General features: G+C 40.9%; 4 protein-coding genes and 2 pseudogenes across 13 annotated transcripts; 2 read left to right on the top strand and 4 right to left on the bottom strand.

Moving 5' to 3' along the window:
• Positions 1–319: 319 nt before the first annotated feature.
• Positions 320–3,278, bottom strand: LOC106606933 (myosin-4-like; annotated as a pseudogene).
• A 7,157-nt stretch (positions 3,279–10,435) lies between these two features.
• On the bottom strand, positions 10,436–16,812 carry LOC106606934 (myosin-3-like; annotated as a pseudogene).
• A 4,016-nt stretch (positions 16,813–20,828) lies between these two features.
• On the bottom strand, positions 20,829–23,555 carry LOC106606941 (protein SCO1 homolog, mitochondrial). Of its 2 annotated transcripts, none has more exons than XM_014203436.2 (7): positions 23,535–23,555; positions 22,992–23,111; positions 22,738–22,828; positions 22,375–22,572; positions 22,090–22,182; positions 21,865–21,980; positions 20,829–21,744 (listed from the first exon to the last, which is right to left on the bottom strand). In XM_014203436.2, exons 3-7 carry the CDS (start codon positions 22,766–22,768, stop codon positions 21,610–21,612), a joined length of 573 nt encoding a protein of 190 aa, XP_014058911.1. In that variant the 5' UTR covers positions 22,769–22,828; positions 22,992–23,111; positions 23,535–23,555; the 3' UTR covers positions 20,829–21,609. The 2 variants fall into 2 exon arrangements, with proteins under 2 accessions (XP_014058911.1, XP_014058910.1); XM_014203435.2 differs by lacking the exon at positions 23,535–23,555 and adding an exon at positions 23,261–23,525.
• Positions 23,556–24,188: 633 nt separating this feature from the next.
• On the bottom strand, positions 24,189–25,910 carry LOC106606942 (transmembrane protein 220). The gene is made up of 6 exons (XM_014203437.2): positions 25,652–25,910; positions 25,411–25,440; positions 25,236–25,296; positions 24,893–25,016; positions 24,742–24,801; positions 24,189–24,632 (listed from the first exon to the last, which is right to left on the bottom strand). Exons 1-6 carry the CDS (start codon positions 25,760–25,762, stop codon positions 24,503–24,505), a joined length of 516 nt encoding a protein of 171 aa, XP_014058912.1. The 5' UTR covers positions 25,763–25,910; the 3' UTR covers positions 24,189–24,502.
• map2k4 (mitogen-activated protein kinase kinase 4) lies at positions 25,842–44,802 on the top strand. 9 transcript variants are annotated; one of them, XM_014203410.2, is made up of 14 exons: positions 25,842–26,015; positions 26,767–26,924; positions 27,816–27,851; positions 29,329–29,427; positions 31,313–31,415; positions 32,678–32,849; positions 33,248–33,367; positions 33,524–33,643; positions 33,750–33,801; positions 33,970–34,097; positions 42,408–42,485; positions 42,647–42,795; positions 43,118–43,163; positions 43,379–44,802. In XM_014203410.2, exons 2-14 carry the CDS (start codon positions 26,780–26,782, stop codon positions 43,490–43,492), a joined length of 1,362 nt encoding a protein of 453 aa, XP_014058885.2. In that variant the 5' UTR covers positions 25,842–26,015; positions 26,767–26,779; the 3' UTR covers positions 43,493–44,802.
• A 2,289-nt stretch (positions 44,803–47,091) lies between these two features.
• Positions 47,092–56,748, top strand: elac2 (elaC ribonuclease Z 2). Its single transcript, XM_045720251.1, has 23 exons — positions 47,092–47,610; positions 47,737–47,787; positions 47,876–47,946; positions 49,844–49,908; positions 50,007–50,133; positions 50,303–50,449; positions 51,033–51,088; positions 51,177–51,235; positions 51,323–51,395; positions 51,511–51,623; positions 51,746–51,844; positions 51,976–52,114; positions 52,233–52,318; positions 52,548–52,669; positions 52,925–53,021; positions 53,146–53,284; positions 53,393–53,431; positions 53,537–53,646; positions 53,751–53,850; positions 53,977–54,097; positions 54,743–54,821; positions 55,457–55,601; positions 55,943–56,748. The coding sequence occupies exons 1-23, from the start codon at positions 47,276–47,278 to the stop codon at positions 56,186–56,188; spliced, it is 2,619 nt and encodes an 872-aa protein (XP_045576207.1). The 5' UTR covers positions 47,092–47,275; the 3' UTR covers positions 56,189–56,748.
• Positions 56,749–71,447: the final 14,699 nt, after the last annotated feature.

A 71,447-nucleotide genomic window follows, 5' to 3' on the forward strand; every position in this document is an offset into this window, starting at 1 on the left:
TTCGGGCGGAGTAAAACCTCTTGCTTCACATCTTTCTCTCTCTTCGCTCACAGAGTACCCTCTAGTATTATTAATTGGAAGGGACAAGGTCATTATCTCTGGTGTTGAATTGGAACTCAAAACAAAACTCTACAAAAATATCAATACCTTTATTCCCATGTCACAGTTCTTGGTTCTAATCTTGTTGACCTGAGACTCAGCTATGTCAGCACGCTCGTTAGCCTCTTCCAGCTCATGCTGCACCTTTCTTAATTTGGCCATGTGAACATTAGCTTGCTCCTCCTGAAATTGAATGAGATGCAGTGTAGGTTAGCCTACATTAATTATTGCAGTCTATTCCCTCTTTCTTGTATTCCTCTTGTTCCAGCACAAACATGGTTTGGTTAAAAAACTGTTGCAGTTTCTCATTAGTGAAGTTGATGCAGAGCTGCTCCAAGCTGTTGTACTGAGTAAAAAAAATCAAACCATTTATATGGTTGTTGGCCACTGAAGGTGGCAGTCTTAACATAGCTGCATTTAAGGTTGCTTAATGATGTTTTAAAATACATTTTAGAAAGATAAGTATAAAGAAATGAACTCACATCAAAGATTTCAAACCCGGCGATGTTCAACACTCCTATATAGAATTGTCTTGCCTGCTTCGTATTGAGCATCTTGTTTATACTGATGACCATCCATAAGAACATCTTCTCATAGATGGACTATGCCAGGGTGCCAACTGAATTGACTAGCTAAACAGCATGTAATGAATAATGATGAAAACAGTCAACAGAATATTAAATCAACTTGACCTGTTGAATATAATACCTGTTGAACTGTCTGCCCCTTGGTGACAAACTCATTCCCGACCTTCACTCTGGGGTAGCAGAGGGCTAATTCAGCAGAGTTCAGGCCCAAGAGAAAAGCGACTTTGTCTGCCACTGGTGGATAAATATGATGATGAGTTATGAGCTGATGATGTGTGTCTTGAGATTTGATCATTTAAGTCTAAAACATTTGATAAAACTAAGATATCTTACCCTCAGTGCTGTCAGGTTCTGCCTGTTCCTCACGCTGCTTCTTCCTGAACTTCAAGTTCCCATAATGCATCACAGCACCAGTCAGCTTGTAGATGGCCAACTTCTCATTATGGTTGAAGCCCAAGATACCAATGGCATCCGAGATAATTGAAAAACGTTAGCATTTACTATAACATGCAAGATTAATGTTTAATGAAAATAATTGCAAAACAAAATAATTGACTTCTCACATCTGTGGCCACCAGCTCTTCTTTGTCATCAACGCTGGCCACAGTGATCTGACCCCGACTGATCATTGTGAAATCCTACGGGTTTGTCGTGATTAGAAGCATTTCTGTCAAAGAATAAAACAATTATTATTTTGTGGATTATAATTTATGGACATTGTTGTATGGGGTTGATAAATAAGGGCAAATCAAGTCTGACATTTCAAATTGGAAATTACAAACTTTAGAAATCTTTTAAAACTCAAATACTATACAAGTTTGCATTTTCTACTGTGCAGGAAAATTCTCAGCAACAAAATAGTGATTAAATTAAGATCCTACATCTGTAGTAAATTTCATGAAGGGTTTTGCAAATAATTCTGGTAGGTTCATATTCACATGATATTCTTACTGTACCTATAAGTTCTGGTTTGTGATTTGTCATGATCTGATTATAGATATGATAGCTCCTTTCCTCTAACAGTTGGAATGTCACTCTAGACTTTTCCAATAAATCTAGACAGAGCAACAGTACATATATGATGAATACTAGTTACAGGTGATCAATTTAAAGGTCATGAAATTCAAGAGAACAAAACGTACATGTTTCAATATCAGCAGAAGTCAGTTTTCCTGTGGTTCTGAAGTGAATTCTGATGAATTTACCCTGTTGAAATGGAATATACGTTTTTGTTTAATTAAATATCTCCTATTTCCATTTCAAGTAAAGAGAAGCTTTGAGGAAAGTTACTTTCAAAACGAGAGGATTTGTCATTCCTCACTGTCTTGGCATTTCCAAAGGCCTCCAGCAGAGGGTTGGCTGAAATTATTCAATCTTCCAGCGTGCCCTGGGAGCCACATTCCATTACAGACATCTCTTACAGTACTTGCCTTTACAGTATTCATTGTCATCTCTGCCTTACCTGTATCTTTCCAGTTTGCTCCTTCTTTTCAGTACCTCCAGCCACTGCGATTGTCGCAGAATACTGGATAACACGTTTTGTGTTGACAGTCTTTCCTGCACCAGATTCTCCACTGTAAACACAGTGTAATTTTGACATTTTTGATATTGAATCATCCAATTATTTTCGTCTGAAGATTTAGACAGTCTCAAAGCAAATGTAATTCACTCACGTAATCAGGACAGACTGACACTCACTATCTGTAGGTTAAGTGGAAACATACAAGTATTACTGGTATATCTGCAATATCATCCACTGTGGCGAAGTTAAACCCCTCAGGTGCTTGACACTCCTTGAGGTTGCCTTAATAATGACCAGCTTAAAGAATTCAAAATTCTTACTTACCTGGAAGCATATTTTGATATGCATTATCGGAAACAGAGAAGATGTGTGGTAGGGCATCCATACGCTTTTTGCCTCTGTAGGTTGTCACCACCGATTGGTCGTACACTGGGAGCCACTTGTAGGGGTTCACAGTAGCACAGAACAGCCCGGAGTAGGTCTATAATGACAATTCATATTATGTTACATGATATGACAGAGTCCTAAACAAACAGGTCTCCTTATTAAAGCCCTACTTACATAGATCATCCATGCTGCATAATGATATTTGAGGTTATACAGCACAGAGGGCTCGTTGAGGTAGGTCATCATGGCCATGTTCTCCATGTTATCATACTTTGGAGGATTCATTTGATAAACGTCCTCTTCTTTCATGGTTACCGTCTAAAAAAGGGCATTTAAAATGATGACACACCATGCAATGAAAGGTGATTAATGCTTTTAACGTTGCAGTAGATATTTAAAAAATTCAATTTGAAGTCAAGTAACTCGGATTTGCAAATGAAGAAGTTTTAAACTAATTGGTCAGATACAATAGGACCCACCTCTCCATTCCCACATTACACGGTGACTTTGCAACCTTGTCTGTTCTGGACGACTCCTTTGACGTACAGATCCTTGACATCTGGCACGAAGCAGGCGTTCTTGGCATCAAAGGGCCGGGTCTGAGCCTCAATCCTCTCCTTCTCAGGCTTGCGGAGATAGATGGCGGCTGCTCCAAAAGCGGCCATCTCCACGTCCGAGCTCATGATAGCAGTTCACTGATTTATCCAGATATTAATATGAAAACAAAACATACTACTTTTATTGTGATTCTTTGTAAAATTGTGTGGAAAATGTTTTCATGTAATATCATCATATTGTCGTCAGATGTCTTTCTGCCTTAACGTACCGTCCTCACACCCCAATAGAAGGTACACCAGTTACAGCGTGCCTCCGTTCTGCTAAAGAAACGCAAAAAGCGCTATCATCAGAGTGTTAGAAAAGGCTAATAAGTGGCTATTGTCTTTATCCATTACCTCCATGGTCCTGACGCTTGATCCCAGTTAAACGAAGTGCAGGACTATGCTCCCTGAACCTAACTTTGGATTGAAGACAGGCTGAGGAGGGAAATGCATAGGCTCTTACCGCTGGTTAGCCTACTAGATGCCAGGCCTCTCAGTGAAGAACACGGTGCAGTTGTGGTCCTTTTATGAAGATGAATGTGCTGGTCGGGCAAAAAAATGGCCCTCTGAATTTGGGCATGTAATTCTATCCAAATCTCAAGTCACATGATCAATTTCTGCTCAACTTACATATGGAGCAGGATCTTCAAGTGGTAATGGGGACGTGTCACCAGCAACAGGTGATGATCCTCAATCTCGATTTTTACATGCCTTCGATCCTGTCAAACCATGCTGTTAGCTATTAACATACAGTACAGAAGGATAATTAATGCATCTCAATTTTGGGTTACAGCATTTCTGTTATTCGGGGACATTCGTAAAACATTTTAATACACTGTTTTATTAGCAGTGTTGATTTGGAGGGTGAAGGTGTCATTGTGTGTATTTCCGGCTGTAAAAGGTGTACCTTACATCACTTAATCACCACTACCCACTGGGTACACACTGGTTGAATCAACATTGTTTCCACGCCACGTGAACCAACGTGGAATAGACAGTGAATTGACGTCTGTGCCCAGTGGGTAGTGACTTCAAAATCCCTCTTCACCTAGTTGTATATCCTTGAGGAACAAATGACCTTTAGGCAACCTTCAAGTTCTGCGACTTGGATACCTGTGGGTTCCTGGAGTAATTTCACAAAATGTTTATTAGTTTGAGTGAACTCAAATCACTCAACCATCTGTGTCACTAATTAAATCAACTCATCTTTATTCAATTACATCTGATTTGTTTGCTAGTTTCCTTGTGCGTGTAAACTGTATTGAACCTTTGTTACAGCAGTGTCCTATGGCTTGAGAGGGGATTCACACATATCCTTCCCCATCAGCTGCTTCCGTTGGAGGAGGCAGATGTGGCCACCAGCTGGTGTTTTCTGTGGCTGGTCACTTATCCAAACTGTTTCTCCTAGACCAGTATATCACTGTCAAAGCTCTCTTGACATAATGTCACATTTTTGAACTGTGATAAGCTGGAAGAAGCTTGGTTTGACATTCTACATCTTCTGTGGAGGACACTGTAGGTTGTTTACTGCTACAGCTGTAGGATCTTTATTTGATCACCCTGTTGCAGGATAACTTTCCTGCATTGCATGACATTTAAAATTTGTAGTGTATTTGAGGTTTAAAAAGGCTTCTTAAGTTTGTAATTTCCATTTAGAAAAATGTCCCTTACAAAAAATCTATTGACTCCTACAATAATGTCCATGAATTATAATCCACATAAAACACTACATGAACAAAAAATCTATTGACTCCTACAATAATGTCCATGAATTATAATCCACATAAAACACTACATGAACAAAAGTATGTGGATACCTGTTTGTCCAACATCTTATTCCAAAATCATGGGCATTAAATGGAGTTGGTCCCCTCTTTGCTGCTATAATAGCCTCCACTCTTCTGGGAAGGCTTTCCACTAGATGTTGGAACATTGCTGCGGGAACTTGCTTCCATTCGGCCACAAGAGCATTAGTGAGGTCAGGCACTGATGTTGGGCGATTAGGCCTGGCTCGCAGACGGCGTTCCAATTCATCCCAAAGGTGTTTGATGGGGTTGGGGTCAGGGCTCTTTGCAGGCCAGTCAAGTTCTTCCACACCGATCACGACAAACCATTTCTGTGGGGTTATATCCTACCTGTTTGGCCCTGTCCGGGGGTTTCATCGGATGGGGCCACAGTGTCTCCTGACCCCTCCTGTCTCAGCCTCCAGTATTTATGCTGCAGTAGTTTATCTGTCGGGGGCTAGGGTCAGTCTGTCACATCTGGAGTATTTCTCTTGTCTTTTCCGGTGTCCTGTGTGAATTTAAATATGCTCTCTCTAATTCTCTCTTTCTCTTTCTTTCTTTCTCTCTCTCGGAGGACCTGAGCCCTAGGACCATGCCTCAGGACTACCTGGCTTGATGACTCCTTGCTGTCCCCAGTTCACCTGGCCGTGCTGCTGCTCCAGTTCCAACTGTTCTGCCTGCAGCTATGGAACCCTGACCTGTTCACCGGACGTGCTACCTGTCCCAGACCTGTTGTCCCAGACCTGCTGGAACCCTGACCTATTCACCGGACGTGCTACCTGTCCCAGACCTGCTGTTTTCAACTCTCTAGAGACAGCAGGAGTGGTAGAGATACTCTCAAAGATCAGCTATGAAAAAGCCAACTGACACTTACTCTTGTGTTACTGACTTGTTGCACCCTCGACAACTACTATGATTATTATTATTTGACAATGCTGGTCATTTATGAACATTTGAACATCTAGGCCATGTGCTGTTATAATCTCCACCCGGCACAGCCAGAAGAGGACTGGCCACCCCTCATAGCCTGGTTCCTCTCTAGGTTTCTTCATAGGTTTTGGCCTTTCTAGGGAGTTTTTCCTAACCACCGTGCTTCTACACCTGCATTGCTTGCTGTTTGGGGTTTTAGGCTGGGTTTCTGTACAGCACTTTGAGATATCAGCTGATGTAAGAAGGGCTATATAAATACATTTGATTTGATTCTGTATGGACATTGCTTTGTGCAAAGAGGCATTGTCATGCTGAAACAGATAAGGGCCTTCCCCAAACTGTTACCACAAAGTTGGAAGCGCAGAATCGTCTAGAATGGCATTGTATGCTGTAGCGTGAAGATTTCCCTTCACTGGAACTAAGGGCCTATCCTGAACCATGAAAACAGCCCTAGACCATTATTCCTCCTCCACCAAACTTTACAATTGGCACTATGCATTGGGGCAGGTAGCGTTTCCCTGGCATCCGCCAAACCCAGATTAGTCCGTTGGACTGCCAGATGGTGAAGGGCGATTCATCACTCCAGAGAACACGTTTCCACTGAGTCCAATGGCGGCGAGCTTTACACCATTCCAGCCGACACTTGGCATTGCGCATGGTGATCTTAGGCTTGTCTATGGCTGCCTGGCCATGGAAACCCATTTCATGAAGCTCCCGACAAACAGTTATTGTGCTGAAATTACTTCCAGAGGCAGTTTGGAACTCAGTAGTGAGTATTGCAACCGAGGACAGACAATTTTTACGCGCTTCAGCACTTGGTGGTCCCTTTCTTTGTGGCCTACCACTTTGCGGTAGTTGCTCCTAGATGTTTCCACTTCACAATAACAGCACTTACAGTTAACCAGGGCAGCTCTAGCAGGGCAGACATTTAACAAACTGACTTGTTGGAAAGGTGGCATCCTATGATGGTGCCAGGTTGAAAGTCACAGAGCTCTTCAGTAAGGCCATTCTACTGCCAATGTTTGTCTTTGGAGATTGCATGGCTGTGTGCTTGAATTTGTATATACCTCTCAGCAACGGGTGAGGCTGAGATAGACGAATCCACTCATTTGAAGGGGTATCCACATACTTTTGTATATTTAGTGTAATTCACATTTTTTGTTGCTGCTACAAAATGTTCCTACTGTAGCAAACAAGCTCAAATTAACATCCTACATCCATAGTCAAACAATTGCTTTAGCTATGACATAAGCTATCATATTTAGTGGATGTACCTCATAAATTGCAAGGTTACCAGTTTTGAAATCAAAGGGCCTGTAATGGTTGTGTAGCTGGTTTTCAGATTAACAGATTATGGTATCAAGCTTCTAGATGTCCATATTCAAGGTTGCTGAGATACATTAAAGGAACATTTAGAATACTCATGGGGAGTCTCACAGTGCTAAGTAAGGAGTATGAATGGCGGACTGATGAGTGACAGTTTGATAACACAAAACAGCATTTTATTTTATTTTAAGGTGGTTGAATGATTACACACTCACAGTAGCTCTTTTTGGGTCAATTATAAAGAGCCAGACCCATTACATGATGAGTTTGACCTTAGGTCCTTGTGGAGAAATATGACCATGCTTATGTCTCGGGAGTGCTCCTGCTAACTAGTTCACAGCATTCTGCTAAGGCCAGAGGGCAGGGATGCACAACTCCAGTCACAGAGAGCTGTAGTGTGTGATGGTTTTGATCCTCGTCTTTTGATCAGAGACTATTGTATATCTGGGCGGAGAGAAAATTGTTCATCCCTTCCATAGACATTCTATTAAATCAAGCCGGCTTAGGCCTAAATTGTGAACACTGATTTAAGAAAGGATACACATTCTTATATTTAACCTTCATTTAACTAGACCAGTCAGTTAAAAACAAATTCTTATTTACAATGACAGCCTACCAGGGAATAGTGGGTTAACTGCCTTGTTCAAGGGGCAGAGCAACAGATTTTTACCTTGTCAGCTCGGGGATTTGATCCAGCAACCTTTCAGTTACTGGCCCACATTCTAACCGCTAGGCTACCTGCCACCTAGGTGTTTACGTAGCATATTATTTTCGAATATAAAATTCACTAACAGAAACCTTGAGTGCATTGTGTTATATCCAGTATTAAGACACTGCAGCTGTCATTTAGTGCTGCTAAGCACCTGTTCCTCAAATACAGAGCATCCCCGTCATGTCCCCTCCATTACCATTGAGTGTTTATCACTTGCTTCCTCAGCCTGTGTCAATGTGACCCAGAGTGAAAGGCACACAGCAGTAATTAACTAACCCTTCCTCAACAGGGTCAGGGACTGCCACAAATGTCATATAAATGACAGCTGCTGCCAATTAGTGGAACGGAATGTGATGAGGGCTGTTCAAAACCAAGCTTTTAATAATCCACGCGGTACCTTGTACCTACAATGCTCACAGAATGTTGCGGAATCATCATCTATGCGTTAGTGAGGTACTTCAGAGAGTTTCCTCTTGCTCATTCCTTATAGGTACACTGTGCAGCCGTTTACTTCTCATTTCCATTTCTCTGTGTTTTTTTAAAAAGAATACGGCTTAGAATTACAGATCTTATGCTATAACACAATATAGGATCCTAATTCAAATGTAATTATAGGTTGTCTATGGTTATTACCTTATCATAATCCAACAAAACCCATTTGTTGCAGGGATGTGAAGTAGTGTTGTATTGTTTGTGTTCAACTGCAGAGAAGGAGAAGCATCCGAGTAACAGGAAGATACTGTTTGTGTACCCTGAAGTGGCCAGTTGACCAATCACTTGTAAATAGGTCACAAAATTATATTTTTATTCCTCCACTGCTACATATCATATACATTATAACCTATCTGCAGGTGTTACTGTTGCATTAACTTCCAAGAAGATTTGTGTGCAGCAATAGGTTACATAGTAATACGTTGGTGTGATTACATTAAGCATGATTGCTTGTTGCCTGCCACATTAAAGTATAGCTTGATTATTGTAACTTGATGTCACTTTATTACACGTTCACTCTTTCTCTGTCTCCCCACTGTGTGGAGATGTGTGTTGGCTGAGCGTGTTGAAGACACAGGAAGTGTCTCCATCTATTGGTCGTTGAACAATACTACAACAAGGGAGCCAATGCTAGCAGTTAGTAACTCTTCTTGCAGTCACATGAATATCTGTCATGAGTTCCATCCTTAAGGATCTCATATTACAGCATGTCTGTCAGATTAACCAGACAGTGTTCCTTGATCTCTATGCTTCACACAATGTTTTTTTCTTCCATTAGTAAGCTCTGAGTTTGGATGCTTTAATGAGATGCATTTTTTTAATGCATTTAATGATTAGAGTGAGCTGGGGGAAAGGTTCAGGAATTCACAGGGATTCTGGTATGTACAGTATCTATATGTGGAGAGTTAGTGGACAATGTGTTTGCATTCTCAACTTGTCCTAATATCTTTTCATCTTTGAAGGTCATTGTGTATTCATGATGATCGTTACTGATGAAAGCAGTGGATGATTTTGATGTATTGTAGCTCCTGACAGATGTCTCTTTGATAAATGAGAGATGAGTGGACACCTCTGACATAACTCTGTATGAGGGGAAGCTAATCTCCTGGAGTATGAATGTTTCTCCAATAATGCCTGGCATTTTAATCAAATGCTTTTGGATTTTATTTTTCTGCACTCTGTCTAGCCTAGAATCAAGCTGTATGTCTCCTAAAGTCTAGGTCAGTGAGGCCAACCTGTTGTCAGATAGCTATCCCTGGAATCTGTCTGTATTCACTCAAAGTTGGATCCAGAGCTGTCTCTAACATACACTGAAGAATGGCTATGAGACGTTATTTATGGGTACATACTGTGATGGGTTTTCTAGTTTTTCACAACAACCATTCCACCCAAGAATATCATAGCTCAGGTATTAAATGGTATTGTTTTTCTTGGAAGTAAGTTGTTTGTTTAATTTTGCTTTTAAACTATGGTGCCTTAATACGCCCATATATTTGAATATAAGATAACTAAAATAACTGTTATTTTTATATAGTCTATGCAATTGGTCACAAGACATATACTGTACTCTATTCTACTGTATTTTAGTCAATGCCACTCCGACGTTGCTTGATCTAATATTTATATATTTCTTAATTATATTCTTTTACTTTTAGATGAGTGTGTATTGTTGTGAACTGTTAGATACTACTGCACTGTTGGAGCTAGGAACACAAGCATTTTGCTACACCTGCAATAACATCTGATAAATATGTGTATGTGACAAATAACATTTTATTTGAAGAGCCCATAATCAAATCACCATTCAGTTAAATGACTTGAAGAAGAGGGTTTTATTAATCAATTCCTAATTATTCTTTGGTCTGTGTATGTTTTTTTTCATCGCTCAACCTTTATGGTGGTTTGCTACTCAAGGCACCTCAATTGGTCTATGCTAAAAGTGTTACCTCACATTTAATGACACAAAGACAATAGACCAGCATGATACTGCTTTGTAGTATTTTATTCTAGTTTTATAAGTTACATTAATTTGTACTGTATTTCATTGTCATTTTCTGCTTTTAAGTAGAACATCTGAGCATGGCAGTGAAACTATAGCACAGAGGAATGCTAACATACAGGTACGTACAACAGTGTCAGCAGGCAAACTATAGCACAGAGGAATGCTAACATACAGATACATACAACGTTGTAAGCAGGCATGTATCTTTGAAACAATAATTATTGTATATTGGATCTACATTGTGTCTGAGTTATTGTAATTCTAAACATGAATTACAGCACTATCAGCAGAAGATGCCCATATCTCTATTCTTGTCCCTTGACGCCAACATCACGACTCTTAGCTCTTAATTTGTTCACTTGGCATTCTGTTATGTCTGCCCGCTCCTCAGCTTCCTCAAGCTCATGTTGCACCTTCCTGAATTTAGCCAAATTGATACTGGTCTGCTCCTCCTGTGGTTCATAGAAAAGAGATGGATATGAATAAGTTAGAAGTGGTGAACTGTTGTCCTATTTATCTAATAATACTATGCACAGTTGTTGCCAATAATATATTGTACTCACCGCCTCCTCACTCTGCCTTTCTGTATGCTTTCACCCTCATCTGCAGCTTGTTGACCAAGTCCTGCAGTCTGCCTACATTCTTCTTATCTTCCTCACCCCAGTGTTATTAATTACTCACATATTTTATCCTGATTTGGTGAAAGTCAGGAATAAGCAACCAAACATATTTTACTTGATTTCTGAGCTCCTTGACTTTTCTCTCACCCTTCATGGCTTCCACACCACGTTTCTGCTCTGCCTCCAGTTCATTCTCCAGCTCGCTAACCTTGAGTGTAAATAATGTATTACAAAAGAATCACAAACTAAGAGAGTGTGAACTGTGAAAATAATAAGAGAGTGTGAGTGTGAAAATAATGAAAAAGCAAAACAATGCTCACTGAATTGTGCATGGAAATGTTCTGACGTCTACATACAATCATTAGATGGATATACATGTTCATAGGAGTAGGGGGAAACAGTTTTACCCTGAAAAGTGCAGAGACAGTCTAGAAAGAGGACCCCTTATTTTTTCTCCTCTTTGGTTTCTATCAGCTACAGAAAGAGAGAAATAAAACAATTATATTTCTACTCAAGATCATTTTTCACTGATGTCTTATAATGCTGATGTAAACTCACCATCAACTAAGACAAAAGTTGCAAACAACTGAGACAATAGTTTCAGGGCAGCTTTTTGGTACAGTTGTACCACAGTGTCATTCAGCGGGTGCTTGTTCTTCTCCAGCCAGCCACCGATGTTGTAGTCCACAGTGCCAGCGTAGTGCACCAGGGTGAATTGGGCCTCTGCCTTGGCTTTGGCAGGCTTGGGCTTCTGGAAGTTGCTGTTCTTCCCAAGATGCTAGTCGTAGAGTTTGTTCTTGAAGGAGCAGTGTGTTGCCTTTGGAAACATGCACTCTTCTTCAAGGATGGAGAAAATACCCATTGGCTGTGGAAGATTTAGTGTAACGTGTGTTTAGAAGAACCAAGGTATAGAAGTTCATTGTTTTGATCATGTCTGTCTACTAAATTTCAATATTTTGCTTTTAAACTTTTGAATTACTGGAAATAAACAGATGTTTTTCAACTCTGTCCTGTTGATCCTAACTTATTGAATCCATTAACAGTTAGACTGTAAAGAGTGACTTAAAGGAAGGCTGAAAAGGTCACTGTACCTTCTCAATAAGCTCAATGCAGGCAGCCAAGTCCATACCAAAGTCAATGAACTCCCAGTCTATGCATCAACTTCATTAGTGAAGTTGATGCAGATGTCACGCCCTGACCTTAGAGAGACTTTCTCTATTTGGTTAGGTCAGGGTGTGATTTGGGTGGGCATTCTAGTTTTTCTATTTCTTTGTTTGCCGGGTATGGTTCCCAATCAGAGGCAGCTGTCTATCGTTGTCTCTGATTGGGGATCATACTTAGGCAGCCTTTTTCCCACCTTAGTTTGTGGGATCTTGTTTTTGGTACTGTGCTGTATGCCCTACTAAACGTTACGTTTGTATTTGTTTTGGGTGTTAATTTAATAAATGTAAAATGTACACCTACCACGCTGCACCTTGGTCCGATCCTTCCATCGACGAGCGTAACAGCAGAGCTGTTCCAGGCTGTTCATCTGCATGTTTTACAAAATATAATTAAATAACATACAATCAATTATTACGTTGTTGTAAATGTGTTTCAAATGAGGAGTCCACTCATACCTCAAAGATCTCAAAGCCTGCTATGTCCAGAACGCCAATAAAATGCTGCCTGGGCAATTTGGTGTCTAGCTGCTGGTTTATTCTGGTCACCATCCACAAGAACAGTTGTTCATACACTGCCTTAGACAGGGCACCCATGGAGTTATTCACCTGCAAATTAGACAAAACACATTTTAGGACAATTCAAATTTGTGAGAGTTGGGCGAGGGTCACTCATGTCTGTACACACTTTAATGTAGTTGTCATACCTGTTGAACTGTCTGTCCTTTGGTGACATATTCATTCCCGACCTTCACTCTGGGATAGCACACAGCTTTCAGTAAATCAGCAGAGTTCAAGCCCATGAGGTAGGCGACTTTGTCAGCCACTATTGGATACATGAGACAAAAAATATGACTGGATTCTAGCTGTGGATAAGTGAAGATTTAATTAATATTTCTAAATAAGTCAAAATCAAAGACTGCTGACCCTCAGTGCCATCATGCTCTGCCTGTTCCTCATGCTGCTTCTGCTTGAACTTCATGTTCCCATGATGCATTGCAGCACCAGTCAGTTTGTAGATCCCAAGTTTCTCCTCTGCATTGAAGCCTAGGATATCAATGGCACTCTATTGGGACAGATATTGGAGCTCAGTCAAACACATATAAACATTTAATCAGTCCCTAAGACAATCTTATACAGTACAGTTGAGGGCGTTCTATTATGTTTTCAATGTAGTTCTTTTCCAAGCTGTGTGGGTAATATAAAGATATGCGATATAAGGTACAGGTGGACTCACATCTGTGGCCATGAGCTCTTCTGTGTCATTGATGCTTTGCACTGTTATTTCCCCCTGGCTGATGAAAGGGTAGTCATATGGGTTGGTGGTGATGAGCAGCATCTCTGGTGAACATGATAGAGAAGGTGTATATTTACCATTGGGGGTTATATTGGTGTTGGAGGCTGAACTCACAGTACAGTACAGCACATTTTCCAGATTGCATATTCCAGCCCTCTTTTTAGATGCAAAACATTTAAAGGGGCAATCTGCAGTTCAAACAACAAAGTGGTCAACCTACCACTGTTTTTGGTAAACAATTGAGGGATGGGGCTGGGGAAATATAACCACTCTCAAATTCATAGACAGAGCTATGGATGTGAGGACTGACTCGGCTATACAGTTTTTATTTACAATTACATTGTTTACGAACAATGGAGTAAAACAATCTTATATTTTGGGTTCTGATGGGGTACGACAGTTGACCTAAGCTCATGAGGCATTTATTCTTCAAGAATCAATGGGTATATATCATTCATTTAAAAGTACACAAATGGATGTAGCAATCACAGATTGCCCCCTTAAAGTAACCAATAACCTTGCAGTCCAAAACTACAATTACTGTGTATTGCTATACATAGATCCACCAGCTAGAATTACTCAAGTTAACAATTAACTGAGGCTTCTTATTGGACATGATCTGGTAGAAGATGTGATAACTCCTTTCTGCTAGGAGTTGAAACATTAACCTGGATTTTTCCAATAGATCTAAAGAAGGAAATCATAGAAATCAAGGGACATCTTGTTCCAATCCACAGCAAAGGCCTTGTATTTGCAAAGAAAATAAGCAAGCAAACTCACAAGTCTCAATATCAGCTGAGGACAGCTTCCCCGATAGTTCCAAAGTGGATGAATTTTCCCTGTATGTTTTCCAAATATTGAATTGTTTTTAAAATGTCACATTTCAGCTAAGGTGACTGGTTTATGAATGCATGCCTGGCTATATGTTAACCCTATATGCTCATGCTATATGTTGATCAAACCCACTCACAAAGCGAGAGGAGTTGTCGTTCCTCACTGTCTTGGCATTCCCAAAAGCCTCCAGCAGAAGGTTGGCCTGGATGATTTGATCCTCCAGGATTCCCTTTGAGAATAAAAGTGTTGGCAAGTATGAGTAAATACACTTTACAGTAAATGCAATAGAAATTACTTTTGCAACAGAAAATGCAATAGAGGGAACTATATACATCTTATGTTAATGTAACATGAGTATGGATAGAACCTGAATTTATCCATTGATTTCCTTCTTCTTATCACTTCCTCCAGCCATTGCGATTGTAGCAAAATACTGGATGACACGTTTTGTGTTTACAGTCTTCCCTGCACCAGATTCTCCACTGTCAAAATCAAGATTGAACAACACAATTGACAGTAATAATGTAAACTTTCCTAGTAAATCTAGTTATTTACAGAGGCAGACAATTAGTAACAGCATGTGCAACAGTACATACGTGATAAGGACGGACTGGTTTTCACGATCTGTTGAAAGATAAAATCAGTGGTGGAAAAACTACCCCATTTTCATACTTGAGTAAAAGTAAAGATACCTTAATAGAAAATGACTCAAGTAAAAGCAAAAGTCACCCAGTAAATCTACTTGAGTAAAAATCCAAAAGTATTTTGTTTTTTAAATATACTTAAGTATCAAAAGTAAATGTAATTGCTAAAATATACTTAAGTATCAAAAGTAAAAGTATAAATTATTTAAAATTCCTTATATCAAGAAAACCAGACCGCACGATTTTCTTGTTTTTAAAATTTATGGATAGCCAGAAATCATTTACAAACAAAGCATTTGTGTTTAGTGAGTCCGCCAGATCAGATGCAGTAGGGATGACCAGGGATTTTCTCTTTTAAGTGCGTGAATTATACAATTTTCATGTCCTGCTAAGCATTCAAAATGTAACGAGTACTTTTGGGTGTCAGGGCAAATGTATGGAATAGAAAGTACATTATTTTCCTTAGGAATGTAGTGGAGTAAAAGTAGAAGTTGTCAAAAATAGAAATAGTAAAGTACACCCCATAAAACTACTTAAGTAGTACTTTAAAGTATTTTTACTTAAGAACTTTACACCACTGGATAAAATTACCTGTTAAGTATACTGTAATAGCTTGCTGCCACAATATGATACATCATGAAATGAAGATTTTACCTGTTAGCATAAACTGATAAGCATTATCAGAGATGGAGAAAATGTGGGGTGGGACCTCCTGGCATTTCTTGCCCCGATAGCCAGCCGCCACCTCTGGGTTGTAGACCGGGAGCCACTTATAGGGGTTCACAGTCACACAGAACAGCCCAGAGTAGGTCTGCAATAGGGGAACAACTCAGGTTATGTCATTGATGACTTGATCTGATTGAACCCATGAAACTAGTTGGTAGATGTTTGATTGACAATGCAATTAGAAGATGTATGTATGACTGAGTTGAAATGTAATCTGATCTGTGTCTGCTTACATAGATCATCCAGGCAGCGTAGCGCTCCTTGAGGTTGAACAGCACGGCTGGCTCATGGAGATGGGTCAACATGGCCATGTCCTCGATCTTGTCAAATTTAGGAGGGTTCATGGGGCTGATGTCATTCGGATTCACTGTGACAACCTGCAACATGATCAAATAAAGGAGAGGGCAGTTAGGGGAGGCAAGTTTCCATTCAAATAACGAACCAGTTGCATTCTAGAATAACAACTGGATGAAACTGCATCGAAATCATGCCACGGTGGCATAATTAACTTTTTATTTAGCATCCAAAAAGGATTAGAAATGACATGTACTCTGAATTTCAGTCACTCTCACATAGTAAGTAAAATATATCATGCTTTCCCACTGGGCAAAAACTGGTTGAATGTTGTTTCCACGTCATTTCAACAACAGAAAATGTATGCGATGACATTGAATCAATGTGGAAAACTGATTGGATTTGAAAAAAGTCATCAACGTAAGTGAATATTGTCTTTTTTTAACCCAACTTTTAACCATGGTGGAATGTTTTGTTGACTTCACTTTGAATTCACGTTAGCTGACAACTAAAGAAAATGTAAATGAAAACTAGACGTTAAACTGACGTCTGTGCCCAGTGGGTTAGAACATATGGTCAGATGTTCTAGAACATTTGATAAGTACTCACCCTCCCATCCTCAGTCTCCACTATGACCTTGGAGATGTCTTGGCTCTTGATTTTGCCTTTCACATACTCCACCTTTAGATCTGCCACAAAGCAGGCCGTTTTGGCATCAAATGGCTTGACCTGTGCTGCTCCGGCTTGCGGAGGTACGAGGCAGCCACCTCAAATACTTCCATCTCAGCATCACTCATTTTCTAAAGCTGTGTAGTAAGGAGACAATTGATTATACATCATATGCTTTATATTGATCTGTTGGTCATGGATTATACTATAAAAACAGATAATTGCAGAAATTCTCTATATTCCTTGAGAAGATCCAATAAAGATCAAAGGCCTAATTATTTGATTCGGTCTATTCTTACCTGAGTGTTGCAATTACAAAATCTATGATCACAGTAGGACAACCCCTGGAGTTTCAGAAAAGTGACAAAGACTGTATGGACGCTATATCTCTATGGATGCAACCTCTATTTTTGTTAAATGTTTGCTGTCTCAACAGTACGCCAAAGACATACCTCCAATGCCCTGCTGTCATCGCACTAACAATACTTTTTATAAGGGATGGCTTGTTTTTTTTCTATTTGCTTGACAGCTTCTCTATATTTGGATAAAAATCTAATCTGGCTCATATGCCACCGTGGAAAAGTAAAGTATGTCCATTTTGTATTTTCAACTGTCTATCTATAGCTGTATTGTGTCACATTTAAATGTTTTAAATTGTAACCCTGTAGCCTGTCCATTAAAAAGCAATGATGGCAGCTTAGAGGGCTTTGGGTCCAGACATGACATTCCTCATTTTCTGGGATCAGGGAAGATTAGGTCCGTTAGGGCATTGCTCAGATTCTGGCATTGGGCGACTGTCACGTCCTGACCAGTATAGGGGTTATTGGTTATGGTAGTTTGGTCAGGACTTGGCAGAGGGTATTTGTTTTATATGGTTCGGGGGTTATGTGTATGCAGAGGGGTATTGTATTTATGTGTTCCGGGGTTTTTGGTGTATGTTCTTGTTTTGGGTTTCTAGGTTTTGTATTTCTTTGTTGGCCTGGTGTGGCTCTCAATCAGGAACAGCTGTACATCGTTGTTCCTGATTGGGAGTCATACTTAGGGAGCTTGTTTTCACCTGTCTCTTTGTCGGTAGTTGTATTTGCACTGCTGTTATTATAGCCTGTAAAACTGTCGTTCTTTGTTTTCATGTTAATATTAATAAAATAATGATGAGCACACAACCCGCTGCGCCTTGGTCCCCTTCTCTCTTCAACGACGGCCGTGACAGCGACTGGGATCACTGGGAGGTTATGGCCCAATACGGGCTGGGGTTGACAGGTGGCAGTTAGCACGTTCCAGACAGAGACATGTCCATTTCCTGTGTATTCCATTGTCATTCAAAGTCCTGAGACGAAATCAAAAACCTCTTCAGTTTTGCTTTCAAGACTATTGACCTAATGCTAAACTGAGGTAATGTTGCTCTATGAGATTGGATTGAGTCACAGTGACCAATACATAAATGTCCAATCAAAATAAAACATACTGACACAGCACATTTGACACAGTAATTCTGAACAAAAATGATCTACTAAACTGAATACCAGAGGCCTTTGTCGGCTCTATAATGAAGCACGCTGAAGCAATACAAGACTTCTGACAATACAAACATCTAAGCTGCTTCCAATTGTGATGATGTTTCATGTAGTAAAACGCTTTACAGACGACCTGAATACATCTCATACAAAAGCAGCCCATGTCTCATCATGGCTTCAAAAAAACCCAGGCCTCCGTTTATGCATGGTCAAGAGAGCATTCCAAACAACAGAGTTAACAACGAATCCGAAAAGCCCTCCAGATCCATACAAAATCCTGAGTGGATTTCTATTAATGTTCCTCAGTTGCACATGTCAATATAGCACAAGTATGTGTTTCAAGTGTACCGTATGTCACACCCATGTGATGCCTGTGCTGATAGAGGCCTTTGGTAGGGCCATATAAGGTTTTGTTGAATAAGTAATCTATTTCATCAATACGGCTGGCATTTCAAGAATGCAATGACAAACAATACAATGCATTCACAGTGCTGTAGATGTTTTCAATTGGTTTATGTTCCGTTTATTCCTGCGTGTGGCAGTGTGCAAGAACAATTCTAAATTCTATGAAATAAACATTTTACTGATTCAAATTAAAACTTATTTAGAAAACAAAAATGACTGATATACTGTGGTACATTTTGAGCACAACATTATCTCTGGTCCAGGGTGATAGTGCGCATTAGTAACGGAACGGTCACTAATGCCCTGGACCAGAGCTAGCACAACATATAGGATCATGCCATCCCATTTAGAGAGACTAGATCAGGGGTGTCAAACTCATTCCATGAAGGGCCAAGGCTTTTGGTTTTTCCCTTTCAATTAAGACCTAGACAACCAGGTATGGGGGCATCCTTACTAATTAGTGACCTTAATTCATTGATCAAGCACAAGGAAAGAGTGAAAAGCCACAGACACCTGGCCCTCCGTGGAATGAGTTTGACACCTGTGGACTAGATAGATGCTGCCTCATCATCATCAGGTAGTTTAGTTTAGACTGTTGGTCTGATATCATGCACTCCTTTGGACAAGCTCCTAACCACGCGTCAGTTAGAATGTAAACTGACTAGCATAGAAGTGCTGTGGTCAAAATCATGACCCTCTAAAACTCATGTGATGTCACATGCAGTTGACAATAGAACGCCAACGCCTGCATTCTTTATATCTATTGGTTAACTCAGCTGCGCACAATGCTAAACAATTTCTTTAGACTTACACTCTATGCATGATCCTATTCTACCCTATAAACATGTTACAAAGAACATTTATCTGTAAAACGTCAAATGAATGTGTGAACTGTCTCCAAGGAAAGAGTCAGTAGAGTTGTACGGTGTGTGGGCCATTAATTTTCATAAACTATGACACAAACTGACACTGCGTCAAAGCCAACCTAATTGGTGTTGATTTAATATCCCATAAATGTCATTTGAAGGGCTGGCAACAGTTGTGGGTATAATTGGTTATGGGCAGGCAGTAGGCAGGCTACCACTGTCTAGGCCGATAGTAGGGCTTATGCTGATCTCCACGTTAAAGTAGAATACCTACATTGACTGTGTCAAGGACACTGCGAGATTGTGGGAATTTGAAGTCACAGTGCGAACGAGAGAAGAAGTAAGGAGACAATCCCCGTCGGCTGGTTCTGTCCGAGGCAGACTGATGCCTGTCCCTGGTGGAATATAGATCGGAGGATGGGTGCATCTGCCTTAGATTAGAGGGTCAACGAACAGGAAACCCCAAAATAAAGCTGCTGATAACCACTTCTAGTCTGAAAGGACACACAGTTATAGGGGGACTGTCTCAGACAAGACATCCACAGGGACAGACACTGATCGTATCATCAAACTGAATTCTCCAGGGCAACAGTGTACATTGAATAAGGCACAAGGGACTCCTGTCCGATTTTGCAAAGAGACGGGCATGTACTGTAGGTGGGACACAAATCAAGATATGGAATGGTTCAGTGGGTGAATTCATGAGCATACAATATAAAATTCTCATAAAGGATGATTTGATACTTTGACAGCTGAAAGGTGATCTCTTCTCATCTAGAAGAGTATTTCTTCCCAGTCATCACAAACCACCAACCAGCCAGGAATGAGTGGAGTGCTTTGCAACTGCTGTGCTCCCTCTAGTTCAGGTTACCAAGGGGGAACTCAACAGGTTCTTGCCTAAAATACGGTCATCAGCTGCGTATTCAGTTTGCAAGGATATTGAGAAATAATTTGTATGTATTATAAAACACAAATATATTATGAATGTGTGTGTAAATTCATCGAAAATTATATGTTACTATGAGCCAATCATGCATCTATGGCTAGAACCAGAGATAGAGGCTCAGGTGATTTCCATTTATTTGCAGAACAATGGGCCCAGTCAAGACACTGTCCTGGCAGTCATATCAATAGCAACATGATTACAAATCAAGCTGTTAAATTAATTATCTAGGACAGTACTCTACTCTTGTCAACTCATACGAAAAACCTTCAATTCTGACCAGCACGTGTTTGCCACTAGGAGCAGGCTAGTCTACAATATGGTTGCACAAAGTGAAGCCCTGATAACCTGCATGGTAGCCTACGATTACATGGGCAGTAAAAATATATATATAGAAAAATCAGACAGACATACAATTATGTATGTAAGTTCAAGTTTAATAAATTAAACATTACTTCAGTTGAAATATGACTGATTTATGAATAGTACAAATCGAGTTTATTACAGTGCATAAATTACAGTTTATTACAGTGCATAAATGTTTCTGGTGTCACTGAGACGAGTCCAGGTATTGGGCCAGACTTAACAGCAAGGCTAAAAAGGAGAATTAGTGTAAAGGAAGTAAAGCCGAACTGTAACTGCACAACGACAACTGTTCATGTTTTTTTCCATTAGGAGTGTCCAAGGGTAAACACTGGTATCCTTCAGTTCTTCAGTATTGATTTCCAGGGAATACTTTCCCCCTCCATTTTATGGTAGTTACATTTGTTAAGGTACTTGAAATCAAGTATTTCTGTTTGGCTCTCATATTTTACATCGAAACAATTGTATTTCACACCGATTTAAATAATGGGCAAAGCAGAAAAAATAAACACTTAAGTGTTGTCCACACCCATTTGCAAACAATCACTTTAAATCATCTTAGACTTAAATATGATATTAGAGACCATGTTAAATGGTGAACAGTAACAAGGGAATGGTAAGTCGTAGACATCTGAATTCAATGAAAAGCTGTAATGCAGATAAATATTCCATGTCATTGACATAACATGGCAGCGTTCAGTCCTGCTGGGCCAGAGGCTGCTGGGCCACTGGGCCAGAGGCTGCTGACAGTCTCTGAAGGCTGTGAGAGAGGCACACAAGAGGTGTTCCCAGACACAGACAGTGCACTTGACCAGTTCTCCTTCATCTCACCTCTTAATTCCCCTTCTTGTATTTCCTCATGTGTGATGCAATGGAAGAGGAGATCTCAGCGCTCCTCTTGTTCTGTCCAAAATACTCCTTGAACTCTCCGTCTGGACCAACCAGGTACATGATGATTGTGTGATCGACCTGCAGTCAAGAATAAAGGAGGTTTCATTTAGATATCAATTCAGCTGGGAAAAGTGGGAATATCTACTTTACTATGAACAAATGAGAGTTCTGAATAAGGACAGGATCAGACGAACTCACAATGTAGTCGTTGTCTTCATCCTTTGGTCCCTGGCTGTAGTAGACTCTGTAGGCTCGAGAGACCTGGTCAATTTGGGCCATTGTCCCAGTCAGGCCAATGAGCTTAGGGGAGAACTCTAGGGATAGAGGACAGAGGGGGAATGTTATTGTTCCACCAATGTGAGTCTAAGCCACCCTTTTAGCATAACATGGAAGCTACAGTAGTTAATGGCTTGTTCTCTTTACCTTTCACATATGTCCCCATGGCCTCAGGTGTGTCCCTGTCAGGATCAATGGTGATGAGGATGGGGGTCAGGTTTGGAAGAGACTGTATCCTGTCTGGGAAACATGGAAAGACATGGTGTTGATCACAACAAATCTTCTGTACATCCCAGGGTTGTAGCATTAACATGATGCTTTGTGAAAACATGATATGAGTGACTGACTAGCTTCTCACTCAACCATCTAATTGCCATGACATTCATAAATAATATGATGCATAATAAGAGAAGCTTTAAAATAAAACTGTACCTATTTCATCCACCACCTCAATCATTTTCTCGATTTCATCAGGACAGATGTCAGGGCAGTGTGTAAACCCAAAGTAGATAAGGACCCACTGGCTGAGGAAATCCTCACTTTTACAGGGTTTATTATTCTGATCCACAAGAGAGAATGGACCCCCAAGTGCTGGTTTCCCCATTGACTTTGTCCTTTCTCTTTCAATCACTGCAGTGCATGTGTAAAAAAGACAACATAATGTAAAACAGATTGTTACCAACATGTGCAGAAACTGACGATTAACTCCAGTTCAGAACACAAATGAAGTTGTGTAAATCCACTGTTAGATGGAGCCTACTGCATGACGGTGAGTATGCCAAGAGGTGTCCTTACATTCTTCTTTTTCCTTCTTGAAATATTTCATTCCGGCAAGGAGAACACCCCCAAATGCAAATGTTATTGCTAATGATTTCCAAGTCACTGGCTGCAGAGGATAGATGAATGGAGACAGGCAAAGCAACAAGGTTAAAGACAAAGCAAAAGGCATGGTGCTTTATTTTATCCATAGACATTAAAACGAGGTTTTATCAGGTGCCCACCCACAGTTGTTTACATATCGCTCAGAAATGAGTTGATACGTTACATACCCCTGTCTTTTTGGTTTTATCACCAGAAGGGGGCGGTGGAGGTAAAGACGAGAATGATCTTGAGTCGTAAAAAGACAACCACTGTGATGTCCGGAACGTCCAACGCCCGCATAGATTTACCTGTGCAGTGCATAAGTACACACAATATGTTAACATGATGGATAGGTACATTGTACAATGATATGTCTTCAAGCTGTTAGTCATTCCGCGCTTCAAACCGTGAACACATTTGATCCTAGTCTGCGTGTTGTAAGCTATGTATGACCTACCAGCCCGTGGACTGTCCGTGGTGAGAGATCTGTGTACGGAGAGCTAGTCCTTCTCGATAATGCGCGTGTAAAGCTGCAGATTGTGCTCACGCTTTGGTGCGAAATCATACGATTTAACAATCGACAACTCAAAGTCTGATACGATATTAGACCCACTGCCATGTTGTTGAACTTGTTTGTCAAGATCTCAATGCGGAAGTGGTGGCAGAATTTTACACAACGTGAATCATGAAAGTAAAAACGCATTCAAATTCCTGATCTTGGATCAGTATACCTTTTACAACGATGCTCATTGACCGAGTGGGTCGCAATATCAACTTTTTAAGCTGACCCTGGACCTGCCGGCGAACAATTATTTCTGACTGTTAGAACCGGAAATTACGCACCTGAGTCCTTTTTTGTACTGTGTTCTCTGGGCGCTACTGACATCTAGCTATTGTAAAACACAGTACAGAAAATTAACTTTTCATTGGCAGTAGCCTACTTCCGCTGCCAACTTTAACAAGTTAGGAGCACAAAACACGTTTGATTGAAATTGATTTAGATATAGCCTACAGTACTTTTAAAGCACATATCCTGTAGCTATTTTTATTTATTTATTTTTATTTCACCTTTATTTAACCAGGTAGGCAAGTTGAGAACAAGTTCTCATTTACAATTGCGACCTGGCCAAGATAAGGCAAAGCAGTTCGACACATACAACAACACAGAGTTACACATGTAGTAAAACAAACATACAGTCAATAATAGAGTAGAAAAATAAGTCTACATACAATGTGAGCAAATGAGGTGAGATAAGGGATTTCAGCTATCGAGGCGCAGTGGTGGTAAATAAAAATACCTAATTATTTGGAGCCTGGAGTAGGCTACAGTACATGCATTTATTTCAATTTCAATTTCTGATGCAAAAATAAATAATAAAAAGCCATTTATATTTCTTATTAAATAGCTTTATTTTACTGTGATTACACCAGTTATCACCACAAGTGCAATGGGTTGCCTACAACAGCAAACATGTTCAGAAAGAGAAAAGTATGATTCCAGTAAAAAAAGGAAAATGTATCAATCATATACATTATCACGATGTATGGTTTAGCAGGGGTGTTTTTTACATGTGTCTTTTTAAACAATGCATTCATGATTTCCATACTGCCTCTGTAGCTAGGTCATATCCTCTTGTAAATGTTCCATCCCACAGATATGTTGCTCACTCGTCACTGGACTATCTTAATGAATGGATATCTACAGTGCAGTTTTACAATGCTGGGGCCAGCTGGTCCTCAGCTCCTTGTTAATGTAGTAGTACAGCCAGGCCACAAAGGGGAAGATTGTGATGGCAACAGCAACGGACAGTCTGAGAGCCCCAATAGAACTAATAGAAAATAGTTACGACAGTACAGATATCAGTGATGTACTGAGTTTGAGTCTTTTTTAAATAAGGATGTTGGGATAAGGTCCAAATCTATGTTGAAAGTCCTTACCTTCCAGAGTGTTGACACAGGAGAAGCCAGACAAGTATCAACATGAGACCAGAGAATTCCCTGGGGATAGAGAGAAACAGGTGTGACAAAAAATAATTATTGAACACAATGCTCATCTAAACAGAAAAATATTTTGACCGAGAGACTATACCTTCCCTCCTCTTGCTGAAAGATATTTGTGATGCGCTTTTTATACAGAGTCCATCCCATAATGGAAACAACAGCAGTCGAAATAAGCACATGAAGTTTAGCAATTCTCCTCCAAAGTAGTGTCTCTGAAAAACAGTCTCTCAAGCATTTAAACATTCAGGGTGCAGTGCAGGCTCATGCATAAATATTTCTAGCTTTAACTACACTCATGATATAGCTACAAGATACTAAACAGTCAATGGCCTTTTTCACTGGCCAAAAATGTTCAAATGGAAATGTTATTTAATAGGAAAAATAGGCAAAGGTCATTGATGGATCTCTATTTATCCATAATGCCCACATACCTGTTACATGTGGTTTAATGGCAATCAATAAACACAGACTTGCTGGAATAGCATAGGCAACCTGTAAATAGAAAAGGTGTGCATGTGGATTAGTGTAAATAAAACAATTCAAAAAGTACATTGATTATAGTCATTAATTAAGAACATTAAACGACAAAAAAAAGCGTGATCCTACCATCCATAACACTGCATCCGGATCGTTAATCTATGCCAAAAAAAAAGACAAAGGATAACATGGGATTTACTTAGTTGGGCCAAATATTCAGAGACAGAAATACATCATGTTCGCTCATTAAATTACTCTGCTAAATCCATGAGTTAAACAGAAGCAGATATGCCTACAGCTAACGCCAAATACAGTAGGCTATAGATACAAAGTATCTCAAACAATGTAACCAAAAAAGGGAATCACTTGCCTGCACATAACTTGCTAGAGCAAAGAACAATGACATGCATACGTTGCAAACTCTCCAAATGATCAGAGAAAAGTTCGTTTTTGTGCACCTAACTTCACTAGGTTCGTTCATTGTCACTGTCTATAACTACAGAACCAGTTTCTCGTAATCAGCAATTCGACAGCAAATGTTCCTCCTGGACTTTGAACCATAAACTTTGCGTTGAATCCGTATCCGTTAATTTTTTAGAGTGAGGTTTGGGGTATGAAGTTTCGACAAGTGAACATTTATAGGCACGATTCCAAAGTCGCCAAGGCTCGCTGTTTTCTATCTTTTTTTCCTGAAAACTGCTTTCTGAATATATCTTAAGGAAAACGATTAAAAGGTACATATGTGTTACTGCTACATTAAATACTGATTTGGCTACTTTAAAATAAAAACAATTCTGGACAGTATTATACACTACTTTAATGTACGTAAACTGACATTTTACTGTTTACAGTATGGTAATTCATAGCCTAATACAATTAGGCTAGAAATCGCCCCTACCCACTGATACACGGTCAGATATTTGTCTTCCCCCTAGTGCTTTAGGTTAACGCTGGCGGTATGGTTATCTGAGCCTAGATTTGTGTTCCTCGAACTCGGTCCACAAACACAGCAGCGTCGCGTTGGAAGCTGTGGGTGTTCACGTTTGCAAGTGACATTTGGTCAGCTGACTTAGTCTCAACCAGAGACGGAAGGGGAAGCGAGACACCCCACTCGCTGATTTTGTCCGTTTTTTTCTGGTTCAATTAAACTAAGTAGACCAGACCAAGCTGCTGTTACATTGGTGTCTATGGGAGACACACCCAGTTAAGTAAGCCGGAACTGACCTTTTTTCAATGGTAAAAGGCCTGACTGAATCATCTTTATTTATCCACCATCTTTGGTCTCGACTCTATGTGGAAAGGTGGTTACTGGACTGTCAAACAATGTCCCGATTTCTTACTGTTTGTTGGTAGTTACAGTATTGTACTGTCTTGTTCGGTAGCGCTCTCTACATCCACCACGCACATTTGAGTCGAAGAAGTCTAGCCAGTTTGATTATTCTCCAGTCTTGTTTTGTAAGGGTGAAGTTGCTCTCTGCATTGCAGCCTAGTGCTGCTGATGGAATTCAAACACACAATGGCGACTCCCAGCCCCAACAACTCAACAACATCTACCAGCCACAACAGCAATAACGCAGGATCTACAGGCTCACATCACCATCAATCCCAGTCGCAACACATAACAACAATGAGCAGTATGCAAGGTAAGGATTGTAAAATACCAGCTTGTTAACTATATATTTTTTTGTGAGTGGTGTTAACGGGAGTAACCTAATGACTATGCTAATGATCTAGCTACCTATATTGGCAAGCTAGCTATCTACTAACTAACAGATAACTTGCCTCAGTTGTATTCACACACTATTACTCGTTAGTTAGCTGGCTTGGTGTCTACTGTTAACATTAGCTAGCTACTGTCAAAATCAGTTGCCCTCACACCCAAAACATTGCCTTGTAATCAAATAACGAGTTCTGAAAATGTGTTTTGTTAGAAATAAGTAACAACAAAAACAACGTTAGCTAACCACATAGCTTACGTTAACTAGTGAATAGTTAAGTAAGTTAACTCGTTAACTATGGTTGGCTAACAAGCGGCATTGCTAGCTAGAATATAAGAAGGCCTGTCATGATTGATCTGGATGTGGTCATGTGTCGCTTACTGTCTTTCAATGTCAGGTTACCTCCAACTAGCTAACCTCAATATGTTGCAGTTCTAAAAAATAACAAGATCATGTTGGGATGTTTTTTTGGGGAAATTCATTGTTTCTACTAACATGCTACTGTAGCAGTTACCATATAATTCCAGTCATTGCACTAACGCTAGTTAGCATTAGCTCGCTAAACTACCTCAACTACTGGATGCAGAGACAAAAATGTTATCCATCATTTAATCTGACTCTTGTGAAGTAGATAAAGGGCTTTATTACTAAAATCCCGAAGTATCCTAGGCCAGGCAGTTAATGTTAGCTCAGTGAAGTCTCTTAGATTTCAAATAACGTTAACTTAACACCCACCAGGAGAAATCTGTTACATTTCCACCCAATGCATAATTAGCTAGCTATGTTTTTACAAACTATATATTTTTTAACTTACAGAATCCAACACGTGCTGGAGATGTCAGAGTGAAACAGGTAGCTAACGTTAGTGTCAATATTACACATTTTATAAAGATATATATATTGTTGTTTGTTTGTTGTTGTTGTTGATGCTTTAACAATAACTGTCGTAGCTCATTAGTTCCTTTTGGATCTGGTTCTATACTTTTGCATGCCGTTCTGAATCTGATATTTAACAGGTAGTAAATGAAAGAAACATATGTTATGGTCCGCTTCTGTTAGTGTCAAAGTATTGAAACTAAATTTCTGTGATATTTTTCTTCCCTTTCCTTAATGCTACTAACTTCCCATAACCCTCCTGACTTGATGCTGATCGATGGTGAGCTGTCCCAAGAATAGTTTCTTCAATTGTCATTGTCTCTCCCTGCCAGGATCATTTTGTGGATGTATTTCATTTTCTATCTCACACCCCTCCATTTAAAAAAATCATTTGTAGGTTGTTATTTTTATAGGTCTACCCCAATTAGCTCCACTGAATCTGCCTGAGCTAATCCTCAATCCATACCAAAGTTATCTTGGTTGTTTCTGGCTATATGTGTGTGCATATACATTTTTCTGTGTGGTGGAATGCTCAGTGTAAACGTTTACCAGTTCACTGATGTGAGGCCAATTATAAAAGTTCAGTAGTTCACTCAGCAGAAAATAATTTGAGTATGTCACGAGGCCATAGCCACACTTGTTTACAGGGACATTTCAAAGTGCAGTGTTACATTTGACAGTAAAAAAAAATAAAAAATCATAACAGAACACGGTCTTCCAGATTTGAATAATAAATATGTTTTTAACTCTTCAGTTATTGGTTGGTTTCTTTTGGAAAAGTGCATACAACATGAATACAATAGGGTCTGGGAAATGTACCATCCATAGCATAAAGAAGACAAGTGCAAGAGAGGTAAGCCTACATTTTTAGTAGGCCTTCCTTAGCACCAGTGCCTATTCAGCTAGTTGTCTCTGTGTTCAAGTTGTATAATTTGGGGGGCTTACGCAAAGGAGCTTGTACTGCTTCAAACTAAGTACATTTATGATTATTAACTCTAACATGCAACATTGATAACAAGGCTGCTGCCATTTCAGCTGGTAACATCTGATAAGTACCCTAATTATTTAGTTAAGTATTGCATGTAGGTTAGGCCTAGATAAAAAATATTTCAGGATTTCTTCAATTGGGCTAGTTGGTCATGTTTTAGTGTGTGTAGTAGTTGTTGTCCACACTTGGTATCAAACTGTGATTCATAGACCTTTCCAGGAATGAAGCCTCATTTAGCAAAATCAAGTTGATTTGAGATACTTCAAATAGTTGTCAGTCAAGGTGGTGCCGGGTGTTGGGAAACAGTGCTGCGTCATTCCCTGGTCTAAACTGAAGCTGAGAAGAACAGTGTTTGTTGTTTGCCACGTTTCCTAATAGAACTTGATTAGTTTTTTGTTTATTGGTCAAACAGTAGCCTAAATAAAGGTGAAATATGAAAAAGAAATGTTCTCTTCTCACCTCTAGGGTTTCAGATAAACCTGTCTGGAGCTCCCCCAAGTAAGCCAAACCTCTTTTGCTACAGTACCAACCGTTCTCAACCCTTTGCTTCCACCCGATGGTCTGGTATGGGGGAGTCTGTCCTCTTTTCTCAACTAATCCAAGTGAAGAGTTGTTGGGTTCTAGTAGGCTTGTGCCGGTTTTGATAGTTAAGACTAATAGTTGGTGCTAAACATTGATTATCCTAGAGTTAGAGTGCAGCTTATGTTGGTCTGGGATTTAAGACATTAGGTCATAATATTTTACTGATGTAAAGCAAGTGAATGAAAGACTTGTCCAACTGTGAGTCTTATTGATTTAACTTTTCTGTAGTTTCAACAACAACAAAAAACAACAGTTGGTGTTAACCATCCTGTATGTTTTTACCTTACTATTAGTTATCGCCAAACAATTTAGTTTCATAATGTTCATTTACCAAGACGTTCCAATCCATATTCTGATCATCCATCATCGGCACAAGCCTAGGGCTAAGAGCTTCCATTAGCATTGGTGTATATAGATTCACACTTTGGCTTTCAACTGGTCTTTTACCACTCTTCGGTTCGGCCTGAACTGATAACCTTCTACACAAAATAGCACTGTGTTGGAAATGTATTTTATCTCGACAGAAGTGTAGTCCTTTTGCTTGTATTTATTAATTAGGTGTGTTTTTAATAAACATTGTAATGGAAGCTCTACCTTTTTAGTTTTAGAACTTTTAGTCAGCTTGCTACTAACAAGCAAAACTAGCTAGTAATGCTTGGGGTTTTGTCGCATTGTTTTTCAAACCAGTTTGCAGCCGTTTTGTTTTTGAACACGTAAGTGATTTTTGGCATGAGCTGTACTTAAACACTTGCCTGTTGAGACATGGAGACACTAGTGTAATTTCCAATGGCGTGTGCCATTGTATTGGAATTTGAGTACATACATTCTTGTGGTGTTTTGGGTGGAGAGAACAGAATGCATCTTTCATTTCAAGGTGAACTCAACAGTTTTACTTGGGAAGCTCCTTCTCCTCTGGCAAGATTTTCTAGTCTGCAGTGTAGGCTATTTTACTCTTATGTATGGTTATGAGCCAGAAGTCACATTTTGTAATTTCAAAGATCCAGTTCTGTCAGATCAATGCTTTTGTTGAGTTAGAATCTCATTACACAATGTCATGTTTCACAGTCTCTGGGTAGTAGCCTAAATGAAATAAAAGATGTAAAAATCAAGAAAGAAATGGTCCGTTTTTAATTTAAATTCTCACCCATTCCCTCATTATTGTTTAAATTACCAAGCAAAACCTACTAAAACATGGTAGGTGAGTGTTGGATTGTAGCTCAGCCTCCATCCTGAATAGCCATGGGATGTGATTTAGTACTAGGCTATGGTTTAGAGCAGGTGTCTACTGAGAAGTGTATGCCTCTGCATCAACTTCAGTGAACTGGTGAAAGTATATACCTACCATCTGCAATGAGTCACTGGTACAACCAGGACATGTCTTGTAAAAATACCTCCAGGGGGTTTCTGTTCCTGGCCACTGAGGCTATAGCATACACGTATTTGATTGAGAACCTGTTATTAGACCTACTCGTGATTCATTTTAATTTGGTCAAGACCTGTTTTTTTGTTTGTTTTTTTTACTATCCCATATAGTTCAGTATCAGCCAAAATCTCAAAATCAGCATCTATAGAAGAAATCTATGTTCTCACAGAGAAATATAAAGAGGGATGCCTTTGGTAAGAAGCAGGTCATTACTCTTACATCCATCGTCCCTAGATGTGGATTGCCTGACTTCAGTAAATTTACTTGAATACTCTTGTTAAATTTACCTCTCCATTGCTTTACTGGTCTCTCATTCAGTGGTATGGTAACTGTTTGTTTTCATGTTGTTTTTGAGTGTGTAAGTGTTGTTTTCTGGTCCTTGGCTCTACCCCTGCCATAGATGTCTTGTGTGCAATCTGACAAACTCTGCCTCTTCCCTATCAGGTAAACGCAAAGCACTGAAGTTAAATTTTGCCAATCCCCCGATCAAACCAACGACCAGGTTCACTCTGAATACAGCAGGACCCCCATTCCAGAACCCCCACATGTAAGTTGACCTCCAAACTTTGCAGTGGATATGGTTTTCTGAAGATGTACATGGAGGGGAATTTGCATTAGCCACAATGCAAACTCCTGCATAATGAATTGTTATATGACTCTGCACTCTAGTCTACAGTCTGCTGAGACTTTTCATCTCCAAAGCCACACATTGTCAATGTAACATTCAGTACTGTATAGGTACCCAGGCAATCTGTCACAATAAAGACAGGCTAAGTGAGGTTGGAATGATTAGCAGTTGTTGTATTTCTATCTCCACCTGCTCATGGAAAACTGAGAGTAACTGAATGTAGCCTCAAGTACCTGTTTGGGCAACACCATTGTTGTGACTGTGAATACACCCTGTGTCTTGGCTGTGTAATTAGATGATAACATGAGCCTGCTAAGTTACCCTGGACAAGCAAATGACTGATGCTGGATAATGCAAACTGAACAAACGGATGCCAACTAACCATCCTTTTTCAGGTGCAGTATCATATATACTGAACAAAAATATAAACGCAACATGTAAAGTGTTGGTCTCATGTTTCATGAGCTGAAATAAAAGATTCCAGAAATGTTCCACATGCACACAATTCTTATTTCTCTCAAATTTTGTGCACAAATTTCTTTACATCCCTGTTAGTGAGCACTTTATCCTTTGTCGAGATAATCCATCCACCTGACAGGTGTGGCAAATCAAAAAGCTGATTAAACATTATGACATTACACAGGTGAACCTTGTGCTGTGGACAATAAAAGGCCACTCTAAAATGTGCAGTTTTGTCACACAACACAATGCCACAGATGTCTCAAGTTTTGAGGCAACATGCAATTGGCATGCTGACTGCAGGAATGTCCACCAGCACTGTTGTCAGAGAATTTAATGTTAATTTCTCTACCATAAGCCGCCTCCAACGGCATTTAAAAAATATTGGCAGTACGTCCAAACGGCCTCACAACCGCAGACCACGTGTAACCACGCAAGCCCAGGACATCCACATTCGGCTTCTTCACCTGCGGGATCGTCGGAGCCTATGCCCTCCCAGGCCCACCCATAGCTGCACCCCTGCCCAGTTATAGGAAATCCATAGATTAGGGCCTAATTTATTTAAACTGACTGATTTCCTTATATGAACGGTAACACAGCAAAATCTTTGAAATTGTTTCATGTTGCATTAACATTTTAGTTCAGTATATGATTGAGGTGAAATTAACTCAACTAACAAAGATTGTGTTTCTTATCTGTCTCCCACCTATTTCTGTGGCCAGAGAGAGGCTGCGTACGCATAGTATCGAGTCGTCAGGGAAGTTGAAGACCGCCGGTGGCGATTGTGACTTCACGGCTGAGGACCTCAAGGACCTGGGGGAGATTGGGCGGGGCGCTTACGGCTCTGTCAACAAGATGGTGCACAAGCCCAGCAACCAGATAATGGCTGTCAAGGTGACTGCCCCTTACTGACCTCTTCCTGAAGTTTAGTTAATAAGAGGTCAGGGCAAGATTTATGGCACCTCATCAGTCTTAGGCTATATTGTGAAATGAACACTCAGTAATCATCATAATCACCTAAGTGTAACTGACTCCCATTGCAGGATATGGTAACATGTTGCTCATGGTAAGTCGAGGAAGGCTCGTAATAATGGCTGGAACAGAGCGATTGGAATGGCCTCAAACACATGGAAACCATGTGTTTGATGTTGATACCTTTCCACTAATTCCACTCCAGCCATTTACCACGTGCCCATCCTCACCAATTACGGTGCCACCAACCTCCTGTGACTTCCAACCATGGTCACAATTGAAAGCAACATGCATCTGATTACAATGTGTGTCTCCCACAGAGGATTAGGTCAACGGTTGATGAGAAGGAACAGAAGCAGCTGCTAATGGACCTGGATGTGGTCATGAGGAGTAGTGACTGTCTCTACATAGTTCAGTTTTACGGGGCTCTTTTCAGAGAGGTGACCATGCAAGTTTTTCACTTCTTTGTTTTGTTGATTGACATCCAATGCATTTCCTATATAGAGAAATCAATCAATTGTTCTGTGTAGTTAGCAATAAGCAGCGTATTGTCTTCACGCGGTAATGTTATGCCTTATGATTCTTTTCTTTGTCAGGGAGACTGTTGGATATGTATGGAACTTATGTCTACCTCCTTCGACAAATTCTACAAATATGTATATTGTGCTTTAGATGATGTGATTCCAGAGGAAATATTAGGCAAAATAACATTAGCTGTAAGTTTTCATGCATTTTCTCCTTACATAATTTACACTGATTCATTTGACAGGAAGGGTACATATTTCTCTATATTAATTTATTTGCTATGTGTTTTCATTACAGACTGTGAAAGCACTTAACCACTTAAAAGAATACTTGAAAATAATTCACAGAGGTAAGACGACTCCAGAATGGAGACCTTGTTCTTTATTTCTGACCTTTACTATATTTCCGTTATTACCTCACAATGCTCTATTTACTGTACCACAACAGAAGTGGCACTTCCTTTACCCAGAACTCTTAGCCTAGCTTTGTCATCTCTTCTATATGTTTCTCCTCTCAGACATCAAGCCGTCCAACATCCTCCTGGACAGGAATGGCAACATTAAGCTTTGTGATTTTGGCATCAGTGGGCAGCTGGTGGACTCCATTGCCAAAACCAGAGATGCAGGGTGCAGACCGTACATGGCAGTAAGTGATATATGGGGATTTCGGTGCAATGTTTCATTAATGGCTGAAAGACAAAACAAGTGCAAGATGTACAACTAAGGCTCTTTCTAAGAATACATTTCACTTTCACACGATCCAGTACATAATAAGCATTCAACTGTTTTGGTACTTAGTGACTTGGTGGTGATCGTCAGTTGTAAGGAGACTGTAGTGTTGTTATTGAGGGGAGGTAGGTAGTTAAGAGTGTTGGGCCAGTAACCGAAAGGTCGGTGGAAACATCTGCCGTCCTGCCCTTGAGCAAGGCAGTTAACCCCTAACAACAACTGCTACCCGGGCACTGATGAAGTGGATGCCAATTTAAGGCAGCCCCCTACACCTCTCTGATTCCCCTTTCCCTATTGTTGATGGCAGCGATGGTAATTATATTATGGTCGCTACTGATATCTGTTCTTGCTGATGCTTGTTGTCTTGTTCCTATTTTGGACTTGCTGCAGAGTAATCTCATGCCGTCTGTGTGTATGTGACATGGTTGACGTTGTCCAAACTGCTGGCAGTGCAGTCGAATGAGCTCATCGTGTCGTCATCACAGGGTTTATTTTCTGGCGGGGGTATTGCTGATGGGAGAAGGGAGCCCCGGCCCCTCCAGTTTCCATTCTAAATTTGGCATCTCCCTATCAGGACGTAGGGCACACCTCTGCCATGTCTCTGCCTCTCGTCTACCAGAAGGCCAAGGAAGGGCTGGGTTACTTCATTCATGTCTGTCAGAATAAAGCTGTTTGGGTTGGTGCTCCCACAGCTGTGAGCTCACAGTGCAGGAATCCAACCCACATGGCTCCAGTTTCCTTTTTCAAATATAAAAATTGCAGACCTGCCAGGTGCTTCTTGGCCACCCCATTACTAATTGCTTTAGCACCATTTGTCTCTGTTTGGTCTAGATATTACAGAGGGATTGATTTCACTTCAATGGAATATTATGTACTACACTACAATTAAGTAGGTTAGATTTGGTTCATGGTATTTGGTTCAGGTGACAGTCTAGCTCTGTTCCTCTCTGGTTGTTATGATTTAGTTCATTTAGCTGGCAAGGGGCCACATGTCTGGAATGTTTATGTTGGAATATGCTCACTAATACTTTTGCACACTGTAGTGTCAGGTTAATGTTGCTACTACCATTATGTACCAAAGCATTCTTAAATCAACATTTCAGTCATTTTAATTAGGAAATACTTTTTGTATTTGAAAGCAATTACACATCTAAATTAAATCTGCACCGATGTCGTTTTGAGTTGATAATATACACTGAGTGTACAGAACATTAGGAACACCTTCCTAATATTGAGTTGCATCCCCTTTTGCCCTCATAACAGCCTCGTTTCGTCGGGGCATGGACTCTACAAGGTACCGAAAGTGTTCCACCGGTATGGTGGGCGGGCCCATGTTGACTCCAATGCTTCCCACATTTTTCAAGCTGCATGATCTTTGGGTGGTGGACCATTATTGATACACACAGGAAACTGTTGAGCGTGGAAAAACCCAGCAGCATTGCAAGTCTTGACAAACCGGTGCACCTGCCAACTACTACTATACCCTGTTCAAAGGCACTTAAATATTTTGTCTTCCCCATTCACCCTCTGAATGGCACACATACACAATCCATGTCTCACTTTTCTCAAGGCTAAAACATCCTTTAACCTGTCTCCTCCTCTTCATCTACACTGATTGAAGTGGATTTAACAAGTGACATCAATAAGGGATCATAGCTTTCACCTGTTCAGTCTGTCATGGAAAGAGCAGGTGTTCTTAATGTTTTATACACAGTGTAGTAGGTCTGAGTTGTGTTTTGAGTTCATAACAAGTCTGAGTAGCTGAGCTGTGTCCTAGGTGAGAGCTGGACAGCCAGATCTTTTTCAGTCTTGGCAGAGGTGAGCTGGTGCTGTAGCCACTATGCCATAAAACACATCAGTGCTGCGGTCAGAGAATTCTGTCCCACTGCTGTGAATGGGTGACATCATCATCTATTTCTGGAGCATGAATGAATGAGCCAGAGGAGAGGAGGTGCTCCCTCCACTCAGCAGCATGGCTGATAGAAGTCTGTTTCTGATGACCTTGGCACTGTTTGGAACCACTGCATATTTTTATGTGTGGAGGTGAGGTCATACGTGAAGTAACTGGCTGAGGTGGTTGTTATGAAAGGCATGTAGAACCAGGCAATGAGGACATGGACAGGGTTTTCCATAGGGCTGTCCCAGACTAAAAATGAATCTTGGTCGACCAAGAGTAGTCTTTTCTTTCGACCATTCTATTGGTCTAAAATTTTTACATTTATATTTTTTTCATATACACACCCTATGTGTTTTAAAATCAACTATGTGTATTGAGCTTGTCTGGTACTTTAAGCACAGTTTGATTTAAATAATTAACACACACACACATGACTCGAGGGAGCCAGTGATCAAGATCGTCTACATTAATCCAGCTGGCTTTCCTATATCCTGCGTTATGCTCCTGAAGTTTCCGGTAATAGGCTACACCAGGGGTCGACAACCTTTTCCATTTGGAGTGCCAATTTATTTGGCAATTTCTACCGATCTGCGTGCCAGTTAGGATTTTCATATGCTCATTTTCGTGGAACAGTTTCATTTAATTTATAATGGTTTTTGTATCTCAATCTCTTTGTCATATGGTTAATCAAAATTCTATCTAAATGAAAACAATACTACAAATATAAAATAACTTCTATTGCCAACGATGTAAGAATGAATAGCCTACATAAAGCCAACAAATAAAAACATTGCAGCCTGCAGGTAAACAATATCCTGATTTCAAAATAAATATCCTATAAATCACATTGGTTACGCGTGGGGCTGTCTGCAACAAACTTGAAACGTTTCAACAGTCCGACCCGAAGCTCGCTCTAGCCAACTTGCAACATTGTATCAAATATTCTGGGCCCTCAGTTTCCCACGACAGGGACATACACGGCTGTAGGCTAATTGTGCAAGGGAAAATAAGTAATCCGGTATTTTATGACGTTTCCACTGGATCAGAGCATTACATTGTTTCCTTTCATGCCAAGTGGTTATCGGAAGGGAGAGCGCTGGATTTATGTTCTAATCCGTTGAGTACCTATTGTCATTTTCAATGGATTCTAAAAACAGACACTAATGAGCTCCACAGCTCATTAGTGATGGTGGGTTAAGACAATCAGAAATACTACCAGACATCTCAAATGGGCACATTTATAGTTCTACATTTGCCCGCAGTCCAGGAAACCTAGGCCTACTTCTATATGCGTAATCGGGAAGGCTCCAAACAAAAACACAATGAATAAATTGACAACTCTTAAATGACATGAAATAAACCAAAACTTGTTTCTCACACGTGTAGCATAGGTGGTAAGGTCTGCAAATGTGTCCACTCTGACAAATGGAACGGTAAACGACTAATAATATATTGAATGCATTAACAGAAATTACCATAACCAAACAAACATTGTAGATTACACATTATGGGAATGAATGGTAAATGCAGGCTACTACTGGTGATTATATATAATGGGGAATTGATATACACTAATAATTAGGGCAAACAGTAAACACAATGAAATTATGAAACAATGAACGCGCAAGAGCACATTCTCGAGAGATTATGGATATACTGATAAGGTACCAAAAAAACAGATTTTCCGCCGAGTTGGGCCTCTCTTCCTCTCTGATTTTAGCCTCACGCCCCTTTTTCTAGGAACGTGGCATCCCAGAGTCCTCCTCAATGGATTAGTCCACTCAGAGTAGCGCAAATCAGACAGGTGTGCCATTAAAATAAATATTTATGACTGCTCGACTAACAACATCTCAGTTGACCAACAGCCTATCGACTAAACAATCGACCAGTTGACTAAATGGTGGGTGTATGTTGTATTCTGTTGAATAGACAGAATTGAGTGCCTATGATAATTAATGCACTCAATAATACAGTCCTCACCATATGTATTTTGACAGTGAATCTATTCAAGACAAAGGAGATGATTGTGGACTACAGGGAAAAGAGGACCGAGCACGCCCCCATTCTCATTGACGGGGCTGCAGTGGAACAGGTTGAGAGCTTCAAGTTCCTTGGCGTCCACATCACCAACAAACTAACATGGTCCAAGCACACCAAGACAGTCGTGAAGAGGGCACGACAAAACCTATTCCCCCGCAGGAGACTGAAAAGATTTGTCATGGGACCTCAAATCCTCAAAAGGTTCTACAGCTGCACCATTTGAGAGCATCCTGACTGGTTGCATCACTGCCTGGTATGGCAACTGCTCAGCCTCCGACCGCAAGGCACTACAGAGGGTAGTGCGAACGGCTCAGTACATCACTGGGGCCAAGCTTCCTGCCATCCAGGACCTCTATACCAGGCAGTGTCAGAGGAAGGCCCTAAAAATTGTCAAAGACTCCAGCCATAGACTGTTCTCTCTGCTACCACATGGCAAGCGGTACCGGAGCGCCAACTCTAGGTCCAAGAGGCTTCTAAACAGCTTCTACCCCCCAAGCCATAAGACTCCTGAAAACCTAAACAAATGGCTTCCCAGACTATTTGCATTGCCCCTCTCCCCCTCTTTTACACCGCTGCTACTCTCTGTTGTTATCATCTATGCATAGTCACTTTAATAACTCTACCCACATGTACATATTACCTCAACTAACTGGTACCCCGCCGTATATAGTCTCACTATTGTTATTTTAATGCTGCTCTTTATCTGTATTTTTTTTTTCTTCAGCTGCATTGTTGGTTAGGGGCTCGTAAGTAAGCATTTCACTGTAAGGTCTACACCTGTTGTATTCGGCTCATGTGACTAATAAAATATGATTTGATAGTGATATTTAGGATTTCATACCGGAGCTCCGAGGCATGCTTCGAAAGCTGCTTAGCGATAACTTTGAAGCAGCGTGCCGATGCATGTATGTTTTATCAGAAGTATGTCATCAGTTACATCCGACGCTTTGTTTGATCACGTGCTTTTTCAAACCGTGTGTTGCAAAATGCGAGATCCCACTGATTTTGTAGTTCTGGTGCTTTCTTCAAATCCAAGCTGCTTTCAAACACCGACTTCTACTGGACACTACTTACAAATGTAGTTTAGGATTTTACACATGTAGTTTCACCTGACAAGTAGTTTAGCAGATAGAGTAGGGAACTATGGAACATACAGTATTTGTATTTATTATGGATCCCCATTAGCTGCTGCCAAAGCAGCAGCTACTCTTCCTTGGGTCCAGCAAAATTAAGACAGTTTTATACAATTTTTTTTAAACATTACAATACATTCACAGATTTCACAACACACTGTGAGCCCTCAGGCCCCTACTCCACCACTACCACATCTACAGTACTAAATCCGTGTGTGTGTGTGTGTATGCATGTCTGTGCCAATGTTTGTGTTGCTTCACAGTCCCCGCTGTGTTTTTTTTTATCTGTTTTTTTTTAAATCAACATTTACTGCTTGCTTCAGTTACTTTATGTGGAATAGAGTTCCATGTAGTCATGGCTCTGTGTAGTACTGTGTGCCTCCCATAGTCTGTTCTGGACTTGGGGACTGTGAAGAGACCTCTGGTGGCATGTCTTGTGGGGTATGCATGGGTGTCCGAGCTGTGTGCCAGTAGTTTAGACAGACAGCTCGGTGCATTCAACATGTCAATACCTCTCGTAAATAAAGTAGTGATGAAGTCAATCTCTCCTCCACTTTCAGCCAGGAGAGATTGACATGGATACTATTAATATTAGCTCTCTGTGTACATCCAAGGGTCAGCCGTGCTGCCCTGTTCTGAACCAATTGCAATTTTCCTAAGTCCTTTTTTGTGGCACCTGACCACACGACTGAACAATAGTCAAGGTGTGACAACTAGAGCCTGTAGGACCTGCCTTGTTGATAGTGTTGTTAAGAAGGCAGAGCATCGCTTTATTATAGACAGACTTCTCCCCATCTTAGCTACTACTGCATCAATATGTTTTGACCATGACAGTTTACAATCTAGTATTACTCTAAGCAGTTTAGTCAACTCAACTTGCTCAATTTCCACATTTATTTATTACAATATTTAGTTGAGGTTTAGGGTTTAGTGAGTTTTGTTCCAAATACAATGCTTTTGGTTTTAGAAATATGTAGGGATAACTTATTCCTTGCCACCCACTCTGAAACTAACTGCAGCTCTTTGTTGAGTGTTGCAGTCATTTCAGTCGCTGTAGTAGCTGACGTGTATAGTGTTGAGTCATCCGCATACATAGACACTCTGGTTTTACTCAAAGTCAGTGGCATGTCATTAGTAAAAAATTTAAAAAGCAAGGGGCCTAAACAGCTACCTGGGGGAATTCCTGATTCTAACTGGATTATATTTGAGAGGCTTCCATTAAAGAACACCCTCTGGGTTCTGTTAGACAAGTAACTCTTTATCCACATTATAGTAGTGGGTGTAAAGCCATAACACATACGTTTTTCCAGCAGCAGACTATGATCGATAATGTCAAAAGCTGCACTGAGTCTAACAAGACAGCCCCCACAATCATTTTATCATCAATTTCTCTCATCCAATCATCAGTCATTTGTACTGTGCTTTTTGAGTGTCCTTCCCTATAAGCACGCTGAAATTCTGTTGTCAATTCTTGTCTTTCATAATTTGGTCCGATATACTTGGATGTGGAGTTTCAGTGTTTGATGCTGGCGTGTCATCCCTAAGTTTGCTTATCTTGCCAATGGAAAAAGTCATTAAAGTAGTTTGCAATATCAGTGGGCTTTGTGATGAATGAGCTCCATTCAATGAATGGAGCAGAGTTGACTTTTTTTCCCCAATGTCATTTATGTTGCCCCAAAGCTTTTTAATATCATTCTTTATATAATTTATATTTATTTCATAGTGTAGTTTATTTTTATCTAGTTTAGTCACATGATTTCTTAATTTGCAGTACGTTTGCCAGTCAGTTGGGCTGCCAGACTTAATTGCCATACCTTTTGCCTCATCCCTCTCAACCATACAATTTTTCAATTCCTCATCAATCCAAGGGGATTTAACAGTTTAGTAATTTTCTTAGTGGGTGCGTGCTTATTAGTAACTGGAATAAGTTGTTTCATAAATGTGTTAAGTGCAGCGTCTGGTTGCTCCTCATTACACACCACAAGTGCAGCGTCTGGTTGCTCCTCATTACACACCACAGACCAGCAAATATTCTTTACATCAACATATATGAATCACTACAAAACTTCTTGTATGACCTCTTATACACTATTAGGCCCAGTCTTTGGGACTTTGGTTTTCCTAGATATGGCTATAATATTGGCTATAATATTGTGATCACTACATCCTATGGATTTGGATACTGCTTTAAAGCAAATATCTGCAGCATTAGTGACGTGAGGGTATGACGTCGAATACCATTGAAGAGACCCTATTTAGAAAATTATTTTGTGAAACCACACTTTCTGTACTGTTCAAATTTTGTTTTATTTAGTATAGTAAATGTTTCTGTCTTAAGCATCCTAAATAATGCCATAGATAACGTTTTTGAGAAATAGCTAACTTGAAGGGCAAAAAAGGAAGCTTGACATCAGATGTGAACCTGGTATTCCAACTGATCATAGGCTACTAAATCCAACGATTTACCATTGCGCCACTGAATTATTATGAAAACAGTGTAGGAAAAAATATTCTGATAATCACACGCAGATGCCACTAATGTGCATTGTGAACAGATAATGACACTCTGTGTAATTAACCGTTTTTCGGTGAAAGCACCGAAGCCTTTCCCATCACTACTATTCACCATTCGCTTACAATTGTACAAGACCTGGCCTAAAAGTTAAAACGCACCCAAAACAAACTGCAAATGCATCCAAAACGCAAAAGCGTTTATAGATTTACAAGCTTGATACATTTGTGTGAGAAATTATATGGAACCAAACCTTCAGATTACTGTGAATTTGTCCAAATACTTGATTTCTTAAAATGGGGGAACTAGATGCATAAAGTGCTTTTATTTCAAAAGGATAAAACAGATACCCTCAAATATATGGTGTTATTTTATACTGTTGCTTCATTATCATCATTTGATTGATTATCCAAAATACTGGAGTATAGAGCCAAAATAAGATGAGCTTCACTGTCCAAATGCATATGGTGAGGACTGTATACACACTTGTCTCACAAGTCTCTGTTTTGATTTTCTTTCTCCCCAAGTTGTCTATTTTGAACATTTATTTTAATGTTTGTTCTTCATTTTAGTTTTTCTCTTTAAAGACCCATCTATGATATCACTATGATGAATTGTAACATGTTTTCCATGTCTCTTCCACAGCCTGAGAGAATAGACCCAAGTGCCTCCAGACAAGGCTATGACGTCCGGTCAGACGTCTGGAGTTTGGGGATAACACTGGTGGGTCCTCAACCCTCTTGTCCACATTGTCTTTAACATTCAAAGAGCTATTTGAAGATGCACTGAATGTTAAATCCACAAGACAAGATAGTATATTATTCTTTGTTTTTGTAATATTGTAAATATAGACTCACCTTGTTGTCTTTGGGGTTTTTTTACAGTACGAACTGGCGACTGGGCGGTTTCCCTACCCAAAGTGGAACAGTGTGTTTGACCAGTTGACACAGGTGGTGAAGGGAGAACCTCCACAGCTTACCAACTCAGAAGACAGGCAGTTCTCCCCCAAATTCATCAACTTTGTCAATCTGTGGTAAAGGACAAAGATACAACTTCTGCTGGCACTGCTTCAATGTTATTTTCATGATAATATAGTATAAATTGAAGTACATTGAATCACTCCATTGCAATATTGTCAATGTAAACTACTGCATACGTTTGCAGTATTCACCCACAAATAATAAAAGATGTGTAATTCATAAGGTAATCTTCTGCATTTTTTGCATTAGACATCCTCTGGATTTGATTTCCCCCTGGTGGACAAAACATGTAATGTCTGTTTTAAGTCTCGAAGAGAACCATGTGGTTTATTGCAGAGCAGAATTTTAATTATTTATTCCCTTTGCCCCCTTTAGCCTTACAAAGGATGAGTCAAAAAGGCCAAAGTACAAAGAGCTTCTGGTAAGTATGTACGTCCCGTGTGGCTCAGTTGGTAGAGCATGGCACTTAACAGTTCAAGGTTTTATTCCCACAGTACGGGGGGGGGGGGTGCATGAAAATGTATGCATACGAACATCTGCTAAATGACTAAATATGAATTAATGTAATTGTATTACATGCAGAGATACTTATTGCCCGTACATGTTATAACATGTTTCTGTGTCTCTTCAATACAGAAACATGCTTTCATTCTGATGTATGAGGAGCGCTCAGTGGATGTTGCCAGTTATGTCTGCAGAATCCTGGATCAGATGCCTACTTCTCCCAGCTCCCCCATGTACGTCGACTGACTGTAGAACAAGTAGAAACGGAAGCCTGGAACAACAAAACAATGACCTAAAGAGTTGCTTCATCCCATACTGCAGTGTTAAACTAAGACAGGAAATGTACAAACTAAAACACCACGTGTACTAAGACTGGTGATCAGTCACGTCTGTATGATATCAACATTCTCACACTTTTCTCTATCCTACACACACTCTTACATGTAAGTACAACTAACTGAATGAATATACCATGGTCTTGGTTCATCTCGATGTGAGACCTCATCTCTAATGTGGATACAGTACAGTGATTTTAAATCTGGAAATGTATTTATAGTGTGGAATATATGATTTGGAAATACTGGAATCATGCTCTTTGAATCTTCCCACCTCTTCCATGTATGTGACTTTAAGAATTGTGGTTGGTATCTTAAATGAAACCTTGCTTCTTATGGTGTAAAGCAATTTAAAACGTAACAGCATAGATGGACAGGATCATATGGCCTCCATCCAATGTTGTGAGGGTGCTGCCGTCACTGTGCAATGGACTTTGTGCTGATATATAAATAGAGAAATAATTGTGCTTTGAGAGACATTTAGTTACTCTGCATCTATTTGAGCTCAGGTTAATCAATTGGTGTAAGAAGGCAAGCAACCACACAAACACACTCACTGGCTCTCTCAGCCATGGCATATGCAACACTCTCTTTAAAAGCTAAGCTGTATGTATGTATGTATGGTGCTGTTGATCTGTAATTACTCATAATGCCATCTTGTATCCCTGTATATAGCCACACATTTATCTGTAATGAAATTGCCTGCTGTTCTGGATGTTACAACCGTTCTAATGCACCCGACCGGCCCCTAATGATTTCAGCTGATATGCCAGTATTTGTTTCTTAAATGCATGGCACCTGAACTGTGTTCAGACTGATTGATTGACTCCTATAATATTCACAATGTACACAGAATCTAGAGGTTTAGTACACACAGTGTAGTTCACATCTTTTTAGATTACCAGATATAATTGAAACTTGACTGCTGGTAAAATACTGGTACAGTAGTAAACTATTAAATTGGCTGGATATCATTGCATACAACACGCATTTAAATGTTTGCAGTTTTACTGTAGAACATTCAAATTAGAATATCTTGCTGGGCAGAATGTGTAAAATATTTCATGACCTGAGAATATTAATATGAGCTTATGAAATATCATAAGGATGATGTATCAATTTATTTTATCTTTCATCTGACTGTGAAAATATGAGTGTACATTTTGAGCTTGGTGTCAGAAAAGTGTAAGAACTATCCAACAAATAAAACCTGTACAGGGATTTGCCTTACTGGTGTTCATACAGAGTAACTCTGGCAAGTGGCAATGGAGCATTTGAAACACATGAAGTAAGAACTTATTTACTAGTTTTCTCTTTCGCTTTTGTAATTAATTATTTAGTCCATTCCTTTTGGTCAGGATAATTGCTGCACAATAAAGGAAAGCAATGGCCTGTAAGACTGAAAGCACAATATGAAGAAAAATGTAATTTAAAAAAGATTGATATTCAAAGAAATAGCAATGACAATATCTCATTAATTAATAACTTATTTCAGGGGTCAAGGGGTACAAGCTAGCAGGATAAATAGTAAAATAAGACAAATAGCCCACAATGGTGTCCCTCTCTTTTAGCAAGTCAGTGTGGAGTCTGTAGCCCTATACATACAATGCCAAATTCATGATATTAATAAACATTTACATTTGGATATTGTATTTTAAATTCTAAACATATATATATATATATATATATATATATATAAATATGACGATCCAAATATAAATGTTTATTTTTAACATCATGAATTTGCCATTCAATTTATCAGTCTACCTGACCTGCTACATATGAGGCTATTGATAAGCTCTGTTATATTACTGAAGGGAACGTTGTCCGATATTATTAGCTTTTATCAAAAATACTCCAGTTTATTTATTGGTTGTTTTATTGCTATATTGCAAATCAATGCAAAAGAACAGGGAGACCTCCCACATTTATTAATACTCAGCTGGCCCCTCCCTGGATTTTGTGTTAAATGCTCTACAGCAAAGCTTTCTTAGTGTCCAACAAACGTTCTCTACCCTTAACCTTGTTCTAAACACCTCCAAAACAAAGGTCATGTGGTTTGGTAAGAAGAATGCCCCTCTCCCCACAGGTGTGATTACTACCTCAAGAGTTTAGAGCTTGAGGTAGTCACCTCATACAAGTACTTGGGAGTATGACTATATGGTACACTGTCCTTCTCTCAGCACGTATCAAAGCTGCAGGCTAAAGTTAAATCTAGACTTGGTTTCCTCTATCGTAATCGCTCCTCTTTCACCCCAGCTGCCAAACTAACCCTGATTCAGATGACCATCCTACCCATGCTAGATTACGGAGACATCATTTATAGATCGGCAGGTAAGGGTGCTCTCGAGCGGCTAGATGTTCTTTACCATTCGGCCATCAGATTTCAATCAATCAAATTTATTTATAAAGCCCTTCTTATATCAACTGATGTCACAAAGTGCTGTACAGAAACCCAGCCTAAAACCCCAAACAGCAAGCAATGCAGGTGTAGAAGCACGGTGGCTAGGAAAAACTCCCTAGAAAGGGCGGAACCTAGGAAGAAACCTAGAGAGGAACCAGGCTATGAGGGGTGGCCAGTCCTCTTCTGGCCGTGCCGGGTGGAGATTATAACAGTACATGGCCAAGATGTTAAAATGTTCATAGATGACCAGCAGGGTCAGCTAATAATAATCACAGTGGTTGTAGAGGGTGCAACAGGTCAGCTGCTCAGGAGTAAATGTCAGTTGGCTTTTCATAGCCGATCATTCAGAGTATCTCTACCACACCTGCTGTCTCTAGAGAGTTTAAAACATCATTTCTGGGACAAGGTAGCACGTCCGGTGAACAGGTCAGGGTTCCATAGCCACAGGTAGAACAGTTGAAACTGGAGCAGCAGCACGACCAGGTGGACTGGGGACAGCAAGGAGTCATCAGGCCAGGTAGTCCTGAGGCTCATGTCCTCAGAGAGAAAGAGAAAGAGAGCATCCTCCACATACAACACCCGTTCTGCCAGTCACATTCTGTTAAAGGTCCCCAAAGCACACTCATCCCTGGGTCGCTCGTCTTTTCAGTTCGCTGCAGCTAACGACTGGAACGAGCTGCAATAAACACTCAAACTGGACAGTTTTATCACAATCTCTTAATTCAAAGACTCAATCAAGGACACTCTTGCTGACAGTTGAGGCTGCTTTGCGTGATGTATTGCTGTCTCTACCTTCTCGCCCTGTGTGCTGTTGTGTGTGCCCAATAATGGTTGTACCATGTTTTGTGCTCCTACCATGCTGTATTGTCATGAGTTGCTGCCTTGCTATGTTGTTGTTTTAGGTCTCTCTTTATGTAGTGTTGTGATGTGTGTTTTGTCCTATATTTATATTTTATTTTTTAAATGTTTAACCCCAGCCTCTGTCTGGGAGGCCTTTTGGTAGGCCGTCAAATACGGATTTGTTCTTAACTGACTTGTCTAGTTAAATGTTAGATAAATACAAAATAAACACACCAATGATCGAGAGTGTGATGAAGACGTCATCAATCTACGCCGGAAGAAACACAGTTCAGCGTCAAATCACATGTCTCAACCGCTGAAGTCCTGACTGAATGTTTATATTTCAATGTGTGCTGATAGGTAAAATTATATTTTCATAAAGATTATGCAATGATTATCGATAAGTTTGCTGTCTTGTACGACGAGCAGAACTGACTTTCATTAAACCGAATGTTTAGTATGACTAAAGTGTCTCTACCCTGTAAATCTATTGCATGGCTATTTGTGAGACACACATCTACGGGTCGCCTACAAAGCTTCGCATGCAGTGAACATCGTTTTCCCCGGACTATTTTCCCGTTTCTGCGGACAATGTCTACGAACACAACAGACAACCAAAATCGGGGATCAAAGAAACCCAAAGAAACATTGCGACATGTGAAGTCTAGAGAACAGAGGAAACGTGGAGTGGATGTGCATGGACCAGCCACTGTCTACGCGCAGGTCGTCGGGGCAGGGAGCCGAGATAATGGCGCATCACTTTATGTCTTCTCTGAGTTCAATAGGTAACTTAACCAGTGAACAAGATTGTCTGACAATTTGTTGTAACATTGCCAAATATATTTGTATTGTGGGTATCAGAAAGGCACTTGGCTGCAGCATATTTCTTTACCCTTTTTCCTCTGTGGAAGGTACCTATTCAACTGTGGTGAGGGAACACAGAGGCTGATGCAAGAGCACAAGTAAGTTGAATTGCCTCCTGTCAATGTTCAACTAAAATCTAAAATTCAGTCTCAGCTCAATAAATCTCAACAATGTTCCTCTTGTCAGGTTAAAAGCTGCTCGCTTGGACAATATTTTCCTCACTAGAATGAGCTGGGAGAATGTTGGTGGTCTATCAGGTAAATTGCTTGTTATTCTATCCACTTGACATCAAGTCAGTTATCTGTCAACCTGGAAACAAATGTGCATAGATAATAGACCGATCAAAGCTTATTGCATGGTTAGCTTATGTCTCTGTGTACTGTCATGTGAAAAAGTGGTCTTTTTGTTGTTTTTACATATTTGGACACGATATTTGAGCTAAATTCCAACCACATTCATTGACAAAGGTAACCCGATTTAACAAATCACCAAAGAAATAAACTGTTATGCAATTAAAATAAAGAAAAATTGGAATTTCCTTATGCAGAAAAAGTTAGAACACACCTTACCTTTACCATCACATAAAATGGCTACAATTAGAACCAAAACTGGTGTAAATCATTAGAGTGTAACTTGGGAGGTCCAGCCTTCCATAAAGATGAGAAACTTTGGTCTTAACCATATGGGTGTGTGGTAACACATCATGCCAATATCAAAACACCCTCAGAGAAAATGTATTGATGCCCATGAGTGTGGGTGGGGTTACAAATCTGTCTGACGGATCATCTACAAATGGAGAAAATTCCAGACCACTGGCAATCTACCTAGGACATGTTGTCCCACCAAATTTACTCCAAGAGCTGACTGAAAGATGCTCATAGAACTCTCTAAATAAGAACCGCAGGGTAACATCAAGGGATCTACAGGCCACAATCAATGTTGACGTGCATGAGTTAACTGTCAGAAAGAGACTGCACAAACTTGGCCTACATGGATTTTTTTTACATTTTTTTTACCTTTATTTAACTAGGCAAGTCAGTTAAGAACAAATTCTTATTTACAATGACAGCCTAGGAACAGTGGATTAACTGCCTTGTTCAGGGGCAGAACAACAGCTTGTCAGCTCAGGGATTCGATCCACCAACCTTTCGGTTACTGGCCCAACGCTCTAGCCACTAGGCTATCTGCCACCCCAGGTCAGGTCAGGAAGGAAGAAGCCTCTGCTCTCAAAAAACGTTTGCCAGACAACACCTGGGTATAGACCAACAATGGAACAATGTGCTCTGGACAGATGAGTCAAAGGTGGAGTTGTTTGGCTGCAATGCCAGATTCCATGTTTGGCTAAAACGAAACACTGCCTTTGAACAGAAGAACCTCATACCAACCGTAAAGCATGGAGGTGGTGCCATTATGGTTTTGGGCTGCTTTGCTGCCTGAGGGCCTGGCCAACTTGCCATTATTGAGTCAACCATGAATTCAATATTGTACCAGAGAATTATTGAGGAGAATGTAAGGCCATCATTTGTCAAAAAGCTGAAGCTAAACCGAACATGGATCTTGCAACAGGACAATGATGCAAAACTATAACAGAATGGCTCAAAAATAAGAAATTGAGGGTATGGAATGGCCGAGTCAAAGCCCAGATCTCAATTGTGTCAAAAAACAGTTGGGGGATTTGAAGCGGGCTGTACATGCAAAAAAGCCCTCAAACATGACACAATTGAAGCAGTACTGTAAAGAAGAGTATGCAAAAATTCCTCCCAGTGGATGTAAGAGACTGATAGACAGTTGCAAGAAACGGCTACATGAAGTTATTTCAGCCAAAGGGACAACACCAGCTATTGAAGCTACTAGTGTACTTATGTTTCCTGCACTATGGAATTGCATTTCTGTAGATTTTTTATGAATTAATGATTGCAAAGTATAATCTTTCGGTGTCATTTGTTCAATTAGGTTACCTTTATCTGTCAATAGTGTTGAAGTGAAGATTACATAGCCATCTGACCAAATATGTACAAAAAAGTCCACTTTCCAGGGGGTGTACTTACTTTTTCACATGACTGTAGATAGACATCGGTCAAAGCTTATTGCATGCTTAGCCTATGTCTCCGCGTATGTCCTTAGGTGTGATAAACTGTGTACTCTCTGGTTTAGGGATGATATTGACATTGAAAGACACTGGTGTCCCTGAGGTTGTTCTCTCTGGACCACCACAACTGGTGAGTGGACATTGTAGCAGTATAAAAGATTGTCTGTAATGAGTCAACTGTTTTTGTGGTATCCTGAGTCTAATATATCATTGCATCCTTTGATCTAGGAGAAATATGTGAATGCCATCAGAGTATTTTCTGGACCACTGGAAGAAATCAAGCTAGCTGTTCGACCATACACTGAGAAACAATACACAGATGACACAATGACAGTTAGTCAAATACCAATATTTGGTGAGTACTAGAAATCACCTTTGTAATTTTTTTTAGCATTGAGTAATTTACTGTTACTCATACTCTTTATCTTAAAGCATGTTCAATTTATGACCTGTAAAATAGTGAATATTTGTGTTCTCATGCTGAAGAGTTGGTAGTTGACTCTCCTTAACCCCAATTATACCAGCCCAGCTCAAAGAGGACGGGCCAAAGTGCTCCTCTAACTCAGGGAGGAGCAGCCCCTCCAGTAGTCCCCAGAGGAGGGAGCTGTGGAGGCCGGAAGACTTTGAGGACACCAGCACAGACAGCAGGAAGGAGAGAGCAACCAGCCCAGGTAAGACTTGGAGCATGTGGGCTCGGAAGCCCAGGCTACGCATACTCTGACTGTTAGAAAGCCTGGGGACGTTCTCAGGAAGATGATAAGAAAGAGGTGAAGTACGGTGGAGTCTAGATGGAAACTAGTGACGCTTATCAAACCAATCAAGTATTTTGCGAGGATGGAGCTCCAAACAGGTTGTTTTTCTGAAAATGTTTCTGACTTGCAAAAAGCTAGGTAGCATAAGATACAAAACAGGCTGCTAAAACGTTGTACAAATAGTAGGAAAAGAGATATTGACGAACAAAGGAAGGAAGGAAGGAAAAACAAAAAAGAAACACAAGGAAATGCCTCTCCTAAAGGAAAATATAATTTATACTCAGAGCCAATCAAATGCAAGTGTTAACCCAGGAAGCACTCCCATTCAAAATTCAATACTAAACTTATCCAGACTTCTAATAGTCAAGTCAACGGGAAGAGATTGGGAAGGAAGACCCACGAGACTAAAGGAGCATGCAGCGCTGTCAGGGGCATCAGTGCCCTATTTCAAGGATGTTGAGCTCCAAATGGCACCATTTCTCACATTTCAATTTCATATCAGGTGGAAAAGCAAGAGCAACAAGGGATCCGTCTTTAGTTGTGGCATTCGTTTGTAAGGTAAGAAACACAATCTCATTGTCTCAGTGACATACTGAATTATTGCATTTTGATGAAATTTATGTCAAATTTTCTCTTTGACTTGCAGCTTCATCCTAAGAAGGGGAACTTCTTGGTTGCTCAAGCAAAAAACCTTGGGTTACCAGTGTAAGTTGATTTTTCAATACAAATTCAGTTTTGCCTGCTCAAAAAACTTAAGCCGATAATGACTTTTCTGATGCACTTTCTCCACAGAGGCACTGCAGCTATTGGTCCTCTCATTGCAGCTCTGAAGGATGGGAAAAGTGTTACCTACGAAGGAAGAGAGGTACTTCAATTATATTTGGTTGATTGTTAGGGCTCTGGCATTTTGGATTAGCTATTGTAAATGTTAGATACATTTTGTCTTGTTTTCTGATGATGTCCTGATGGTTGTCCTACAGATCCACCCTGAGGAAGTGTGCACTCCCACTGATCCAGGACCAGCCTTCATAGTTGTGGAGTGTCCCTCTGAGGAGTTTGTTCAACCAATCTGCATCCATCAGCAGCTGAGCAGGTAATGGCCTGAGCGAAGTTGGCCAAATGTGTCAACGGCTGCTTCTGCATCCTGTGTCATTACTCCTCAGGCCTTCTTTAGGAGAGTGTAGTTAAGTTCTGAGTTATTTGTCTCATCTGCAGATACCAATGTGGAGGAACCGAGGACCCTGCTGCCTTAGTAGTCCACATGAGCCCTGAGTCTGTGCTGAAAACAGATGAATACAAGCAATGGATGGAAAGGTACAAAATCAGCCATATGTATTACTCAGTTTGACTGTTTACATATTCCATGTTCTGCAATTCACTTGTCTCTCTGTTTTCTGTTGGTCTTTCTACATGTTTTAATGTTTTTGTGTGTTTTTGTATTTTAGGTTTCCATCTACCACGGAGCACCTGATCCTGAATGAGCAAGTTTGCACTGTTCACAACGTCAGGAGCCACAAGATTCAAACTCAGCTCAATCTGATTCATCCAGAGATATTTCCAGAGCTCCAGCACTATAAAACAAAGGTAAGTTGTGAAGTGCTAGAACTTTAATTATTCACCATTGTAAACTGTTGTGACACAGAGATAAGCGTGTTCATTTGGAAACCTTTTTGTAAAAACTTCTGTTGTTCAACTTCTCAAGGAGACCCAGGCTGCCCTGCATGTCCCCAGTGTCAGAGCCGAGTGTCTTCTGAAGTTCCAGCTCAGACCCAAGATTGAATGGCAAAGGTGAGTATGTCCTTCAGGCCACAATTTACCAGACATTAGTTTGCACTTACGAAGGGCTGCTTTGTCAAAGAGAACCATTTCAGATGAAACACTACTTTCAAGTGTGACTTACTATTTCTTCTATGATCTTATAGATGCCAACACTGTCAAAGTCAAATGAGAGCGTCGCTGCCCCTCTCAGCACTATGTGATGAGTGGTGTGTGTGCTCTACTGTTTCTTATTCATTAGAGATGCCATCCCCTCTTGTGACACTGAAGAGTTTGTGAAAGAGGCTGCGGAGGCCCCTAACTTCCTCCAAGAAGTGGAGGAGTGCCGTCGGTTCCGTGCGACTGATGCTGCAGTGCTGTCTGGTGAGCCCTGCTCTGATACAGGTCCGGCTACAAGCCCAAGGGGAGATGTTACATTGCTCAGTCCAACAAAGCTCCATCAATTTCTCTTTACTCCTCTTGAATGGAGTTGCAAACATTTCACCCTGGGCATTTAAGAAAGTAACAGAGTTTAGTTTCCTGTAGTCCTTTTGTCTGATAGAATATCGTAGTTTTACGTCTGAAATTTCAGTGGCATAGAAACATGTGTTGTATCGAATGACAATGTGTTTCTTGCAGGGCGGGCAGAAAAATACCCAGAGGTGGTCTTTTTAGGAACTGGATCGGCTCTTCCTATGAAGATCAGGAATGTTAGTGGCAACTTGGTCAACATCAGGTAATGGCCCTCAGTTAGACTCATATTACTATATAAAATCCTTAAAGATATGTCTGTGTGAGGTAGCCAGTATAAATGTCTGTCTCTCTCTCTCTGTGTTTATGCTATATCCCATCTCCTTCAGTGCCACTCAGTCAGTGCTGCTGGACTGTGGAGAGGGCACCTTTGGCCAGCTGTGCCGACACTATGGGGACAGTGTGGACGAGACACTGGCAAAGATCTCAACCGTCTTCATCTCTCACATGCACGCGGACCATCACACAGTAAGGATTATCTTTCCTATAAATATTTGTTTATTACAGAGTTATAGCATATATTCTGGCATAAAGTAATTTCAAATAATTTTTAAAGAATATGACTTTATTTTCCAGGGATTGTTGAGTTTGCTGTTTCAAAGAGAGAGAGCCTTGGTCAGTAAAGAGTTTCCCTTTATCAGATTTGAAGATGAGTCCTGTTAAATTCTTGCAAAATGGAACACTTTAATGAATGTATGTCCTTATCTCTTTACCGTTCAGGCAACTCTTGGAAAAGCCTTCAGCCCCATCTATCTGATAGGCCCTGTCCAGATGATGACCTGGCTCAACCAGTACCATGACCACTGTGAGGAGATCCTCAGCCATGTCAAGTATGTCAGGAAAGACACGTCTTACTCTGTTCAATTGATGCTTTCAAACCTGATGAAATGATGTCCATGGTCTCTAATATTGATGTATTCTGACTATGTTTCAGCATGGTCCCTAGCAAAGTCCTCTGTGAGGGGGCTGAGGTGTCCAAGTTCAAAACCAAGGCATTCATCCAAGCACTGCTGAAGAAATCTGATTTAGCTAAGGTATGTGGAGACTTGAACAGGCTGCTTCGTGCTTCAATACGACTCATTACACTCTTGTTAGGTTCAACGACTGTTTATTGAGGCTATCGTCAAAGCTTAAATAGATATATTCTGTTTCTCTCATAGTTCCAGACTTGTCCGGTGCGTCACTGTAAGAATGCCTTTGCCTGCAGCATCACTCACCAGTCTGGCTGGCAGCTAGTCTTCTCTGGGGACACAATGCCCTGCGATGCCCTCGTACATATGGGTCAGTACCAACAGTTCTCGACCCCAATTGTAATGTTTGTACAGCTCCCAGAATTTGTGTGATGTGAAAAGATTTACACACTCTCTATGAACCACACTTGTGACGTCCGGATCAAATGGTAAATACTCACCATTGCCATTTGATTTGCCGTTACGTGCATTCCACAGAGCCATACTCGAATTTTGGACCCAGAGTATATCCTATAACTTCTACACAGTTGCTGGTGGTATGATATACATATAGATCACTGTTAATGGACTAGACATCTACAGTAGCCAGTCTGATCTGAACCTGTCATCTATGCTGTCTGGCATCATTTACCAGATATTGCTTAATGCTATGGATCAGTTCCAAAGTTCGCTATGAATCACAAGGTCTCCCACATAGTTCCTGTGGGATCCCACTTCATTGTCTCTTTTTAAATTGTTTGACTGGGTGTGATCCAGCTGAAGACTCCCAGAGAGAGCCTGGCTATATCCCATGCCTGTTCATTATAGAGGCCTGGGTGTGCCAGACAAGCAGGGCTGGCTGATGGTTTATTACACAGAGCTGTGTGATTGATTTCCTCTGGGAGAGGAAGATAGGCTGGAAGTGCTGCGCCATGCAGCAGTCGTGTGATTCATGTTTGTCATTGTGTTTTCAAAGGAAAGAATGCAACTTTACTTATTCATGAAGCCACATTGGAAGATGGATTGGAGGACGAGGCTGTGGAGAAGAGACATAGGTTAGTAGATGGATCTAGTATGGTGCTTCTCTTCAGAGGTGTCCTTCGTTATTCTATTACAAAACTATCTTCTTTGGGCTGGATTCAATCAATATCGCGGAAGATCCGCGTAAAAACATTTACGTACGATTGAGTCTACATATGCAGTGTTTACCGTGAATGCAGTCTCTGCAAACGCGGAGACATTGCCTTTAAGTTTCAATCGAGCCATAATGCATATCTTCCGTGATACTTCTGTGATACTGATTGAATCCAGCCCTAAGTGAGAAAATGTGACATGCATTGGAGGTAAACAGAAATAGACTAGTGCCATTTTTCAGCTGACAAAGAAACTCAAGGAGCTTTTGAGAAGCCAGTCATTTTTAGAGGGCATTGTAACTGGCTGCATTCTTCTCTGAGATTGCCATTGATTTTTGGAGCTCTGTATTGGAGGTAATGAAGGCACTTCTGCCTTCTAGCTGGAATTTCAGTGACTTTGGTTAAAGAGCTCCATCTCGCATTGAAAACAACTTGAAAGTCATTGAGTTGAACTGAACGAACTCTGTATAGCTTACCATGGGGTTAAGTCTGGTAATTACTGTTAGAATAGTAGCAGAGTAGCATCATGCTTCTCTGCTTGCTTCCCAAAATGACAGTACCACCTCCCAGGCCATCGGTATTGGCATGAAGATGAATGCTGAGTTCATCATGCTGAACCACTTCAGCCAGCGCTATGCCAAGATCCCCCTCTTCAGTGAGGACTTCAACGACAGAGTGGGAATATCTTTTGACCACATGAGGGTAAGTGAGTGGTGAATGGTGTACTTTAGTCCACTTGTTATGCATAGCAACATTTAAATGATTATGTGGGTTCTGCACATCTGAAATGTACTTTTCCACTGGATATGTGTAAACTCAGAATGAATTAGGACCATGATTCACTACAGTATGAGCAGACAATGCCCCTAGTCCAGGTAGAATACTCTCAGACAACTTCAGTTTAAATCTAGAGGTAGCATTTTAAGGTAACATTCGGAATGTGTTAGACTCCTATCAGAGATACATATACCAGCTGCCTCAGAGGACGCTGGGTATGTTGAAAGACCTCCTCCTTGTGATCTCTCTTCCCTGTCTCTCCTCAGATTCGGTTTGGAGACTTTAGAATCCTCCCCAGACTCATCCCGCCCCTCAAAGCCCTGTTTGCCGAGGAGATCGGAGAGATGGAGGAGAGGAGAGGGAGGAGGGAGCTTAAACAGATGAAAGGAGTCACTGCTGAAAGCAATGAAGAGCAGAGGATACCCAATGAAGGCGAGATGGGCAAAGGTGCCAAACGAGAGCCAGAGGAACCAACACAGGACGTGGGAAGAAAGAGACTCAAAACAAACTAGACCCTGACCATAGCTTTGGGTTACACCAGAGATTAGTGGAAATCAAATGACTGTTATTTTACTGAGTTTGCTTTATTTTAATTATTTTTTATGAGAAACTTGCATGAGGGATGCTCTGTAAAATAAGAGATTTTCATTTGGCTGGACTGGCTGCCTTCATCGCTTGTGAATAAAGAATTTCTGTTTTTCCTGTCATTACCATTGTTGTGTATATAAAACATGTAATTAACATAGTCTTTGCTTTACTTTTTAAATGCAAAATCAATGTCAATCATGCTCCATGGTATTGGCCTGTTGTTTTCTAAAAACATATTGTGAGCAACTCATACAATGTTTGTCCTATTAAACTACATCCATAAAAGTTGCATCCAAACAAAGGAGTTTAGTGAAGTTGTCACACATGGATGAGTAGTATTACATTGGACTGATAGTCATACAGCACCATGGTCACTCGTTGCTTAACAGTTATTGGCAAAGGTTGAGGTTTTATTTCATCATAGATGATGGTCTAGGAGTGCTGTGTGATGGTATGAATATGATATAAAGCTTCACAAACCAGATGAACTGTTTTTTTCCTTTTTGTAAATCATTTATACTATGTGCTATTGTTCTAGCACTGAAACATGAAAAATTAAACAGTGATAGCCATCAAAAACAGTCCTGATCTTTCAGTGAGACAAGACCCCCTAAAGCACTGTGCCAGCAGCATGCTCTCTCTGTGTGACAACTATGTATTGATGTAATATTTATTGCAGTAATCAGAATAAAGTTAGGACCGCTTAGATACCAATTAATGGGGCTACTGCAACTTTACTGACAGGTGGAGTTTGCAGCTAACAGTTCACTCTAAATGGATCCCTATCAGAGGAGGCTGGTGGAAGGAGCTATAGGAGGACGGGGTCATAATGGCTGGAATGGAATGGTGTCAAACACATCAAATATATGGAAACATCCTGTTTGGAAACCACATGAAAACATGTTTGACTCCATTCCAAAAATTGCATTCCAGCCATTACAATTAGCCTGTCCTATAGCTCCTCCCACCTGTTGCCTCTGATCCCTGTACAGTATGAACAAAGAATGATGGATAACTGAGTGCCTGTATCACAGCTCTTTGTCTATACCAGAGAGCACAGTAGCCTATACTCTAGTGTGATGCAGTACTGTCCCTCCATATGGTGGCTGTATCGAGCTGTCGTTGTTTTATTATTCTATAGATGGGCCAACAATGACCTACTGGAAGCTGTCTGAGAGAGGAAGGGCCACAGCCTCACCACCTTCCATTTCAAAGACCGTTTACTGGTCAGTCTCTCAAATGACATGAAGTGTTGACTGTAATCCACTGCAGATCAGATCATTTGCCTACACTAAATGCATCAACTAAATCAAATTTTATTAGTCACATGCGCCGAATACAACAACCTTACAGTGAAATGCTTACTTACGAGCCCTTAACCGACAGTGCAGTTTAAAAAATATATAGATAAGAATAAGAGATAAAAGTAACAAGTAATTAAAGAGCAGCAGTAAAAAAAAGAACAATATATACAGGGGGGGTGCCGGTACAGAGTCAATGTGCGGGGGCACCAGTTAGTTGAGGTAGTATGTACATGTAGGTAGAGTTAATTAAAGTGACTATGCATAGATGACAACAGAGAGTGGCAGTGGTGTGGAGAGGGGAGGGGAGGGGCAATGCGAGTATTCTGGGTAGCCATTTGACAAGATGTTCAGGAGTCTTATGGCTTGGGGGTAGAAGCTGTTAAGAAGCCTCTTGGACCTAGACTTGGCGCTCCGGTACTGCTTGCCGTGTGGTAGCAGAGAGAACAGTCTATGACTAGGGTGGCTGGAGTCTGACAATTTTTAGGGCCTTCCTCTGACACCGCCTGGTATAGAGATCCTGGATGGCAGGGAGCTTGTGCCCAGTGATGTACTGGGCCGTACGCACTACCCTCTGTAGTGCCTTGCGGTCGGAGGCCGAGCAGTTGCCATACCAGGCAGTGATGCAACCAGTCAGGATGCTCTCAATGGTGCAGCTGTAGAACCTTTTGAGGACACATGCCAAATCTTTTCAGTTTCCTGAGGGGGAATAGGTTTTGTCGTGCATGCTTCACATCTGCCATGGTGTGCTTGGACCATGATAGTTTGTTGGTGATGTGGACACCAAGGAACTTGAAGCTGTCAACCTGCTCCACTGCAGCCCCGTCGATGAGAATGGGGGCCGGCTCAGTCCTCTTTTTACCTGTAGTCCACAATCATCCTCTTTGTCTTGATCACATTGAGGGAGAGGTTGTTACCCTGGCCACCACACGGCCAGGTCTCTGACCTCCTCCCTATAGGCTGTCTCGTTGTTGTCAATGATCAGGCCTACCACTGTTGTGTCATCAGCAAATTTAATGGTGGTGTTGGAGTCGTGCCTGGCCGTGCAGTTATGAGGGAGTGAGGAATGTATATGCTCTCTTGGAGCAGCAGGTAGCCTAGTGGTTAGAGCGTTGGGCCAGTAGCTGAAAGGTTGCTGGATCGAATCCCGAGCTGACAAGGTAAAAATATGTCGTTCTGCCCCTGAACAAGGCAGTCCCATAAGACTTACCTTGTCAGCTCAGCCACTGTTCCCCATTAGGCTGCCATTGTAAATAAGAATTTGTTCTTAACTGACTAGGTTGAAATAAAATTCCTGTTTTCTGTTAGACTTGCCAGTCTGATAAGTTGAAGCTCGCAACTGCTACAAGACCATGGTGCTTGCCTACGGAGCTGTGAGGGGAACGGCACCTCCGTACCTTCAGGCTCTGATCAGTCCCTACACCCAAAGAAAGGCACTGTGTTCATCCACCTCTGGCCTGCTGGCCCCCCTACCTCTGCGGAAGCACAGTTCTCGCTCAGCCCAGTCAAAACTGTTCACTGCTCTGGCACCCCAATGGTGGAACAAGCTCCCTCACGACGCCAGGACAGCGGAGTCAATCACCACCTTCCAGAGACACCTGAAACCCCACCTCTTTAAGGAATAGGATAAAGTAATCCTTCTAACCCCCCCCCTAACCCCCCCCCAAAAAAGATATAGATGTACTATTGTAAAGTGGATATCATAAGGTGAATGCACCAATTTGTAAGTCACTCTGGATAAGAGCGTCTGCTAAATGACGTAAATGTAAATGTAAATAACTATTGTGAACAGTAGTGTAATGCCAGAGTTTTCTGTCCCAGCTCTTTTGTGTGAATATGTTCACAGAGTTTACTGAGGTTGAATTTGCATTGGTTTACTAAAACCCCTACAGAGAACAGCTGAGGCCAGTCATGATCCCCTGTCCAGTGCTGGCCACTTTGTCTGCATGTCCCTTGGGTAACATTTGCATTTCAATTGGGTATTGATCTTTCCACATTGATCGTTCTCCATCTAGAGGACTAGATCCAGCACTAGGTGATTATCTCAGACTTGTTGTGTTGCCATTTGAAGGGCCAGTGATAATTCATGATGTTGGAACTGCCCAAAGTCTGTTATCCTAATTTCCTTTCAGATGATTGGTGTCATTTTTTGTTATAACTAGGCAAGTCAGTGACGGTCTAGGAACAGTGGGTTAACTGCCTTGTTCAGGGGTAGAACAACAGATTTTTACCTTGTCAGCTCGGGATTTGATCTAGCAACCTTTCGGTTACTGGCCAAACCCTCTAATCACTAGGCTACCTGCCACCCCATGATGCATTATGTGGCATGACTCAGAGTAGTGTCTCCCCGTATGATGATTTTTTAAACGAAACTAGAAAACTGAGGTATCAAATATACTCTGGGAGTAAGAATTTAGTCAATATCTCTGTGTTATAATTTTGAGCTCATTTGAAGTATTGTATTTCTGAGTCTGTCTGGAGAGGTATAATACTAAGACTCTACACAATGACATCTTTACTCTCGTTCCCAAAATACGAGTGGATATGAGATTTCCTAACCTGTGCTTCAGTGAAGTAGCAAAATTGTCTTGCGGCGAATCTCACACTTCACAATACCTATATGACTTGCAAGTCATTGCAGCTTAATGTCTGCTCCAATCCTGCAGTGGCATCGTGAGAGAGACTGATGTAGAGTCATTATTTCCATTTACCACTTGAGGGAGCGGTAACCATGAAAATCTACTCAACACAAGGTAATGGCACATATAGGCTCAGGGAATTCACCCATGAGAGGGGCAAATCATCAATGGCACATAATTACAAAACACTCCTAAAATCATGAATAGCAGACATGATGCAGTGGTGAGCCACAATAGTCCGTCATTAGGGTTCCAGAAAGCTGGTATTTACATTTGAGCAGACACTTCTATCAAGACAGACTTACAGGAGCAATTAGGGTAAAGCACCTTGCTCAAGGGCACATTTGTAACCTTGCGGTTACCGGCCCAACACTCTTAACCGCTTGGCTACCTGCCGCCCTATCTCTGTAATGCAAGTCTTTACTGAATAAGAAGTGTGTATACATTTTGTCTTTAAGGAGGCTATTTCAGCCCGTCGGTCTTATGACACAGCTCCAGTATAGTGTGTCTGTGTGTGTTATCCAAGTGAGACATGACAAGTTCTACCTGGAGAGAGAACTGAAACGGGAGCTTTGGAGTTCTGAGTCTTACTGTAGCCTACATCTCACAGGAAACAGAGGATACTTAGCCCTGTGCAATATGTCATGTCAGAGGCACACAACTGTTGGAATACTGCAGACCTTTTCCAACACAACCTGCAATCAGATGGATTTCCATCAGAATATTAGCTGGGCCTTGAATGATTAATAAACAGGTTTTAGATGAAAATCTGAGGGACTTCTGTGTCTGTTAATTGTACTCCCAATACGTTTCTATCAGGTTTTCCTTTAGCATTTCCTGAAACAGCAACAAAAAAGGCATTGCTGAATGGGTAAGGGTGTCGTTAAGACAAGTGTTTTAACTTTCGGTTGAATGTAACGTGAGAGTTTTTCTGGGCTTAGTGGGCTCAACGGACAGGTGATTATCGTATTTTCTGGAGTGTGAAGCAGTCTGTTGAAGAGTCAAAGCTTCCAGGCCCAGTCCATTAGGGCCCATTCTACTGACAATGGCCCAATCTATCTGGGGGCATCTAAATTACAAGCAGTGGGGCAGAGAGTAGGCTAAATCTCTCTCTCACAGCTTTTGTTGGGACTAACATTTGTCAGACAGAAAGTGACGGTGAAGAAGTACTGGATCTGCAGTCAACATTCGCATTCATTGCACGTATATTTAAAACACCGATAGTATGAAGCTTCCGTTTTAATTGTGTCATTAATTTGCTAGTCTGGTTGTTTCTGTCTGTACATTGAGTTTTTTTAGCGAGACAAAGCCCCCTAGTGGGCCAATTTGGCTTTGGTATTGACCCACACCATACAAGTAGATTTAGCTTTCTCTGAGAAGCATTTGCATGTTATTTCTTTGGCAGGTGTGCGGTGTTTGTCTTTCTTTTTCATCGTGGTTATTTGTGGATATGGTTTAGGCCCTCAAGGGATTATTTCTAAATGAAGTCTAATAAAGGAAAGAAGCTTCTCCATCACCTCTGCATTCAACTATATTGTCTGGAGACTTTATCTACCCCACATAGCCATAGATAAAAGAGAATGTAATTAAAATATAACATCGTCAAACAGGGAGCCACTTTATTGTTAATGTTTGTCATTTATTTTTGTCTGGGAGGGGAGACGACAGACGTAAACAGAACGGGGCAGGAGGGCAGCCTCCAATCAGATACACCTCTGCAGACATGAATGTCGCCTCAGTCCAAAGTCAATTATGCAGCCTGCTCTGCTCTCTTCACATTTTCTGCCTGGCTGCTGATTCAAAGAGGGGCCCTATTCTCCGCCAGAAGGAATCAAAGTGTGAGATAATCTGAGGGGACTTCTGTGAAATTCGATGACTGACGAGGGACCGGGACTTTAAGCCGCTCCAATTGGAGGTTACGGTTCTGGCCAACTCATCACGGCTCACCTGGACAGGTCAGTAATTGTGGGCAGACGGCCATCCCTGGCGACTCGCCTGAGACCCCCACATGACTGTCACTCAGCCGTCACCTCATATCGAGCTCTTCATCTCCACTCCTCATCCTCTGTCATCCATCTATTACCCTCCGTCCTACTCCGTCGATCCTAACGCCTGAGGAAGATCCAACCTGGACCTATCTAGAACCCTCCCCTGCAAGGAAGAAAGAGAGGGGGAGGCTGTGAAATGGAGATCAGAGTTCCAAGCCAGATCTTTGATAACTTTGCAATACGGTGAAAATAGATTTTTAGACTTTTTAATGCTACATAAAGAAAAGACAAGAAAAATAAGGTGTGTGTATAAGGGGTCTCTGCATGACAGAGGGCATTAGTATTCCACGTAGCAGGGCCAGGGTCGGCCTGTCTTCCTCACGACGAAGCTGCATTAACAGACTGTCTGTAGGAGAAACCTCAGGAGACATGAACAACACTGGTGTTACTTGGCCCTGCATGTGAATGAAGTTGGATTCTCCCCACGCAGCCACGAACGACAGGGTGCTCTTACATTCACCAGCAGTAACCCAACAAAAAGCACCTGCCGCATAAATGCAAAACACAGGAGATTAGAGGGGCAGGAAGGGATTGGGGATGTGCTGGCTTGACAAAGTTTCAGATTTAGAGAGCACATTTGCATAAAATGACTGACTGCCATAGAAGGTTTAGGTGGATGGACTGTAGCATTGATTTCTTATTCAAACCCAAGACTGTTGGGAATATATGATGAAAGAATGGCCAGCAGCCAACAGTGAGAGCAGAAAAGTGAATAATTTCATGGTACTTAGTACACGTTGTACGACCCCTTTTTGCCCATGGTCCATTACAGTAGGTAGTGATGGAGGATGTATTTCTATCAATGTACACTTACGTATTCTAAACAAGTCAATAAAATCATGCCCTTAATTTAATTTTCCTTTGCCAAAATACCACTTTATTTCAGCTTTGTGATTTAGAAGACCAGAGAGATCAGATGAGGCCCCTGGCTGAATTCTCTCTCCCTCTCTCCTACTTCCCTGTTTCTCTCTCCCTTTCTCCTCCTTCCCTCTCCCTCTCTCCTACTTCCCTGTTTCTCTCTCCCTTTCTCCTCCTTCCCTCTCCCTCTCTTCTACTTCCCTGTTTCTCTCTCCCTTTCTCCTCCTTCCCTCTCCCTCTCTCCTACTTCCCTGTTTCTCTCTCCCTTTCTCCTCCTTCCCTCTCCCTCTCTCCTACTTCCCTCTCCCTCTCTCCTACTTCCCTCTTTCTCTCTCCCCCTTCCACTTCTTTCTGTCAACATTGTTTCAAAATTCAAAGCAGAAGACGCCTAATTTGAATGATCTTGCAAGGGGGCCTAATACTTTTTTGCAAATCCTTTGCTTTTAACGAAAAACGCTGTGCATTGAGTGGAAAGCTTTTAATACTGCTCTGACGTTGACTTGCTTTCTCAGTATTTGAGTGATCCCTAAAGCAGCAGCATATCACTCTGTCCCTAATGACATTGCCATGGACTTCAGTTTATGCATGGTGAATAACTATAACTATAGATACTATAATATCCTATTTTCAAAATGTCCTAAAGTTTCAATGTGCCCTTCAAAAGTAAACTTTCTCTCTGTTCAGTAACAGCAGTCAGTCCAGTATTACATCAATATTTGAGTGTCTTTTTGGAAAATGGTATAGTTCGTTGTTGACACTAGTGTAGGTAGGGCTCTCTTGCTGTTGATAATCCTGATAATACTTTCACACCGCGACTCCGATTGTGATGCATTTCTTATGCCTATCTTATGGTAAGAGAGGTGTAGTGGGGTAATATCTGATATGTGTATATTATATACACACACCTCACATGCGACCCATAAGACTATGCACTTAGCCTATTAAATGTATTTATCTGACCCCATAAAGAGGATTTAGAAATATGCACAAAACTATAGTTGAGTTACAGTAATAGGCAATCAAGAAAGGTCTGAGAATTTTCTTTCAAAGGCAAATAGATTTATTTAACATTGTAAAATGAATTATTACATTGTACAAGGCATAAGCTTAAGTTACAAAGCATTAACAAGCATTACAAGGCATTATCTAGGCATGAAGATCCTAGAGTTACCAAAGCCAAGCATGAACATAACAGGCCTACTCAAGCCGAAGGCCTGGGTAGCTTACAAGAGAAGCATACATACAATCTTAGTCCATGGGCAGGATATAGGATAAGTGGAAGAATAAATGCATTTAATTCCATTTATAACATTTGAAGGTGTGACCCTTTCAAACCAAAACCAACCACCATTGATCAATTAAACCATACAAAGTTACAGTAACCTGATCACCCAGGCCCAATCTCCACAGGATGTCACAGCATCTAAAGGCTTGGGTGTGGGATGAGACAGTGGAGATAAGGCAGAATTGCTAAAGACTATAAAACCCTTTGCATAAGTTAGAGTTCACCCTGTCCAGATACAAGTTACCACAGAGATCATACATCCATATAGATGGCATCAGAGTTATCCTAAGGGGACAAGTTTTAGATAGATACCAGACATGGAAGCAATTGCATCACTAACATACATTTAAATAATCAGTCCTCTGGTTACTGTAACAGAGAGATACATTTTGGCACTTCAGAGGGGGAAAGGCTGACTAGTCCTTGGGCATTGTCTTTTTTGTTTTGTTGGGCCATTTGCCATGCGGCCGGAGGTGACAGACAGCACATAAATTAGGGACGCGTCTACAGAGGCACTTAACAGAAATTGATGGTCTATGCTCTTGCATAGTTTATTGATTCATTATGACATGAGTAATGGGCAGTATCTTATGGCAGAACATATTACAGTCTCATCTTGGATCTGTTGCTACAGTATCATGGATATCATTACCTTTTTGGGTTACACTGAAACCGTTGTCTACTTATGATTCATTGCTTTATGTGTCTTCCAGCCTCCAAGACAGTGTAATAAGGTACTCGCATATTCGCATATTGCACCCATGACCTGGGAGAGCCTTGTGTTTTTTGACTACATGCTGTGAAAACACCTCGTTATCCATCTTCCCTCTTCATACCAGCAGGTCAAGACCAGCCTCGCCAGTGAAGAACTGTATCAGTTCTTTAACAGTAAATTGCCTGTCTTACAAAGTTGTTTTAAAAACAGCTTGTTGGGCTAAAATAAATGAAAAATTCCCAGGACCACAAATACAAATGCCATCTAGACACCGTTGCCCTAGAGCACACAAAAAACTATACATACCTCGGCCTAAACATCAGAGCCACAGATAACTTCCACAAAGCTGTGAACAATCTGAGAGACAAGGCAAGAAGGGCATTCTATGCCATCAAAAGGAACATAACATTTGACATACCAATTAGGATCTGGCTAAAAATACTTGAATCAGTTAAAGAACCCATTGCCCTTTATGGTTGTGAGGTCTGGGGTCCACTCACCAATCAAGAATTCACAAAATGGGAAAAACACCAAATTGAGACTCTGCAAAAAATATCCTGTGTACAACGTAAAAAACAAATGATGCATACAGAGCAGAATTAGGCCGATACCCGCTAATGATCAAAATCCAGAAGACCTGTTAAATTTTACAACCACCTAAAAGGAAGCAATTCACAAACCTTCCTTAACAAAGCCATCACCTACAGATAAATAGTCCTGGAGAAGAGCCCCCTAAGCAAGCTAGTCCTGGGGTTCTTCACAGACAAACAGACCCCACAGAGCCACAGGACAGCAACACAATTAGACCAACCTGTGACATTCGTCGTTAGGAGGAGACCAAGGCACAGCGTGAGTTGGGTTCATTATACTTTATTTTAAATGTGAACCAGCAAAAACAATACAACGAACGAAAAGCTAGGTGTGCAAACACATGCAACACAAAGACAAGATCCCACAACTGACTGTGGGAAAAAGGGCTGCCTAAGTATGATTCCTAATCAGAGACAACGAATGACAGCTGCCCCTGATTGGAAACCTTACTCGGCCAATCAAAGAAAAAGATAATAGACATACAACACATAGAATGCCCACCCCATGTCACACCCTGACCTAACCAAACAGAGAGAAACGGCTCTCTCAGGTCAGGGCGTGACAGTATCCCCCCCAAAGGTGCGGACTCTCGGCCGCAAACCTGAACCTATAGGGGAGGGTCCGGGTGGGTATCTACTCATGGTGGCGGCTACAGATCGGGGCGTTGCCCCCACTCCGCCCGCTGATCTCGCCGCTTTTGTGTCGCTGGAGGAACCAGACCGTGGATCATCGCCGGAAGCTCCGAACCGTGGATCGTCGCTGGATGAACCGGACATCGTCGCCGGAGATTCTGGACTGCGGGCCGCCGCTGGAGACTCCGGACTGCGGGCCGCCGCTGGAGACTCCGGACCGCCGCTGGAGACTCCGGACTGCGGGCCGCCACAGCAAAAACAATAAACAATACAACGAACGAACGAAAAGCTAGGCGTGCAAACACATGCAACACAAAGACAAGATCCCACAACTGACTGTGGGGAAAAAGGCTGCCTAAGTATGATTCCCAATCAGAGACAACGAATGACAGCTGCCTCTGATTGGAAACCATACTCGGCCAATAAAGAAAAAGACAACATAGACATACAACACATAGAATGCCCACCCCATGTCACACCCTGACCTGACCAAACAGAGAGAAACGGCTCTCTCAGGTCAGGGTGTGACACAACCAAATCATGAGAAAACAAAAAAATGATTACTTGACACAATGGACAGAATTTACAAAAAAACTGAGCAAACTAGAATGCTATTTGGCCCTAAACAGAGAGAATACAGTGGCAGAATACCTGACCACTGTGACTGACCCAAAATTAAGGAAATCTTTGACTATGTACAGACTCAGTGAGCATAGCCTTGCTATTGAGAAAGGCAGCCTGAAGGCAGACCTGGCTCTCAAGAGAAGACAGGCTATGTGCACACTGCCCACAAAATGAAGTGTAAACTGAGCTGCACTTCCTAACCTCCTGCCAAATGTATGACCATATTAGAGACACATATTTCCCTCAGATTACACAGACCCACAAATAATTTGAAAACATTCTATTGGGTGAAATAACACAGTGTGCAATCACAGCAGCAAGATGTGTGACCTGCAACCAGTGAAGAACAAACACCATTGTAAATACAACCTATATTTATGTTCATTTATTTTCCTTTTTGTACTCTAACTATTTGCACATCATTACAACACTGTATATAGACATAATATGACATTTGAAACATCTTTATTCTTTTGGAACTTTTGTAAATGTAATGTTTACTGTACATTTTTATTGTTTATTTCACTTTTGTTTTATCTATTTCACTTGCTTTGGCAATGTAAACATATGTTTCCCATGCCAATAAGGCCCTTAAATTGATATCAAAATATAATATTGAGGGAGATAGAGAGAGCAGGGGGAGACTCGTAGAAGTTGTGTGGCCAACACTCAATGCCAACTATTGAATTAGAGATTTACCACACACTGAGTCTGTCTGGATGTGTGCTGCATAGAATCTATTGAGAGATAGCTCATTTCTGTTCAGAAAAAGGAAAGCAGGATTCTATCAGTTTAATCTCACGCCTTACAATGCATTCTGTGTTAAGACCAGTGGTTCATTTGTATCACCTTGTGGAATGGTGATCTAATTGTAGATGTAGTAGCAGTACTCATTTGAAGACACGTCTGGGGGAGTTTATCTGAAAAAACAGTTAGAGATGGGACAGATTCAGTAGTCTTTAGGAGTTACATTATCTCTGCTTAAAGTGTATGTACATGTACTATTTGCGTGTGATACAGTTATGTGTGTGTTTGTGTCGGATGTGGGTCCAATAGGGTTACCTTAGAATACACAGAACTCCAGCTAAAATAGCATAAGCTGTAGCAGGCTGGTGGTGTTAGCATGCTGAACTCTCACTGGTGGTTGTGGGACAGACAGCTACACTCTTAGAAAAAAAGGTGATATCTAGAACCCTTTGAATAACCCTTTTTGGTTCCAGGTATAACCCATTTAGTTCAAGGTTCTACCAAAAATGGTTCTTCAAAGGGTTCTAGATAGCACCTTTTTTTCTAAGAGTGTAAAAAAAAAGGTTATATCCAGCAGATCAAACAAATGTCTCCTATCTCTTCTTCGGCACAATTACCGCAGGTGGTCCGGCGCTACAGATCTCATTGTGACAGATCTCAGCACTTAGAGCTCACTAGCCTTCCGCTTGCACGTATCCCTCCCCTGCTTTGATTTCCCTGTGGGCCCACATGTAGCCCTGACACATGCGTGGGCCTCTGAGGCTGTTCAAGTTGACACAGCTGTCCTTGCTCTTGTCTTCACACACTGTCTACCTGGAACTGCGAAGAGGAAACTGTCATACTTCATTATGGTATTACTTAGGCCTGCAAGTTGATGTCTTGTTACCCAGCTAACACATGTTTCTATTTCAAGCAAAAGCTTTTCCTCAAGCAAAAATATGAGTTTGTTTGGTTCAGATGAATCAAGATGAATTGGTGTTACACAAAGATGAGGAAATTAACAGGTATATTCGTTATGATATAAATTCAGGGTTGGGTAGGTTACTTTCTAAATGTAATCTGTTACAGTTACTAGTTACCTGTCAAAAATTGAAATATGTAATGTACCTTTTGGATTACCCAAACTCAGTAAGGTAATTGGATTACTTTCAGTTACTTTTCAATTACTTTCCCCCTAAGAAGCATTCGAAGAAGACAAAAAGGATCAAACACATTTGGTGTGTCATCATAGTGGTCTCTGACTTGTGGTCAAGACTCGCTCAGGTGGAATAAACTTAAACTTGCGCATCTTTTCAATTGAATGTCATTGAGAACAGAAAGGTTTCATAGTGTCTTTTTTTGTTGTTGCAAACATCCTTTTTGAATTTAAATGTAATCCAATAAGTAATCATGTAGTTTTTCAAAAGTATCTGAAATCTGATTACAATGCAGGCTGTAACACAACCGGCCGGGATTGTGAGTCCCATAGGGCAGCGCACAATTGGCCCAGCGTCGTCCTGGTTTGGCCGGTGTAGGCCATCATTGTAAATAAGAATTTGTTCTTAACTGACTTGCCTAGTTAAATAAATGTTAAATAAAAAAAAAGTAAAACAATATTTTTGCTGGTGATGTAAACAAAAACAAAAAGGTAATCATATTACATGTAACTTTTCACAGGTAATCAGTTACTCCTCAACCGTGGATATAATACTGTATGATACATTGCCAAAATGTGTTGCTACATTGCCCATGCACATTTTCCCCTTAATGTTAAACGCCAGAATGAGTGGGAGCCAGTCACACGATGGTGTGGCATCTGTCCAGAGATAGTGTGAAGAGATAAGCTTGCTCCTGAGGAAGGAAGACAGCTAGAGGTAGACAAAGATGAATCTGTCTTATCTACCCAAACACTGGCATCATGTGAAAGGTTGATTTAAGAAGTTCTGGGATAATTAAGCCTGAATTCAGTGCCTCTTCCACTTCCAGAATTCTTTCATTTGTAAACTTAAGAGACACAAACACTAACATTCTGAGCCAAATCTCTGTTCCACCCTCAAGGTGGCCATGTGATGAGCAGCATGTTTTAATTGTGATGAAGAAGGAATGCACCTGTCCGTTTATAGTTGACAAGCTGCTTGGTCATGAAAATCAAGGCAATCTAGCTACCATTGTCTTACGTCAGATGGCGTCGCTCCTTTTCGACGCTCGTCCCTGCAGGCGGAATCAACGCGCTATCTGACGTAAGACAATGCCTAGCTACAACATTAAATAAAATCTAATTGTATTTGTCACATGCGCCGAATACAACAGGTGTAGATCTTACCGTGAAGCACTTACCTACAAGCCCTAGTGGCGCAGCGGTCTAAGGCACTGCATCTCAATGCAAGAGGTGTCACTACAGTCCCTGGTTTGTATCCAAGCTGCATCACATATGGCTGTGATTGGGTCCCACAGGGCGGTACACAATTGGCCCAGTGTCGTCCGGGTTTGGCCGGTGTCGGCCGTCATTGTAAATAAGAATTTGTTCTTAACTGACTTGTCTAGATAAAAATAACCAGCAGTTCAAGAAACAGAGTTAAGAAAATATTTACAAAATAAAATTAAAATGAACACAATAAAATGACATAACAATAATGAGGCTGTATACGGGGGTACCGGTACCGAGTCAATGTGCAGGGGTACAGGTTAGTCGAGGTCATTTGTACATGTAGGTAGGGGTAAAGTGACTGCATAGATAATAAACAGCCGGGGGGGGGGTCAATGAAAATAGTCCGGGTGGCCATTTGATTAATTATTTAGCAGTCTTATAGCTTGGGGGTAGAAGGTGTTAAGGAGCCTTTTGGACCTAGACTTGGTGTTCCAGTACTGCTTGCTGTGCGGTAGCAAAGAGAACAGTCTATGGCCTCTGACACCGCCTAGTATAGACACTACCGTTCAAAAGTTTGGGGTCACTTAGAAATGTGCTTGTTTTTTAAAGAAAATCAAATTTTTTGTCCATTAAAATAATATCAAATTGATCAGAAATACAGTGTAGACATTGTTAATGTTGTAAATGACTATTGTAGCTGGAAACTACTGTTTTTTTGTGGAATATCTTCATAGGTGTACAAAGGCCCTGTATCAGCAACCATCACTCCTGTGTTCCAGTGGCACGTTGTGTTAGCTAATCCAAGTTTAGATAGTACACGCAAAACACCAATTCTCAACGTCAACAGTGAAGAGGCGACTCCGGGATGCAGGCCTTCTAGGCAGAGTTCCTCTGTCCAGTGTCTGTGTTCTTTTGCCCATCTTACTCTTTTCTATTTATTCACCAGTCTGAGATATGGCTTTTTCTTTGCAACTCTGCCTCTTATAGTGTCCCGCTCCTTGAAAGTGGCAGCTCTAGCCTTTAGCTCAGTGTGGATGTTGCCTGTAATCCATGGCTTCTGGTTGGGCTATGTACGTATGGTCACTGTGGGGACGATGTCATCGATGCACTTATTGATGAAGTCGATGACTGATGTGGTGTACTCCTCGATGCCATTGGATGAATCCCGGAACGTATTCCAGTCTGTGCTAGCAAAACAGTCCTGTAGCGTAGCATCCGCGTCATCTGACCACTTTACCTTCTTTATGTGCAGCACATTTTGAAGCGTTGTCTTCTTGAATAATACATTGTGATTCTCATTGCAATCGTAAACAACTTATGACCCAGAGATGATCCTTAGGAAGAAACTATTCAGGACCATATCTATTCAGATGATTAGTATGCCTAACGCAGACCA

This window comes from Salmo salar, chromosome ssa06 (assembly GCF_905237065.1).
Source record: "Salmo salar chromosome ssa06, Ssal_v3.1, whole genome shotgun sequence".
Taxonomy (NCBI): Eukaryota; Metazoa; Chordata; class Actinopteri; order Salmoniformes; family Salmonidae; genus Salmo; species Salmo salar.

Coding starts and splice junctions, on each gene's coding strand:
- map2k4 (XM_014203408.2), top strand. CDS start 26,515: ATGGTAAAAGGCCTGACTGAATCATCTTTATTTATCCACCATCTTTGG. Junction 42,486..42,646: donor GGAGTTTGGGGATAACACTG/GTGGGTCCTCAA, acceptor GTTTTTTTACAG/TACGAACTGGCGACTGGGCG. Junction 42,796..43,117: donor ATCAACTTTGTCAATCTGTG/GTAAAGGACAAA, acceptor TGCCCCCTTTAG/CCTTACAAAGGATGAGTCAA.
- elac2 (XM_045720251.1), top strand. CDS start 47,276: ATGTTTAGTATGACTAAAGTGTCTCTACCCTGTAAATCTATTGCATGG. Junction 53,432..53,536: donor TTCAAAGAGAGAGAGCCTTG/GTCAGTAAAGAG, acceptor TTTACCGTTCAG/GCAACTCTTGGAAAAGCCTT. Junction 53,851..53,976: donor AGAAATCTGATTTAGCTAAG/GTATGTGGAGAC, acceptor TTTCTCTCATAG/TTCCAGACTTGTCCGGTGCG.
- LOC106606942 (XM_014203437.2), bottom strand. CDS start 25,762: ATGAACGAACCTAGTGAAGTTAGGTGCACAAAAACGAACTTTTCTCTG. Junction 24,802..24,892: donor TTTCAGCAAGAGGAGGGAAG/GTATAGTCTCTC, acceptor CTCTATCCCCAG/GGAATTCTCTGGTCTCATGT. Junction 24,633..24,741: donor CTGTGTCAACACTCTGGAAG/GTAAGGACTTTC, acceptor ATTTTCTATTAG/TTCTATTGGGGCTCTCAGAC.
- LOC106606941 (XM_014203435.2), bottom strand. CDS start 23,506: ATGCGTTTTTACTTTCATGATTCACGTTGTGTAAAATTCTGCCACCAC. Junction 22,829..22,991: donor ATAAAACCAAAAAGACAGGG/GTATGTAACGTA, acceptor TATCCTCTGCAG/CCAGTGACTTGGAAATCATT. Junction 21,745..21,864: donor ATGAAGACAACGACTACATT/GTGAGTTCGTCT, acceptor TCTTGACTGCAG/GTCGATCACACAATCATCAT.